The 60,128-nt window shown below is 42.5% G+C and overlaps 1 protein-coding gene across 1 annotated transcript; it reads right to left on the bottom strand.

The window, feature by feature from the left end:
• Positions 1-20,974: 20,974 nt before the first annotated feature.
• On the bottom strand, positions 20,975-47,407 carry LOC124287487 (O-acyltransferase like protein-like). The gene is made up of 15 exons (XM_046724041.1): positions 46,595-47,407; positions 35,225-35,436; positions 34,448-34,538; positions 33,597-33,687; positions 32,608-32,960; positions 31,421-31,603; positions 30,943-31,036; positions 29,651-29,746; positions 29,110-29,275; positions 28,287-28,366; positions 26,489-26,587; positions 25,512-25,638; positions 24,469-24,661; positions 23,791-23,933; positions 20,975-22,718 (listed from the first exon to the last, which is right to left on the bottom strand). The coding sequence occupies exons 1-15, from the start codon at positions 47,211-47,213 to the stop codon at positions 22,593-22,595; spliced, it is 2,673 nt and encodes an 890-aa protein (XP_046579997.1). The 5' UTR covers positions 47,214-47,407; the 3' UTR covers positions 20,975-22,592.
• Positions 47,408-60,128: the final 12,721 nt, after the last annotated feature.

Below are 60,128 nucleotides of genomic sequence, written 5' to 3'. Positions count from 1 at the left end.
GTAGCTTCCTCATGCACGCCAGCCCTTTTTGAGGAAATCCCTACCACGCGACTTTCTGGTAGCCATTGGTCGAATTCCTTTGCTCGGGTATCCCTTCCATCTAACCAGTATTTCTCTTTACCCGTAGTCTTATTGACCCTTCTCTTTAACACTTTTTCTACTTCAAGACGCTTCCTGGCCTCTGTATTACGAATTTGGTAACTCATCCCCGTAAAATGTTCCTTTTATAGCGTTTCTATTGTAGTCGCGTATTTTATAGACAGTCGGCTTCCTATATCTAACTTTTGTTGACCACGTAAAATATTTCCCTGGTCCAATTGACCTCGTAACCTTTAACAAAAATTCCCTTTACTCGCCGAAATTCTGACTGCGTTTGCGGCAATAAGTATTTCTCACGTTTTGGGAATCTTTTGACTGGCGCTTGCTGCTCTATGCCGCTGCTGGTTCCATACCGCTATCTCGGGCGAGAGAATAGTTATCCGCTAGGGCTTACGCCCTATGGATGTGTGGTATGCGTTATTGTAGGCTTCAATATTTTAGCCAATACCCCCGACATACCGAGGTTGCGATATACAGTGTTGAAGTATCTCCACATGCGGGTCTTTAGAGTTCTCTGAAATCTTTCCACGACGGAACATTTCACGCCATCGCTCTGACTAGTATAAAAACATTTCCCCAGAACGTTCCTAATATGATGCTTAAAACAACTGTTGACAAATTCGCTACCTTTATCGGGTCATTAAGCTATGGAAAATAATGCTTAGCACGGTCCAGAATTCTTTTGAAACCGGGCGGTCACCGCTTTTAGCCTTTTTATCCTTGAGCTAGTTCGGCAAATGCGTATCTACACTGAACACGCCTATAACGCATAATATAAATTTTGTAACCATCGTTGACTTTTGCTAATACGCCACGTCCGACAAATCAGCCTGCCACAACTGATCCTTTCTACATATGGTAACGAATAGGGTGTTCTAGGGAAGCTTGGCATGGGCAGAGGTCTATATGTAGGCTGTAGGCGTATGGTTGTCTCTTTAACCAAACCATCACCTGAGCAGGAGTAGGTTTGACAGAACCCTTTTCGCTGCCTTAGCCTCCGATAATTTCTTTAAGAGGCCAACCCGCGAATCAAAACCTCTCGATACATCATAATAGGTGCGTTTCAACCATTTCAGCCAGTAAGGCTTAATAGCTTTGCCATCTATTGTCGATAATCGTCGACCCATCGTCGCCTTTCTTTTCCCTCCCTCCGGCATTGTCCGAGCTCAACCTTCCTCATTACTTCGTTTCTTCTTCCTTCGACTTCCCAGGAGTGTCGCCCCCTCGATGTATAACCTGTTTTAATTAGCACCAGTGCTCGCACCAGTGTCTGCCATTCTCGACGACAGGAAAGCAGCTACCTCGTTATATTTACTACCCCTTTTTTCGCCAGTTCGTAATACGTCGCGTTAAGGTCTCCGGTCCCAGAGACGAACCCTTATAGCTCAAAAGTTCCTCTGTCCGACACCCCCAAGTCTGGATCGTTTTAATAAAGTCTGTAATATCTTTAGCATCTCGCCTGTACGCTTTAGGTAAATCGGTCAAAACCTTAGAAAGCGTGGCATCTAGACCTCGATAGGGCGTTACTCCTCGCCAGAATCCACGGGAGCTACAGTCATTGCTACGCTTAGCTCCTTTAATGGCTTCCGAGGAAAATGTGTATCATCTCGACTTGCGCTATCCCTTCCACGCCGGCTTCTCGACTGTAAATCTAGGGCTCCTTCCAACAGGGCTATAGCGCAACGTTCTCTCATGTAGTTTAACCGCACGGATGACGCCCCATTCGCAACATCCCTACATTTCGTCGTCATACACAACATTTCTCATTCATCTAAATTGTCTCGCCTTTCTTTGTTAAAAGAGCATTTCTTTGGAGAGGAGAGTATCTTGCTCGAGACCCTGACCATTCGTCGCGAGAGGAATGTACGAAGTCGGGAATACGCCGCCTGAGGTAGCACGACCATCTTAGTAAAGCGAGGACATCGCGCGGGTTATTTGGAGCCTGTAATAGACCCTACCACACTCGATACGAGGTTTGTTACGACTGGAGCTAAAAGAGGCAACAACAATGGTAATATACCACCCCTTTGCGCCAATATTTTCCTCTTGCCAGCGTGCTAAACTCTGCGCCTCTGACATAGGGTATGAAGAGCTCTTTTCGCGATTTAAGCCGAGTCTCTGATCATCTGTCATAGGTAAATTGCCGGAATACACATTAACGGCTATCTCGCTAAAAGCGTCTATGACTTCTTTGGGTAAACAATTAACGAAGTCGGCGCTCTGACAGCGGGTGGGGCTCTACATATAGTAGTGTATAATGTCCGCTGGCTTTTAACCCTGTTGACCAGAATCGCCTTTTGGCGACACCTTTCTCTTACCACGCTGTGTTCTCTTCCGCTGGCGTCACAGCCGAGGTCGAGTGTAATTTACCGTTAGAACGACGCATATTTTCGATGAATTTACTCGTGTCAAGGGGTAGGGTGTCGCTCTACCCGAGGGTGTACAATAAAATGATTTTACAAAACTCACGATGTTCGTATTTATGGTTATTTATTTTCTTTTCAGAACAATCTTGGGTATTGGTATAGGAGGTATTTTCTGACCTCTACTGCTGTTACGGCGTCGCTCACCACCCTCGTCGCCCGGCGAATGTGACGCCGCTTCTCCGCTGTATACTGCCGTCCTCGGTATCGCTTAAGCTATCGCTGTCGCCGTTATACAAAACTACATCGTCCCGACAATGTAGCAACGCGGGCTTGTCCCCAAACGAAGAAGAACTCGGGTAGTAGACGTCATCGTGATCGCCTATGCTAGTACTAGAGTCATCGCCGTGATGACGTCAAGAATAGTCGTTAGCCATCGGTGTTGGTGCTACTATTGCTATCCTGGTCTTCGGCCCGTCAGAAGCTTCCCCGCACGACGACCGTCGTCTGCTCAGCATTTCATTCCCCGAAACGCAACTCTGAGCGTTATGGCAATCCATTCTATTCACTTTTGTTTAGGTCGGTATACGTCTATTTCTCCGTTTTCTCTGTTAAACTAGTTTCCACGCACTCTACACTTGTCGGGCGTGTTCGGCGTTAAATCTAGCAGTATGTAAGTGTGTGCCTCTCTTATAAAGCCCGGCGTAAGCCTCTCTTATAAAGCCCGACTGACCCGGAAATATTTGTCTAGCTAAATGCTCTATCTGACTTCTGTCCCGGGGATTCTTGTCCACAACAATGTGCGTACAATTTAAGCTGATCGTTCTATGGAACGGTGTTCACGCAAAAATATTCTGTTGTAAGTATAGTGTGCTGGTCTGTCTGTGATGCGATCTCTTAACGAACCATCTAAGTAGCTCTTGCTCGTCCTTCCTTTGTCAAATCGCCTTCGCGCTATTGCCGACGACCAGCCAGTTATACTTTGAAGCCGCCAACGTAGCCTTCTACCGCCGTCACTAATCTTTGCACGAAAATGAATGTCGATACCTCCCCTGACGCAAATGGCTTTTATAGCGTCGTGATACGGGTTGCGTTTCGCTGTAGACCCATACTATAACGCCTGGTAATTTTTGTAGTAAAGGCCACGGACCATCTATATCGTTTTCTAGCATGTTCTTCACGAAAGTGGTTTTACCCGCACCGCTAGGACCTCCTATTAACAGTCTGAATATCTTTGGGAATTGGAAATGAATTCTGTCGACTAGGCGCTTTCTGCCCCTCAGCCGATAGTCGCCCATGTTTACTCGAGTTGGTGACAACGCTTATGGGCTTCTCTCAACGCCGACAGTATATAAAGGTGGTCTCTCTCTCTCAACACGCCAGTATATAAAGGGGTAAGAGTGTACGAGTAGAGAAGGGAATACGCTTATACCGTATCTGTGTTATGCGCGCGCGTGTATGCGCTGGAAAATGTCGTAATACCTCTAAGAGAGGATTGTCTTTATTTGAAAATGGAAACCACGGCGAGAGGGCGAAAAGAGGCTCGTGTGTATCGGGCATGCGTGTCTGACGGTGATGGATTATTGGTAGCTATCGCGTGTTGCACGCTGATAGCTTTACCGCCCACTCATACGGAACAACACCCCCGGCCATTTGTCGCGGAACGGGTGTGAATCTAACGGATAACGAGTGTATGCGCAATCAGCTACGCTTCTCGACAACAAAACGGTTTCCGCTTTGTTTGAAAGAAAATTTACCCATCGTAGATATCAGGCAATTCATAGCCGGTAAAGAGACAATTTTAGGTATTTCTATCTCCACGGATGAATGGCGTAAATTAACCGCCAACATTGCGCCAGATAAATAATCTTATCAAAGCGCTACCGCGACGCCTTTGTTAAAACACGATACTGTCTCGGGTTTTCTAGTGTCCGTAGATTTTACTACTGGAGTAAATGTAGGGAGAATGTATAACCACACCCGAAGGCATGACACACCGCTCCCCAAAAAATTACGACACGCTTTTATTCTAAAAGTGTCATTCGTCCCTTCCCAATGTAATGCTAACCGCTTCCAAATGTATGACGCGATGCCGTTTCAAAAGTATGACGCTGTTGTTCTAATAATTACGCATTACGCTGTTCCAAAAGTATGACAGACCCCTTCCAAAATCGTGTCATTAACCGTGGACCCGTTCCATAGATTTTACCGCTAAAAAGTATGGGTAGAACGAATAATCACGCCAAAAGGTATGACACACCGTTCCAAAAGTATGACACACTATTCCTAAAAGTATCCATCGTCGCACGCAATGTACAACTAACTGATCTAAAAGTATGACGAGGGGATAGCTCTAAAACCTGTGACAACCATGCACCCCCCTTTTTTCCAATCCAGACCTCGACATACCCTGTTGAGGGTATGCGAGAATAAAGACAGAAATAGCGGAATATACATTTCCAACGGAACACGCGATCCGTTCGTTTATTTTTTTTTAAAAAATATATTATTATCATCATCGTTGTTATAATCGACACGCCGAGAAGGGAGGGCGTGCGCTTGTTCAGACACTAGTGTCGGAGCCTGCTGTGCTGCCTATCAGCTCGGCCACGAGCTTCTGCAACTCGAAAAGGCTATTATACAGCTGGAGGCGAACTAAGGGAGGTGTTCGTGGCTTTTATAGTAGAGAGCGACTGTCTAGCGAGCTATTACCGGTCGGACGCGGATCGACGAATCACGAGGCATTGGTTTCGTAACCATAAGGCACGGTATAGGTCAACCTAGAGGTTACGGGGTCGCGAATAATGCGACGTTTTGTGTAACAAAACCCGTATTCTTTAGTTTGAACGGTGGTGTGCATGTCCAGCCCACGCTTAAGCCCAGCCCTCTTGAGAAAATAAGGGTACGTGACGCTTATCTTCCCCGGTTTTTCTAGGCTTAAGAGCTGTCCTGACCATGGCCTTGAAATTCAGACGAGCCGAGGCGCGATAGTTCAAGGTGAAACCTCGAATTTTGCAAACTTCCTGAGGACCTTCACGCGGAGGATGGTGTAGCCTGTAGGCGTAATTTTTCGGTCCGCAGGTGACAAATTCGTCAATCCAATTACCATCCTCTATTTCGTCAGTCCACTCGCCCAAAGAATCACCGAGCTTCAAACAGAGGGGGCGCCATCGCTTTGTACGAAATGACCGAATCCGTGTCAAAGTACAACACGCTTTTCGCCTAAGGCGCAGGGCCTCATACAGCTTCAAACGCTTTGTGCCGCTACCAATGCGCTAAGGCGGGATTGCTGGCGGTATGAGGTATTATGTGTGTTCCTCGAGAGTAGGTGACGAGTAGAGTGTCGGGTTAATCAAAACGACGCCTTTTCAGTTCAATGGTCTTGTCGTGAAAGAGGTCGTAGAAATTTCTTCGTCTGTGATGTACTGGCACTGGGTCTTGTCATTAGACTGACCAAATTTGCCCCAGTGACTGTTCATCATAAACTTGGCTATGGCGCCGCATACCCTTGTTTTTTTTAATATTGGCAGGGTCCAGGCGAACACCTTCCTTATTGAAAACCCTGTCGGTTTAACCGCGGCCTTACTATCATCCGTCTTTTACACTCCTCAGGATAGCCGCCAGCTTCCTGTTTCAGTTTGTAGAAGTTGTCGACGTATTCGCTAACAACCCCGAGGTGTCGGCTGCTCTGTCGTGAAACCTCGAACGGGAAAAGTGCCATGCGGAGAAAATACGTCTAACCATTATAACCCAGTTCTCGAACCGCTTTCTGTACTTCCACGGTGGTGTATCGCATCACCCACACGATCTCTGATCGTCGGTATGCTGGCATGCGCGTTTCGCACACGTTCGGCAGAGAGGGAAGTAAAGCTTCCCGCTTAGTGCGGTATGGTAGGAGAGGGTGATAGAGACGCCGAGGGGAAGAATGTCACATTTGACGAGACCATCCAATTCGAACAGGTCGTCCGGAGAGGGGTTGTGTAAAACGCGGGGTGAGATACGGAAAGCGACCCGTTTTACACACGATGGGTACAGCGAACATACGCCGGCATACCGTATTTTTCTCCTCGCCACACTTTTGTGCAAGTGAATCCCATTAGTACGACCCCCGTAGAAACGCGCCCCGAGGTTGAGAGGCGCGACAGCCTCGTTAGGTAATTGTCTTCCCTGGGCCTAACGGTTCTGTAATGACACTCCCATATGACGTGTATGGCAGACACTTCCGCATGGTCTCGTAAAAGACCTAAACGATACATGGTACGGTCGTGTCTGTCTGCCAGGGTAGTGCCTGAGCCGTAGTGTACTTTGACATTCCGCTTACGAGGAAAGCACGACATGCAACCATGCCAAAAGCATCCCAGGAATTCGTACACTACTTTGTTGTGCGGATCGTATCCGTCTACCTTGAAGGTATGGCGTCTCCCCTCGGTCGTCGTTACCGAGCAGTGGTCGTCGACGCCGCCGCAGGTGAAGGATACTTCACAGTCCAACTGTAAACCCCGGTTTCGTTCAAGAGACGCCAACCATTCGGTACATATTTTAGACTGTCGCGGTTGATTGTCCTCGTACCCCCCGGGGGGTATTATAGCTATAGTGTCGGGTTTCAGGTACTTGCAGGCATGAGGCAACGTGATGCATTCGTACAAAGGGTTAACGTCGTTAAGGGACATGAAGGCATCTATGAATTTAGCACAACCCCGTCTTAAGATGGACACATCTTGCCGACAATACTTCAAGAGCTCGACCTGCATGTTGAGGGTGTCCTGCGGTTTTCCCTATACCACGTTAAGAATTTCACGCGATCGTCCCGCGACATGCTATCCGGATCGTAGTAATGTTTGGGTGGTAGTTTACTCTAGATAGCTGTCTGGTACGCGCCAGTCTTATTAAAAAGGTGCGGAAAATATCCCTTTTCACCGTCTTCCAAAGCAAAAGTATCGCAGAACTTTTTCAGAGTTGTAGGGATATAGTTGTGTGAGTCACGGAAAAGTAGCCTACCGATGGTCATATTCAAAATTTTACCCCCTGTCAAAATAACTTGCGGTTTCTGAGTGAGATGTTCTAACAACGATTTCAAAATGAAATGATTGTCGTAACCTTTAGCATAGTGTGCCACGACCACTATGCTAGCGCCACAATCGACGCCATTTGGCGTAGAATTGTGATTGACCGTGTCGGTAGACTCACTCGGAGGGGTGGCGATGTTCTCGCAGTATCTCGTGGTTTCTGCGCTGGGGTGGTAATGAGACGAGAAAAAACAGCCCTACGAAAGTGTCTCGGTATGGGGACCGTCTATGACTATTTCCGCTTAAAATCAGTAGGCACGCATCGGCGTTTTACTCTCACTACGCCAAGGGCATATCTGACACAGGTATTCAGATTCTGATCCCATACACTTGCCGCAGGAGCTGGAGAACGATAGATTAGGTATGTGTTAACCATTTTCGTCGCATTATGGACTCGGTCGTAAAAGCGTGACTTGGTCAAATCATAGTCTACGCGGTCCTCATCCTGACGATGTTGACGGGTATGTGGCAGCGTGCGAAGGTCCCAAAAACTTTTACACCGATAACACACCCTATCTTTATCGCCTTTGAGACACTCGTGGTCTGCATTTCTATCGGTCTTACATTTAGGACACCAGAATTTCTCTCGCCCACAAACGCTGTTGGCGATATGAGCCGCCGCGACAGTCCCTCGTAGGAAACCACACCCGACACTCTCGACAAGGTTGACCGAACAGCAACAGCTCGCCGACGCCACCACCGCCACTACCGGTACCGCTATGGCGCTGTTGCTGCCTCTGTCGCCGAAAATCGTTCAGACAGCTTTTACCCTTACGCCCGCATTTCCCACACGCGTACTCTTTAGTGCATGCATGAGTATTGTCCGCCTTGTACCCTCTATGGCACACCCTACAATATTTACTATTCCCGTACAGCCCTACCACTGTATTGATGCAGTCATAGTGACCATGCGGTCCACCTCTGGGAGTGTTAGCAGGCCACCAGAAAATATCGATACAGGGGATGTGTTCGGCCGTGTCAAGAGGAGTGTGTGGAGCGTACAAGATAGAAGCACCATTACCGGGTGTAATGGTGTGTACATGCAAGCGCCTCATTCCTTAGACATGTTTGGAAGGCCTCCTGCTGGACGACCTTCCATACACGCCCCGGCGGAGACCCGCCGCCTGTACAATTCATGCGTATTATCGTTTGTACACCCCACAGATCTCTCAGGAACGCTTCACGCCTGTATATCGCTGTCTGCGTTCCTTCTTGGACACATCCCGTGGTTGCGAAGCATGCTTTAGAAAATATAGGGCTACAGCAATAGCCCGACCTAGACATAAATTGTCGTTGTTCTCTATTTTAGTAAGACAACCACCCCTAGTGGTTTTACAGTTGGTAAAAGCCTCCAGCGTGATTAGCTCTTTCTTAGTCAATCGACCATTACCTCTACCTACAGCGGCGGGATTCCTCACTATGTGTAACCTTACGGTCATGGTACTGTCAAACGTAAAAGATGTGTTACACTGGGCAACGTGTTCCATACCTCGCAATATGATGTCACCCGCGAGTTCTTCAAACCTGACGAACGGTATGGCGACGGGCGCGCTTGAGGGCGTGATGATGAATATACAGGGTGACGATATCCTGAGGGCGATATCTAGGGAAAAAGTAAAAGAAAATATAATGGCATCAAGAATGTGCTTATGTCAGCTTTGAAAAGACAAGCAATGTTAAAAATTATTAGTTACCACGCTGTAAATGTATAGAGCTTATGTTGTTTTTATACACTTACTTCTCCGAAGTTACCCAAATGAGCCACGAGGGAGTCGAACCCGCTGCGGACAGGTTGTCTTCCACATCCACGCTGCTCTGTACTCTCTCCAGAAATTGTTGTAAAACCCGAAGAGGTACACGATGTTAGACACCCTATATCTCTGACTATTCATCCGACGAAGTTCTCTGAGGAAAAATCTTGTTGCGGCGAGTAGTCATACTCGCCATTTTCTTCCTCGATAACCTTGTTGTGACCGTCGTTGCGGGAGAATGACACGGCAACCCTTCCCCTACGACCTCGATGATGTCGTCGTTGTGTTGTCGCAAAGGTTGCCCTGTCCCGGACTGTCGGCATGTGTCACTGCTGAGGCGTTGGAATTCCTCATCATCCGACGAAAAAAATATAAGTATGTCATCCTCGGAATGTTCTATAAGAGACGTGTTCGTATTTCTTACTAGTTCGCTTACGGGTCTTCCTCGCCAACCATGATGAGAATGTTGTCGTTGTGCGCCATTTTGTGATAAGCGAGAGAGAGAGAGAGAGAGAGAAGGTTGTTTGGTTTACGGGGTGGTCATTCGCGGTTGTGTATGACAGGGACGATTATTATCGAAGGAGGTGAGGGTCGGACACTAGCGGCTGTGTATAATAGGGTCGATTAGAGCAACTAGACCGATTAACGACGCGCGTAGGGGATTATTTTCGAAGGAGAAGGGTGTAGAGACGACTGGGATGGACACTCACGATTGCGTATAATAGGGGGACGATTAGAGCAGTTAGGCCGATTAACGATGCACGTAGGGGCTATTTTCGAAGGCTTCGATGACAGGGACGATTATTATCGAAGGAGAGGGGTGAAGAGACGAAAGGGTCGGACACTAGCGGCTGTGTATAATAGGGTCGATTAGAGCAACTAGACCGATTAACGACGCACGTAGGGGATTATTTTCGAAGGAAACGGATGTAGAGACGGCGGGGTGGACACTCACGATTGCGTATAATTGGGGGTCGATTAGAGCAACTAGACCGATTAACGACGCCCGTAGGGGATTATTTTCGAAGGAAACGGATGTAGAGACGACGGGGATGGGCACTCACGATTGCGTATAATAGGGGACGATTAGAGCAGTTAGGCCGATTAACGATGCACGTAGGGGCTATTTTCGAAGGCTTCGGCACGCGCGGTGGTCGAAACGACTGTGTAATAAGGAGTGGTTAGACCCATGAGTAGGAATATACGATAAACCGTGGACATATGATGCGTAAGATAATAGAGGCGATTTTCGTGTTCCTGCTGCGCGTGTCGGACGTGTATGATCATGTCTACAACGCGGACAAGCTCAATTACCCTTTGGGGTGGGTGTATATGACCATTCGCTTGACCACTGTCAAATCATACTGACTACTGCTCGCCATACAGTAAGACGTACTCCTGACCAGCTCTCCGCTACTACTACTACTGCTACTACCACGGCTATTACAACTACCACTACTACTACTCAAGCAAGATGTGTGATGCTGCTCCAACAACCATGCTATACTGCTGGAAGTGTCCCCAGAAAAATGACCACGTGTTTAAGAACTGTCCATTGGCGGTGTGTGGAAACAGGTGTGGGGGACAGGGGCACTGGGGAAAAGATTGCCCCATGCCGTGCACCATCTGCCAACAGAGTGGCCATTACAGGAGGACCTGCCCGTCCTTCAACATGGCCTCCTCTTCCTCCGTGATCACCACCCCACCTTCCACGCCGTCCACGACTACCACGACTCCTACACCGACTGCCACGACTACTCCTTATGGTCATTGCTATAGGTGTGGGGACTCTGGTCACTGGGCTCCCCAATGTCCGACGGCCACATGTTACAAGTGTGGAGGGAGTGGCCACTACGCCCGGTCATGTGCGGTAGATGTCACCCCCGCCGCTAAGAAGGTCAAAAGGGAACAACCTACTACAGATGACTGGACCACCGAAGATCCCCTGGTGATCCCCGTAGAGAGGTGTGCTAAGTGTGTGGTGAAGACATCTGATGTTGGCACACAGACTACGGGGATAGTGATGTCTAGCATACAATATAGAAACATTGCTCGTAGTGTGGATGGGGGTGAAAGGGGAGGGACCTTGGGGGTGGCTACCCCTATTGTGAGGAGCATACCTACAGAGAATGTGGAAGAAGATGATGATGATGATGGAGCCCTCAGGGACCTCTTGTATATGATGACAACACCTCCCACCACCCGACATCGGTACACTCCCCCCTCTTCATCGACGACGACGATGAAGAGGAAGGGGAACACGCCCAGCAGCTGTCGTGGGACGACGACGGCGATGGAGGAGCTTTCACTAATTTTGAGGAGGCCTCTCATAACCGTCACCACCCCTCAGAAAATACGGTGACGGTGGCTGCAGACGTGCATAGGGACGGGGAGACACCTACTCGCCGTATCCGTGTGCGCAACCGGAGAGGTCGCCTCATTTTGTGAAATATTTGAAATTGTATGTATATATTGTATTATATTGTGTTATATGTTGTATATACCTGTATTAAATTTTTTCTTTGATATCGTACACATTTAGTTGGTGCTGATTCGCGAATTGTGGGAGTGTGGAAAGGTAGAAGAGAGCATTATGTCACACGTGCGCGCACACACACACACACACACACACGCACATGCACGAACACGTACTAGACGACCATTACCCTTATTTGTGACGGTTCAATGACCGCGTGACGTCAATACCGTCGTTGTAGGGTGTGACGTCAGTGTGGTAGTATATTTTTTGAGGTTGCGTCACCATCAAGTGACGTCACTACCTTCGTTTGTGGATCGTAACGTCATGAGACCAATCGTCGTGACGTCATACGTGTATGACGTCAGTGTGGCCGTATATTTTCGAGGTTGCGTCACCATCAAGTGACGTCACTACCTTCGTTTGTAGGTCGTGACATCACGAGACCAATCGTCGTGACGTCATACGTGTATGACGTCAGTGTGGCCGCATATTTTCGAGGTTGCGTCACGTTACGTCACCTCGGAAATGTGCGGTCACCATACTACTGTCCACTGCACGGCAGTGCACGCTGACCTTGGTCAGTTTCCAGCATTCCAATAGCATCGGGACGCCCCAAGCTGATGACGCCGAGTCTCCAGCTCATGAACAAACAATTATTTTTGTTTGGTTGTTGTTTAACGCAGCACTCAGCAATGTTCCAGCTATATAGCGGCGGTCTGTAAATACTCGGGTTTGGACCAGACAATTCAGTGATCAAAATCATAAGCATATATCTGCAGTTGGGATACGATGACATGTGTCAACCAAGTCAGCGAGTCTGACCACCCGATCCCGTTAGCTGCCTCTTTCGACAAGCATCCCAGCGGGCACACAACGTTGAGTCAACGTTTAAGCAACGTTGAGTTTTGGTTGTTTGGTTGATCAACCTTTCATAAACGTTGAATTTATCTTGCGACCAAAGAAAGTTAGTCGAGATTCGTTTAGTCAACTAATGTCAACTAATTGTTTCCTTGGCAAATTTGATACATAATTCATATTGGTAATAGGTATCCAACTTAGCAACTATCATTTCGGAACATTAATTTAATAAAAGATCAAGATCGAGCTAGTGACAGATATAATCTTATATATTGTTTGATTGTGAATCGATCAACGGACGGAAATATTACGTAAATCGCAACTGAAAATGAAAAGATCAATGATTTTAGGTATAAAGTCATCAGTTATCCGAATTGCATTACATTTGATATTTTCCCACAAAACTGTCAAAATTGTATAATTCCCGACAATTTGCTTTCAAACACATGCCAGATGTTGACCTTTCGATCGCCTCGTTTGGTCATATCCGGACATGCGCACAATTAGCGCGCGCAAATGCAGTTGATCGTTGTCAGTTCACTTTGGCGAAGTTCAACGCCATTCTTAGCCAATATGCATGACCTCGAGGTCAAATCGAAAGCGAGGCTTAAATAGGTTGACCCAACCTTGAAAATGGCGACCTCGAAAAGGAAAGATTACTGCTGTGTGCCTTTGCGTTGGAGTGATGCCCGTAAGGATTTTACAGTATCTTTTCACCATATTCCCAAGAATAAGATCAGAAGAAGGCAGTGGTTGACGAAAATACGGAGAGATCCTGGAAAATGATTCATAGTAAGTACAAAATAATTACGGCACATGGCATAGTCTAGATCTGCCGTGTAATGTATGTATCCAAACTGTTCACTATGCAAGGTTTTAATATTAGGGGCACATGTACAATGTGAATGTCACACAAACAGAGACACATGTGCAGACACTCTTGTCATGATGGCAAGGGAATTTTATTTTATTTTAATATCCATTTCAGATGCTGCTAATTAAGAGTCAGAGAGCATGTCACCAGCTCAGGAACCTCCCATAAGGAATCTACCACAGTCACCATCTCAGATGCAGTAAGAATGTCAGATCGTATTAAGTTAATTTTGCCAACTGACATGGTTTTAAAGAATTTAATACAACTGAACTTTGACCAATATGCTTTGTTATTTACATATAAAAATATTGATTGCCCATACTGTCTAAAATATGAAATGATGTTAGCAACTATTCCTTGATGTATATTTGTAATTCCAGAGATATATTTATTGTTTGTGTGGTCGAAGAGATAATAGTGATGCTTTACAATGCTTATATTACAGTGAAGCAGAGAGTGATACAGCAGCCACTGACCCCCAGTCCAACATAGAACAACTCCAGCAAAACTTACATGAACAGGGGAGGCAACTCAAGGAAAAGGTTGACAAAATAGAAAAATTGAACAGAAAACTTGAACTTGAAAAGTTTGGAGTTTGTAAATTCATGTATACTACCTATCAAAAGTTTAGACTCACTAGTGTAAATGTAGCCACTTACTTCAGTCACCTGTTCGAAACTAGATTTTGCAAAATATTCCACACTGTTTAAAGGTACTGTTTACACATGAATTGATGTATTGTAAAACAAATTTGTAACGTTGAAAAGATTATTGTCATGGGTTCAATAAATGATAAAAATCAGTGAAAATTGGCGATTTCTTAACAAAACTTTACACTAAAACGCAACTGTTCACATGCACGATATTTGCACAAGCTTTTCAGCAATTTGATACATGATCCTCGTGCAATTCATCCGCATAAGCTTTGCAGGTGGTTCCCCCAAGTTAGTAGAGAAATTCATCTTCGATGTAACCATATATATATACATAACATATAGTGAGTGCTTTAAGTGAGTCTAAACTTCTGATGGGTAGTATATGATGATAAAAATTGATTGAACATTTTACAGTATTCTATCATTTCAAACATTGGCACTGATTGGCTGGGACTTTTTCATTTGTTGAATATCTTCCCAGGTTTTGTGAAGTACCTTGCCCAAACAGCACAAAAATTGACAGACATGAATGTAAATGAAATTGTTTCATGCTTTTGTGTTGTGTAAATGATGGATGAAAAAAGAGACAGCTGTAATACATACACATTGATGGATTTAACTGAAAAATAGAAAGGTCTTTCATATTGGCATAGTTGTAGATGTAACTTATTTGCTGCTGTTTAATTAATAATTGATGAAAAAGAATGTATTTCATCCTGTTTGAAAAGAGTTAGTTGGGAATCAGAAAAAAACCCATCATTCATAGGTAAGAAATTATGATAAAGTGTAGGGGGAGAAAACTATGATAAATTATGCATTGATCCAGCTGCAATTGTTGCCATTCATGTCAGACTAATCTAAAAGGATACTTCTATCAACATAAATATTGCACCCAATATATTTTCAATTTGCATCCTCTGAAAATTTTATTGTTATTCATCAGTATTACAGTTGGAAGCTATTGTGAATGTTTCTATTGTTATTGGACTTTTAAGACACCATTTCAAAATAAATTTTTATTAACTGCACTCCAGGTGTTCGTTATTTATTTGGGTTAATTGTTTGCTGTAGTGTGAATCCTGTTATGTTAATCTGATAATATTTTCTCCTTAAAAATGTCTTCAGTTACAGTGGTACAGAATAAGTACACCTGATCTACAATAAATCAATTTTATGGTATAGTAACACAGTATTGAAAATTAGTTCAAATATTCCCCATGCAGGTACCACTTGTCAATTTAGGTAAATTAATTATTCACCTCGCAATCAGTCAAGAAAGAACTTGAAAAAAATCATCCAGTTTTGTCTTGCATATTGTGTCCCACCAGAGACCATATAATAGATATGGTCTCTGGTCCCACTCATGTTGATTGAAATAAATAGTTTCTACATGATGATGTGGCGATTCGTTTTTCCTCTGCGATTGTAACATGCAGCTACGCCAGGAAGTATACATTGAGTTTTGTCGCCATTATGCGATTGTGTCCTTGCCCCATTTAACCTCGTTTTGGTACAGATATGAATATTCATGAGGCCTCATTAAGAATGGTCTTCGTTCTATTTTCAACATCTTCACGGCATGCTGGTGTTTATTTGGTAAGTATGTCTTTCATGTAAAATGAAAACGTAGGAATGTTGTTTAAATCTAGCAGGTCAATGTAGCAAGAAACTCTGAATTAGGGCTCATGTTTATCTCACAAGGTTACCGGTATGTCACGTACATGTTTCTCAATTTCGTGGAAGCCCGTGTTTTCCATGAACTTGTTTTGTTATTTTTCAATATATTTGCATGCATATATTTGGCATTATATTATATAATCGAATAAGATTTCCTTTCGTACCCATCACCTGATTTGAATTTTGCAAATATACATTTTCAAATAATCAATGAAGTACATCAATATAAAGAACCGCTCATCATAATTTATGGGTGGTGGTGGTGATGATTTTAAGGGTGGTGGTGTGTGTGTGTGTGTGTGTGTGTGTGTGTGTGTGTGTGTGTGTGTGTGTGTGTGTGTGTGTGTGTGTGTGTGTGTGTGTGTGTGTGAATTCACATTGTACATGCTTCTCGAAAAAATCATCATCACCCCCAAGCCATACATCATGAACGGTCCCTAAGGGCAGCTATACAAAATCGAATAGGATTCGAATAGAATTATAAAATCAGATTTAATTTTAATGGAATTTGCAGAAATCTCATCTTCGAAGATTTGGTGGCATCAATTTTGTGGATCACATAAAAGGAGCAATGCTAAGGTAACAAGTTTTTAACATTTCACTTGTTTCCAGTATATCCACCATAAAGTTTAAGAGAAAGATGATAATGCTCTTTCATTACCACCTGTTTTGAATATTTGTGATAATGTTTGGTCTTTTTTGGTGATAATAGTTGGTTTTTATCTTCATTTATATATTAAGGTTGATCATGTAAGAGAATAATTTGACAATGATTTCTCCCGGAGATGTTTAGTTTAATGAGCACTCCCTTGCTTGGCGCCATATTGTTTTTCGCCGTAAAGAGCTGGATGCGAGATAGCACGCGAGAGGACAGAAGTCATAAATTTATAGAGATATATAGATGTTTATCACTGTGAGACACACTCTTCAAGTATTTGGTCAGCTGTTGAATTTGAATATGATGTTTTTTATTATTGTCAAAGTGTAGGTTTTTCATTATTTTGCATTTAAATGTGTGTGCAGTGAAACATGCTGAGATTTGGAAGAGTCCATTATTTAGAGTACAGGTATTGTTAGATATCAGCATTTTATGTACATGTTCCCTTGTCAAGATCATCTATCGAGTATATTAGAGAGAAGGTGTATATTTGTAGTGTTTTAAATCAGAGTTATTTTCAGTGTATGACCTACATTTCAATATGTTTTGGCCACCTGTCACCCCTTTGGTCTAGGACTTCCATTTCTTGGAATTGAGAGTCAGTGATACACTGTTTCCAAGAATTTGCGTGTGACTGCGATGTTTGTTTACGAGTACATTTCGGTCTTTTTGGGTGTAGATTGGAGTTGTAAGAGATGTTATTCATTGTCTTATTATATTCAGGGTATGAGTTTAATCTCATTATTTTATTGTTCATGATTCAGAGAGGCATAGTTATGACGTCACAGATATTATATATACGAACACTTCATTATAATGAGAGATTTTCTAAGCGTTCCTATAAGAGATTAAGTGTAAACATTTCTGAATTATGAAGAAGTTATTTATCTGAGTTTTATGAGTGTGTACAAATGACAAAGAGAGAGAGTAGATAATAGAGAATATTATGATCCATACTTCCTTGTGTTTGGGAATAAATGGTGTTGGAAGACCTCCCACAATAGACTTGTTCTTTGACCTGTGAACTACCACCCATTTTGTTTTCTTATCATTTAATGTAAAATGGCTTTTGTTACAATTTATGACTCCTGTTAGCAAAATTGCTACATCAGTACAACTCCTATTTAATCGTTTCCGAGAATCTCAAAAGAAAACTAAATCTGACAGAATAACAACAATCTTCCATTGTTTTGCAGGACAATGTCAAACAATTTGATGTCAAGAATGAATGTTGATGGGCAAAACGGCAAGTTTTCTTTTAAGAATACAAGGTTGTATTCAATCATCTCTGGTAAGTTAATTACCAAATGCAGCATTTTCATCATGACCATAGCAAAGAATATATGACAGTAAAGCATCGTCCAATTCATCCTAATTCATAGTCTAATTGAATAATCAACTTGCAATTGAGGATTTTCTTTGAAAATGTTTATGAAAACTTCCATTCCTTTAATAAGTTGAAAATATAAATTGTTTACACTTTTCGTCATATTTTGTATGGATGCTGTTCATATACATGTTACATATGTTCACATGCCAAGTTATAGCAGTGAAATGAACCTTTCAAGTGATTGATTAAACAAATACTTGAATCATTTAAGACAATATATCTTCCATATAAAATTATTCATGTATTTAAATATATAATTTCAGAATGTGTCCTATCTCATGGGAATGAGATTGGAATGCATCCGAAGCAAATTTCAAGAAAGAGTTAGGAACGTTTCTGAAGTATCCACCTGACCTCCAGGCAGGGAGTGACAGAAAGAAGAGGAGCTGATAATTGTGTTTTTGGAGTTGTAATTGAGTTGAAAAATCTGAACTGTGGTATTGAAATTGGTGGCGTAAATGTCAGTTTAATGCTATATGCAGATGATATTGTGTTATTAGCACACACCTACAGACTATGTCATGTGTGATGTTTTACATTATGCTTTAAACCACTTTTCTGTGTGTGTGTGTGTGTGTGTGTGTTCATAAAGATTTCATGAAAAGTGACTTGTTTTATGTGCTGTCTTCAGGTATAGTTCCTGGTCATCTTGGATCCCTTTCATGAAAGTAATTGCATTGTGTTTATTCAGGGGTCTGTCTAATACCTGAAATTCAGACAAAATTTCTTCTCGGGACAATTTCCACCTTTTCAAGATAACAATACAACAGTAAATAGTTTTTCTTAATTTGGAATACTCTTTTCTTCTTACTGGAATTATACGTCCAACTGACATAAAACTTAAATGAACATTATATTGAATGTGGAATTTTAACCAAGTATTTTATCAGGTAAATATTTTTACTGCAATGTTCTGTTTGAACACTGTTATTGCAGGTAGCTTTTTGGGTGTTTTAACTGGATGCAGGAGTTTGGTGCTACTTTAGTGTAGTTTAAAGATGAAGTGCGAGTCTATTTACAGGAAAGCGTAATACCTCCCATACACAACCACGAAACAACCCATTTTCAACGATAATAATATGTCAAACTTTAACGTTGCTTCCACGTCGGATATCTACGTCTAAAAAACTTTCAGATACAACCTTTTTCAACGTTGATAATAGGTCAAACTTCAACGTTGATTCCACGTCGGATATCTAGTCTAAAAAACTTTCATATACAACCTTTTTTCAACGTTGATAATAGGTCAAACTTCAAACTTCAACGTTGATTCCACGTCGGATATCTAGGTCTAAAGACCACATAGAAGTTAATGTTTTACATTGGAGGGGCCAAGAGGGGTTCAGGAGGTTGGAATCCCCCATCCTCCCTTTGAAAGTTCCAGGATCCGCCTATGGTCCCTGTTCTTTTATTTGGTATTAACATGTATATATGTTTGAATTTTATATTCTTATTCCAAAACCCTGTTACAAAGATCCTGCTGCTGTTCACCGGATTGTCTGGTCCACACTCGATTATTTATAGACCGCCACCATATAGCTGGAATATTGCTGAGTGCGGCATAAAACTCACTCACTCACTCACTGTTACAAAGAACAGCTACTGTCCAGGATACCAGGAATCATGTCAACAAAATAGAAAAAAAATAAGACTTGTTTTTTCGTTTTGTCTTTTTCACATTACGAACACAAGCATAAAGATCAAACATTCACTCACTCATTCATGTTTTGCATGTTTATTTACAGTCTGTTCTGTAAGAGTATAAGATTTACAGATTATTGCCAATTTTCGAAGAATAATTTAAACGGCCCGTCTGGCACGAAACTTTGTGTGTCATGATCCACTAACATTTTAAAGAGAACAATGGTCGCTAGAGTTATCGTACTTTCCTTTGAAGATATGATCCGTCGGCCATGTGTTTTCCCTAACTGTAAAAGATGTCATTAAACCGGTCATTTGACCGTGATTGATGTCATTACATAAGAAGTGATGTCTCTAGACCGACAGTAATGTCATTAGACCGTGATCAATGTCATTAGGTGGGATCTGATGTTATTAGACCGTGATTGATGTCATTACATAAGAAGTGATGTCTCTAGACCGACGGTAATGTCATTAGACCGTGATCAATGTCATTAGGTGGGAACTGATGTTATTAGACCGTGATTGATGTCATTACATAAGAAGTGATGTCTCTAGACCGACAGTAATGTCATTAGACCGTGATCAATGTCATAGGTGGGAACTGATGTCATTAGACCGTGATCAATGTCATTAGGTGGGAACTGATGTTATTAGACCGTGATTGATGTCATTACATAAGAAGTGATGTCACTAGACCGACAGTAATGTCATTAGACCGTGATCAATGTCATAGGTGGGAACTGATGTCATTAGACCGTGATCAATGTCATTAGGTGGGAACTGATGTTATTAGACCGTGATTGATGTCATTACATGATTGATGTCATTACATAAGAAGTGATGTCACTAGACCGACAGTAATGTCATTAGACCGTGATCAATGTCATAGGTGGGAACTGATGTCATTAGACCGTGATCAACGTCATTAGGTGGGAACTGATGTCATTAGACCGTGATCAATGTTATTAGGTGGAACTGATGTTATTAGACCGTGATTGATGTCATTACATAAGAAGTGATGTCACTAGACCGACAGTAATGTCATTAGTGTTGAGATACATTGTAGTCCACAAGTTATCTAACAACCGCTTTATTACTCTCCCATTGGGGGCTGGGATATATCGCTCCATGATAACCCGAGCTGGCGTCGAAAACGCCGATGAAATGTGGGCCAGGAGGTCACCCAGTTGAGTGTATGGCAGCAGTGACGTGGATGCTTGCTCAAGCTATTAACCATTTGTTGTCTCCATCGTGAATTGATCGCTGGCCATCATTTTACAGTTGGGACTTGATTCCATGTATTTACTCACTCGCTCACTCGCTTGCTCACTCACTCACTCGCCCACTCATTCACTCGCCCACTCGCTCACCCACCCACTCGCAGCTTTATAATCAGTGGACTTCCAGGAATGTTTCAGTATATGAGATATGAGTTGTACTTACGATAAAACCACAGAAGTATCAGTCTATCTTCTTTTTTATTATTTATTTGAAGATCGGAAATATCAGGGTCCATATTTCACAGAGCGACTATTGTATCTCTCCCTTGTACATACATGCAGCTGTAAGTTCGCTTTGTGTGATAAGTCAAGACATAGGAAAACACACTACAACTTATTTCCATATACAGGGAATCGCTCATAAAATTTCTGGATTTTGTAATATCATTCATAAATACTGAAGGACTGAAAATAGAGTGGCCCTTAAGTATATTACCCATCAGTGGTGAAGTTACACCCACAATGCACACAAGCAGAATTGCTATTTTGTATTTACATCGAATCATATAATTGCAAACAATTAATACTTTAAAAAATTAAGACATGTTTTGCCATATTGGTAATTTTTGTAAGTAAACAAAATTATTATTTACAGAAAAAAGAATATCACATTTGTATATAAATATATAAATATTGAAATACAACATCTTTATTTGTTGAAAATATATAGAAATAGATCACACGTCACATTTACGAGGGTTACTAGATTCAAATATCACAGCTTGTATGATACACGTACATACAAAACAACAGTAAACCTGTAATACTATAACAGTACATGAAGTGACTGTCAATTGTATTGTAAACTCTCCCAAGCTCTTGATATTAAACAACCTTAAATCATTTATATCGTAAATGCTCACACGCAGAATAATACGCCAATCACGCTTACATTAGTGTTTCTTTTTCACAGTAGCATATTTTTTAAATGATTATAAACCTTGAAAATATACATTATTATCTGTTAGTTTCACATGCTCTCTGAGTGTATATAACTACACCGTTATAGAACTGTTCAAAATGGCGTTAGTAAAGTAAACTTTTATACTAAGTCCACTTACATTATCCCTTAGTTTAACATCAATGTTAATTCCAGAAATACTTATATTTTCGAAACATTTACTTTGTCGAAAAGGTAAACATACTATCTGCAGATTTTAATTTAATATAAGCCAGATTTTCTTATCAAATGACGCTCATAATCAACATTGTCGGACAATTTTGTATCAATGACTGTCTAAAAATAAATTCGATATTCCAACGTTTGATGTTCACAATATCGGGTTTTGTGACAATACAAAATCAAACATAAACGTAAACAGAAACATCATTAATAAAAACACATGAAACAAAATGCAAACAACACGACGAATATTAATCAGATCACTGTATCTATACATAGAACGGGGTTATAGTCATGAACAGAATGCAACATGTATAACATGCGAAAAACTAAATCATTCTTGCCCTGAATTGTCTGTTTTTTGTTCAATAACTAGGTCAGTGTGACTGTCCCGTAGCAAAATACGAAAGCATACATATGTACCCAAACATTGGTGGGACCAAAGACGTATATACGTTTATACGCCTTTGGTTGGACTGGCCATTATCGTTTATCACAAGATGCACAAAATAATTGATGTTAAAACAAAGCTTATAAAGATGCATTGTGACGACTTTAAAATAACAGAGTGCACCTGTACTACGGTTTTCATCGTAATTCAAATGCATTGCGCTTTTTAAGACTATTTAATTGAAATTCCAACGCAGAAGTTATGTGGCCAATAAAATGCATTATTAGCTTGAATGGCCGCCGCGCCGGAAGAGTATCTTCTCCAGTGTGAGGAACGGTGCTTCAAAGATACTGGAGAAGAAGAACGCCGCCAGGTAGGTACAGATCACGTGACCCATGTACAGGTAAGCCTGAAACACATTTGATGTCACGTGATACGTTTATGAAAACGCAGAATCAATGACAAATAAGATAAATCCAAAATAAGCAAATGGTAAAACCCTCTTGAGATATGAACAAGGCATTGGATCGCAAACTTAATGCTTGATACAAAATCATCTAAGCTTTGCAACATGCCTCTTAAGCATTTCCGTCATGAGTGAGCGAGTGAGCCTAGTTTTACTTCACGGGTTCCGTCACGAAGGTCATCACGAATCCCAGTTGCATGTCAAGCACAATATATACAGATGCTGCTGAACTGGTAATGTTACTGCTCAACGATGACGACTGGGACCCCGAATGCTTCAGCTGCCAAGCCGTTTCCTGTATGCTGCCTCAAGTTCTCACGGCGCATCTTCTTCCATTACGAATGCTATTACTACTGCTACCAGTGCAGCTGACCCGTGAAGATCCGGGGTAGAATAGGTCTTCAGCAACCCATTCTTGTCATAAAAGGCGACTATGCTTGTTGTAAAAGGCGACTAACGGGATCGGGTGGTCAGGCTCGCTGACTTGGTTGACACATGTCATCGGTTCCCAATTGCGCAGATCGATGCTCATGCTGTTGATAACTGGATTGTCCGGTCCAGACTCGATTATTTACAGACCATCGCCATATAGCTGGAATATTGCTGAGTGCGGCGTAAAACTAAACTCACTCACTCACTCCAGTGCAGCTACTGCTACTACGCGGCTAATGTTAGTGCTGCTACGTCTGCTAGTGATGTTGCCACTGCTACCCCGACTACTACTACTACTACTACTACAACTACTACTGAAATAACAACTTTGATATATTACTAGTATTACTAGTAGAAGCTTTGCAACTACTACTACCCCTTATTTCGTCAACACCACAGATACTTCTGATACTGAATATCACTTATGCGGCTGCTGCTGCTGCTACTACCACTATTATTGCTGTCGCTGCTACTGCTGCTACGACTTCTTTACCAACCACTGCAACAGTAGATTCTGCTTTAACTTCACTACTTCCGCCATTGCTTGAGCTACTGTCAAAATAACACAATATGGGTCACTCACGATGTCGTAGTCGCTGATGTAGAGGAGGGACTTTCTGCCGTAGACATAGATAATCATCATTATGGGATGGAGGAGGTAGGCGGCATACGTCAGCCTCGACAGCGGGATGATGCCGCTGAAGGACAGGATGCTGTTGATGATGCCTGCAACCGGAAGAATAGGATATCGTAGTGACCTTGACATTGATATATGCGATATCGATTACGAAATTAATCCAAGGTGTCTTAAGTCTTTTATATTTAATAGTTTCTGCTGAAACCCAAGACACGCGGACTGTGCTGATAACCTGGATTCACAATGACGGCAAATCTGTACGCGTGAAGATCCGAGTATGAGGCGACTAACGGGGTCGGGTGGTCAGGCTTGCTGACTCGGTTGACACATGTCATCGTATCCAAACTGCGTAGATCGATGCTCATGCTGTTGATCACTGGATTGTGTGGTCCAGACTCGACTATATACAGACTGCCACCATATAGCTGGGATACTGCTGAGTGCGGCGTTAAACAACAAACAAACAAACAAATCTAAATAATTGTACTATTGAGTTGTGCAACGTTCCACAAAGCGATCTTAGCTACGTTGATAACAATGTCATGTTTATTAAAATCCCTGTCTAGTTTCTGAGACGAACAGTGTGTGAGGGAGGATGTTATTAGTCCAGTGGGTGATACGTACCTCCTTTTCCATTGTGACACGCGTAGACGATCCAGGCGACACACATCGCCCACAGCGGCCTCCCGAACGATTCATAAATTGACGTTCCCCACCTCGGCCATGGGTCCTTGCCATCAGCGCGGTAGTCATACGTCACATAGCACAACGTCACACCCACAGCGAACGTCAGAATCCAGCCAATCAGAGCTTTTTTCTACAAAACACAACATGTACATTTACGCTGCGGAGTGAGTGAGTTTAGTTTTACGCCGCTTTTGGCAATATTCCATCAATATCACGGCCGGGGACACCCGAAATGAGCTTCACACATTGTGGCCATGTGGGGAATAGAACCCGGGTCTTCGACGTGACGAGCGAACGCTTTGACCACTAGGTCACCCCACCGTAGAATCAACAGCATCACACCATGCTGTTGTAGACATAATTTTACATCATGACCTTTAGTTGCGTAACGTAATATTTTTTGCAGTTACGGAATAATTTGATCGGTGAATTGAAAACGACCTCATTATATCAGCTGACGATCAATACAAACACAGATTAGTTATGCCAATTGTCAGTGTGTTTCCACTGTTGATATGAATCATCTGATCTCACATAACTGAAACTTTCAATTAAGTGTATAATAAATAATGTTTATCGACATTGCAGAATATATAATCAGTAATTATCCGAAAAACTCTAACCGTATCCGCAACTTTCAAGTTTGTGAGACAGACATAACGTCACGTTACTCTGGGATAATCCGACGTTATGATACAATTGGATAACGTCATGTGCTTTCATTACAACTGATGATGTAACCGAGTAACAGATTAAAATAGTGACAACCAAATCGATTTACAATCCAAATTGAATTATATGAAATACGGTACATTACTCGCAAATCAAAATGGCGTGTTTTTCTTCAGCTTGGGAATTAAAATAGACAAGATTCCTGTCAAGAAGCGAGTTCATAAGCAGTTAAAATCTACAAGATATCTAGTATGCGATTCATCCAATCAAATCCATTCAGCTTAGTGTTGAACCAATCAGATGCTTACGTTAGACAGCGTTCCTTTCTTGGTTTTGAACATGATGTAGCCGAGGAGGATGCCGACACAGTAGGCACCGACACGGGTCCAGGGGACGATGTACACGTCCGCCCAGTAATGGGGATTCTCCTTCATCCTGTACACCAATAAAAACATGATACGCCATTAACTCAAAAACTCTTTTCATGGCGTTTTGACCATGTAACTTCTCGACAAAGACCATTCATATTGTGATCAGTGATTGATATATTTATTACTTTTTAGGGGAATTTAGAGCATATATATTCCATATCACATGACATATGCAACATTTTGCTTAAACTGAACTCTGTCAGTCCTAATAAACAAAACAGTCGTGATCAAATTCTACATATTTCCATGACCCACGCTTGCCCTAAGAGGCGACTAACAGGATCGGGCGATCAGGCTCGCTGACTTGGTTGACACGTGTCATCAGTTCCCAATTGCGTAGATCGATGTTCTTGCTGTTGAGGTTAAAGAAGACCCGGGTTCGAATCCCCACATGGACCACAATGTGTTAAGCCCATTTCTGGTGTCCCCCGCCGTGATATTGCTGGAATATTGCTAAAAGCGGCGTAAAACTAAACTCAGTCAGTCAGTCTTGCTGTTGATCACTGGATTGTCCGGTCCAGACTCGATTATTTACAGACTGCTGCCATATAGCTGGAATATTGCTGAGTACGGCGTTAAGCAACAAATAAACCACCTGGGAAAGTTACTTAATGTATTTACCCGTGAAGATCCGATTTAGAATTTGGTCTTCAACAACCAATGCAACGGGATCAGGTGGTCAGGCTGGCTGACTTGGTTGACATATCCAAACTGCATAGATTGTGATGATTTTGATCCAGAGTCGAATATTTACAGACCACCATCATAAAGGTGGAATATTGCTGAGTGCGGCGTTAAACAGCAAACAAAGTCAAATTTGGTAAGTGTAACTAATTTATTTCACGATAGCTCACCTGAACATGTCTCCGCCGTACTTGTATTCCATCGCGAAAGAAGAGCCAATCCCGGCGAACATCATCGACACGGTCGTCAGGACACCAGCAACAGGGATGCTGGAGTAGCAGGAAACGTTATAATAAAACATATTTGGGTAGTTACCTCACCTTTATCTCATCGAGGGGCGGTGGGGTAGCCTAAAGGTAAAAGCGTTCGCTCGTCACGCTGACAACCCAGGTACGATTTATTACAGTCCGTTTGGCTCAAAAGCGGACCGATGAATTGCAATCTAACTCGAAAACTAATAAACATATAATACTCAATGAAACGCTGATCATAATCAAAACATCAGACCAACTCCGTGAGTTGTTTGCAGAATTTTTGTCTTAAAAATAAAAAAAGTTGTTTCACAAACTATCATTAAAATATTTACACAGTTCACTATTTGTTACGAGGGAGGAGTGCAAAGAGAGGAACAGCCAGGTGTGCGAGGAAGGATGGCTGACTGACTGACTGAGTTTGGTTTTACGCCGCTTTTAGCAATATTCTAGCAACATCACGGCGGGGGACACCAGAAATGGGCTTCACACAATGTACCCATGTGGGGATTCGAACCCGGGTCTTCGGCGTGACGAGCCAACGCTTTAACCACTAGGCTACCCCACCGCCCGCGAGGAAGGATGGAGACGGCACAGCACAGGTGGATGAATCAATAACTTTGTCGGCACTTCTCGTACACCTGGCTCGTACACACTGCTTATGAGTCAAACGGACTATACACGAGTAGAATGTGAGGTTCGATTCCCTACATGGGTACAATGTGTGAAGCCCATTTCTGGTGTCCCCGGCGTGATATTGCTGGGGTATTGCTAAAAGCGACGTAAACAGAAAAAAATATTTCGGGATCTTGAATAAATTTTAGGATTGCTTTCAAGGTCGTTTTCTCATACAAACGTACCTCTATAATATTGAAGATCCCTAATAATTTGTTTAGCATATAATGAATGAACCAGATGTAGTTCTTATGATCTTGTAATAGAAAAGGGTAGACATTTAGGGATACCGCAGAAAACTGCTTGTGTAAATATAATGTTGTCTTGATTGTTTGTCCATTGTATACCAATACCAGAAAAGAATACATAAAGAAATATTTCTATTTGAACCCCCGAATAGACAAATTCTATACCCACATGTCATTCCAAAATCAAACAGTCACAAAATACCTTGCAATGTATATACCATGCAATGAATACCAGATCCTCTGCAATACAGGCCCCGATTTCTCGAAACAAACTTAAGTCTTAGTTTCGACTTAAGTTAGAGTTTTTACTCAAATTTGAGAAAATGCATTTCCCAGAATGAACTAAAATCGATATTAAACTCAAAAATAGTAGACGATTTGAGTTTGGTGGATAGATTACTTAAGCTGTTTGGGCTTTTTTATTTAAAAAATGCAGTTAAGTTAAAAATTCAGCTGTTTTAAATTGCCCAACTCAGTTTGAAATTTGAGTAAAAACTTAAGTTTGTTTCGAGAAATCGGGGCCTGGGCCCCGTTTCACAAAGCTCTCGTAAGCCTAAGATCTCGTAACCTTTCTCGTAGCATTCGCACCTCCTATACGCTAACATAGGAAGTACGAATGCTACGAGAAAAGTTACGAGATCTTAGGCTTACGAGAGCTTTGTGAAACGGGGGCCTGATGTGATATTATTTACGATATATTCATCTCTATTGTACCATCTGCTACTGTGTGTAAAATGTACTATAGGCCTACGGCCTTTTCAGTACTGTAAATAAAGATTGAATGTACCACTCACCGATGAAGAAGGAGGATAAACAAAGGTGAGATGACGTAGAACTGCATATCATCAGCTAGGTACCACGACCATCCCAGGCACTGTGGAGGGAAGGGTCACATACAGTAAATGACATAAATGTGTTCCCCGATGAACAATACTAAAACCTGCGTTGTGTTTGTTCAGCGGTTAACGCCGCATTCAACATTATTCCAGCTCTGCGACAGCTGTGAGTAAAATAGTATCGAGTTCGAGCCTGGACCATACAATCCAGTGATTCACATAATTGGTACACGGTGACATGTATACAAAGGTCAACGAGGGTGTCGATCCGATCCCGTTAGTTGCCTCTCACAAATTAACATTATGAATATTCGTTTTTAGAAACGACTCCTTGTCTATCGACGAGACAGACGAGTTCATTTAGATTATCACAAATTCACCTTGGTGATTTTCTGATGTTGATGTCGTAATAAGACTTAAATGAATGCTGAATTATCGCGACCATGTCGTGCAAGACGATGATCGTTTGTGATCTTTCAAGGCATCATCGCCCAAATTCACACTAATTGCTCAAACTATCTGAAGCGGCCATAAAATCTCCGCGATAGTGGTGACCATCGAACCACGGACCTTCTGATCCGAAGTCGGACGCCTTGTCCACATGGCCAAAGAGGTTAACCCCGTCAGCAAGCTGACAAGGTAAGGATGTCATTTGTGGGATGACCCCACGCCCTGCTACATATGGATAACTCGAAATACGTTTCCGACGACCAGGGAATTTCGTCAAATACAACACAAAAGTCGATTGTTACTGTGGACAAACGTCACCCTGGTGACCAACCTGGTTGTCGACGTGGACGAGGTTGTTGACGTAGAGGAGGTTGGTCCACCAGTACTGCTTACAGTTGTCCGCGGCCGGTAAGTCTGCCGGCCAGAGAGGTCCTTCTCCCAAATAACGGTACAGACACGAGAATGCCATCATGACGATCATGTAGATGGGGGTCAGGCTGAAACAGACATGTTGTCAGCATGACTTAATAGAAACCCGATTACTTGATTTCGGTTGTCGATATTGATTATGCGATTGCGAAGATTAATGATATGGCTGTTAACACCAACAACGCGATTGTCGATGCTGATAGCATATTTGTCAACTTTGCGGACAATTGCCAACACTGATGATATGATTGTTAGTACCATCAACGCAATTGTCAATTGCAAAGCTTTCCTCAAAGCTAGGTCATTGTGCTTACTAATGGAGCAAAGAAATATTTAGTTATTATTCCGGAATAAGAAGATAATAGTTAAATTGACTTCAATATTCACCATGTATCTATACAACAACATAACCTGACAGATTTGGACATGGAAATAACCCCTACCGCCAGTATCTGTGGAAGTAGAACATCCCCATGTAGCCACAGTTGACGGGCCTCTTCTTTACATCCTTCAAGGTCAGGAAGCAGATCAGCAGACCACTGGAGACGAGAAAATACGTCACTTACAGGGTTACTTCCCCTTATTATCAAGCCGTTCAGGGTCAGCCGACCCCAAGTGAGTGAGTGCGTTGGGTTTTACGCCGCTTTTAGCAATATTCCAGCAATATCTCGGCGGGGGACACCAGAAATGGGCTTCGCACATTGCACCCATGTGGGGAATCGAACCACTAGCTTTAACCACTAGGCTACCCCACCGCCACCCCGACCCGGAGAGACAAGACATGTACAGATGTTAACTGAACACAAAACATAAAGGATTACCTCCCCTTATTATTCTGACATTCGGGCCGACTATCATTGACCAGTGAAGCGCTGTTACAACACATCGCTGTACAACGTCAACCCAACAATAGGAACTGTGTTCAGCAATGATGAGATGAAAGAAGTAAGACAAGTGGGTGGCGTTGCTTTGGCCAAATTTGGACCAGCATTGACCAGTGCAGCGCTATACAACACATCACATGACAAAACAGCAATTATTGTGTCTCTCTCTCACTCGGGATAAAGTTGCCTTTTTTAAAACTACGTATCCGTATCTGTTTATGGTTTCAACTAAAACGTTTGCAGATAGAACGGAAGGTAGCGGGCGTTTCCCAGCCCTGCCCTGATCTACTCCAGACAGCTGGTTCAAACAACGCGACACAGGCGTGTACAGGGTGGACTGAATACATGGTTTTCTGGGTTACTTCCCCTTACTACCATGACCTTTAGAACAGGCACTGACCACTGAATCCTCAGCTGTATTTGGCAATGTGTGTTTTGGGTCTACAAGTAAGTAAAGGGAGGTGAGTATTTTATCGACCAAGGGACGTGCATGTACTGCTCACATCGAACTGAAGGATATTCTGGCTACACGTGAAGTAATGTGGGCCTGGGTCCTGATCCACAAAGGGTTCGTTACGTTACGGGGGCGGTGGGGTAGCCCAGTGGTTAAAGCGTTCGCGCGTCACGCCGAAGACCCGGGTTCGAATCCCTACATGGGTAAGATGTGTGAAGCCCATTTCTGGTGTCCCCTGTCGTGATGTTGCTGGAATATTGCTAAAAGCGGCGTAAAACTACAACTACACTCCCTCGTAACGTTACGACCTGTCGTATCTCTATACTTTATCATTGGCTTAGTACCACGAACGTTTGTGGATCGGGCCCATGGAGCTTTCTTGCATGTGAAGTCTAACCTTAGCAGGAAGAATGTATCCACGGCGAAACCTGCAGCTTGGATTCCCTGGAAGGAGAAGCGATGGAACAGCTTGTCAGCGTCGATCAGGTTCTCTGGAAAAGATACACACATAACCGTGTGAAGAAGATAAATTGCTTGTTGTATATACAAAATGTATTATGCCACACCATTCCGGCTATATCACGGGTCTGAACGATTTCAGCTCTCCGAGTGGCACCATTGCGACCCCCCAACTCTCCAAGTTGCACCAAGTCTACAACCCAACTCTCCGAGTCGAAGCAAGCCGACTCACAAACTCTCCGACTTGCACCAAGCCGACTCCTGAACATTCAGCTTTACTTGACTCCCGAACACCAAGCTTTACCTGACTCCTTGACTCCCGAACACCAAGCTTTATCTGACTCCTTGACTCCCGAACACCAAGCTTTACCTGACTCTTTGACCAAGGACAAACATTCCTCCCTGTATGCACTCACCCGTCGTAGGGTTGTCAGTGGCTGAGATGATGCCGTAGTTGTAGGTGTGGCCGAGGATAACCCACAAGATGCTGAAGAACCTGATGCCGTGCAGGCAATGGATGGCGTTAGGGTTCTTTGTCCCGTTCAGGATTTTGGGGATGTTTGTATACAGAGAGAATGCCTTGGTCAACTGCTGACACACTGAAACAGAAATACGCCATGTTGTGGAAAACGGTAGCGACAATTGCATGGGATAAATTGTGTATGTGTTTCGGTCTTTTGGGGGAATTTGGGAATACAATTGTATGGGCTACATAATAGTGGACACCATACATTGTAGTCATACTTGGACTCAGTTCTCCCTTGTAGCAAGCAAAGCCTTTAACCACTAGGTTTTCCCATACACCTGGTGGTAATAATACCCCTGCATAAGTCTTCTCCATATTATTTGAACGCTGGGGTAGCCCAGTGGTTTAAGCGTCCGCTCGTTACGCAAAAGACCCGGGTTCGATCTATGTATGAGTTTCCTTACGCCACTTTCAATAGAATCACTTATATCACGGTTTCCCCGCTGTTGCCGGCTCCTCGCATGCCTAAGGGACGCAACCTATCTTTAGACGACTAGGACACCATATGAAATGGTAGCCCGAGCGCTTCATTTTTTGTAATCAGACCTTTTTCTTCAAATGTGCAAATCAAGATCAAAACTGCCTCAGTGGCACAAATCCACGAAGGTACAATGTTTTCTGTTTTTAGATTTTGAGCTGACAATGTGCATATGCGCTATACCCCGTTCAACAAAGTGATCGTTGCTATGAGTCGTACGTCTGTTTGTTTGTTTGTTTGTTGTTTAACGCCACAGCACAATATTTCAGCTATATGACGGTAGTCAGTAAATAATCAAGTCCCGATCCCGTTAGTCGCCTCTTACGACAAGCATTGGTTGCTGAAAACCAGGGCCCCGTTCCTCAAAGCGATCGTAGCGCTACGACAGTCGTAAGTCTATGTTAAAGTATGGGAGTTACGATCACCTTAGCGCTACGATCGCTTTGAGGAACGGGGCCCAGTTCTAACCCGGATCTCAACGGCACCGTATGTCTATGTAAAAGTATGATAGTTACGATCGCCTTAGCGATACGATAGCTTTGTGGAACGAAGCCCCGGATCGCTTGCGCCAATGGTTCGTATATACAAAGGAAGAATACCTGTTTGTTTCGGTTTCCCTTTGGAGGGCCTGCTAACCTTGACCCCCGAGGTGTTATTGATCTTCCTGGCTCCACCATTCAGATACTCTTCTCCCAGGTCTCCCTTGTCGTTCTGGTGGGGGGTGTAGGCAGGGGGGAGTTCGCCCGCTGATTTCAGCTCCATCACATTCTGACTACTACCCTCATCCGGACCGGCCACGTAGCCACCATTAACGTTGCCGTTGATTTTACTCAATTCGTAGGTGTTGTCGCTCTCTTCGTTATCAGTATTGATGTTGTCTTTTATCCAATCGCCGACTCCATCCACGAGAGTGGAGAATACCACGACGACAACGAAGACCAGTAAGATAATGCTGTAAAGAGAAATGTTTTCTCGAGTGAGTGAGTGAGTGAGCTGGGTTTTATGCGGCTTTTAGCAATCTTCCAGTTATATCACGGCGGAGGACACAAGAAATGGGTTTCAACCGGGCCTTCCGCGTGCCGAGCGAACGCATTAACTACTAGGGTATCCCACCGCCCCTTCTATCTCGAGATAAGTTTGGATGCCGGGATGTATTGTGACACCCAAAAGGAAGTTAGTTTGTTGTTTATCACCACACTCAGCAATATTCCAGCCATATGGCGGCGGTCTGAAAATAATCGAGTCTCGACCAGACAATCCAGTGATCAACATCACGAGCGTCGATCTACGCAATTAGGATACTATAACATGTGTCAACCAAGTCAGCGAGCCTGACCACCAGATCCCGTTAGTCGCTTCTTACGACAAGCATGTGTTGCTGAAGATCTGCAATTCTAACCTCTGTCTTCTCGGGTTAGGACGTACTGTGCCTCAATACAGTGAAAAAAATAGGACTCCAAATCCGTACAGAGCACAGGATTTTGCTATTGGGGAGACTCTCTGCCAAAATTCCTACATATGGCGACTGTTTATGTGCCAATCGATCCACATACAAAGGCGTAACCACGATGTTTTGACAAGTACTTACGCAGCAACGAGTCCCGATGTGTCTTTGGTGAGATCCTTGTCCTCGAAGCAGGTGACCGTGTGGGGTGTCATTCCTTTCCCCTTGATAATTCCTGGAAGGATAGAGCATTGTCACAGCTGTTTCAGTACATCAGTTGTACATCATGATGGTGTCCAGCCGAAACGACCGGCTCATGACACTTCACTGCTGTTCCCGCAATCAATGCCAATGAGTGCCGACAGAAAAAAACCGCGTGTGGACCTTTTGGTTTACCTTTGTGTTTACATTGTCCTTTAACACGTGTTGGCCAAATTCCGTGTGTTATTGGGTATTTAAAGCACGGGCTTACGCCGTCAGTTCAAAACGAATTCCCGTGCTTCAAATACTCAATAACACCCGGAAAGTGGCCAACATATGACGTGTATATCCTAAATGAAACACGTCAGACATCTGAGCGAAGGCATCTTTACATCCTAAGAGAAATAGTTCAACTACATCTGAGACTGTATATTCTAAATTGCACATTTGAGCTAAGAATCACTGTATCTAAAACGTACCTAGGTGAAACGTCTCGGCGATGTCATCACTGTATCTAAGCAGTACGTATGTTAAACATTTGGGCGATATCGTCACTGTATCTATGCGGATCTGAGTCAAACATGACTGTATCTAAGACGTACCTAAGTCAAACATGACTGTATCTAAGACCTACCTAAATCAAACATGACTGTATCTAAGACGTACCTTAGTCAAACATGACTGTATCTAAGACGTACCTTAGTCAAACATGACTGTATCTAGGACGTACCTAAGTTAAACATGACTGTATCTAGGACGTACTTAAGTCAAACATGACTGTATCGAGGACGTACCTAAGTCAAACATTTGGGCGATGTCATTGCTGTGGCAAGAATCAGGCACACACATTCCCCAGGAGAGACTTATCTTGACCCCGCGTGTGTCCTGAAAGAAAGTACAATCAAAACAGTGTGTCCGAACTGCCATGTCATCGTCACTTAACGATAACAACCGTCTCATCAAGGAATTACTAAAAGTGAACGCATATTTCTATAAAAAATTCTGCCTCAATTTTTCATATTAAATATATATTGATATTTGGAACTGATATCAATGTTTACAAAATTGTAAATCTATTCCGAAATTCAAATCGTTCACTTTTTATGATGTCATATCTTGTCTTCTTGCACCGCAATGAATTCATAAATATTGATTCTATGGGTATTTACGCAGCGTCAAAGATAACGGCCTTTGCGCTTATCAACATGCTTTGTCACTTTGAAAGCAGAATTAATGTCATTCTTAGGACCGAAAGTGCTTAAAAATTGATTGATTAACCACATTGTGATCACTGGATTGTCTGGTCCAGACTCGATATCTACAGATCGCCTCCATATGGCTGGAATATTGCTGAGTGCGGCATTACACAAACAAAGCAACAAACACTGACTGACTGAGTTTGGTTTTACGCCGCTTTTAGCAATATTCCAGCAACATCACGGCGGGGAACACCAGAAATGGGCTTCACACATTGTACCCATGTGGGGATTCGAACCCGGGTCTTCGGCGTGACGAGCCAACGCTTTGACCACTAGACTACCCCACCGCCCCAAGCAACAAACAAAACGTACCACATTGAAACTTTTGATCACCGCTTCCGGAAGTCTGAACTGGGCTCTACAGAACTTCCCATTGAACTTGATCGGGGTCGAGAGTGTCCTGTTTCCCAAAACGACGCCCGCCGGAAGTCCCGCCTTGATGGACATGCAAAGGTCATATGACCCGACCCAGTAGAGGGAACCTTTAGTGATACCACCGGTAGGTTTACCGAAGGCGTCGAACACTGTCAAAATGAACAAAGTAAAAGATATATTCACATGATAAGGTTTTCAAAAGTTTTCCATAAAAAAATTGAATATATGTGATGCCAAGATTTTGGAAAGCAAGGAGGCCCAAATTAATTATGTCCACGTTTGCAGCGTTTCACTGCCATATAGCTGGAATATTGCTGAGTGCGGCGTAAAACTTAAGTCACACACTTGCAGCGTTTCAGCGACTGTTTTCATCCTGCGTTTTGATGACGTTTACAAATGTTTGGTCATAGTGTATATTTTCTGATACTTCTATAGGTAGATTCTATAGGGTTTATGAATACATGAGGAATTTAAGTTCAACTGTCCTTACAATCTGTTCAGAGCTGTTCTGTACGGGAAACGTTATAACTACTGCTACATGATTCTGTGTTCGGGTATTCGTTTGTGTCTTCAGTAATCTAAGACAATATGCAGCGATAAGCAGTCTGGTGAAAGAGACAGAGACGTTATATTTGTTGGAGTGACACCTGTTAATTAATTATGAAAATGAGACGTTTAACGGAGACAGTGTCAAAACCTCTTAGTGCGTTATTAACGCTGACCTTTATCTAATTATTGTGAGATAACCTTTATCACTAGGAATATATACAACGCCAAGGTTAAACTGCAGGCCCTGGTTCGTGGTTGCAAGGTCAAATTCCAGACTAGCCAGCAGTGTGCCCTGGATAACTGACACGACAATGAGTGAGGTCTTACGGTGCTACGAGCAAGGCACAGCAAATAGTAATATGAACCAGGTATCGCAGCCATGTTGATAATCGATCACATAAACAGTAAACTATCCCACCACTCTTTGTCCGTTCTGGGTGATCTTGTAAAGACAGGGTGTATAATTACGAATTGTTACAAGAAATTCCTTATTCACATGTTGATTGATATAGCAAACAAATATACTACTTAAATATTTTTTTAAAACACCTGTTCTTGTATGTGACGATGATTAATTTGCCATGGCTTGTTCGTATTGGAACAGTTTCTACTTATCGCGGGTGTTCTTTCACCTTTTTTTAATAGTATATGTGAATATTTTACTCTTTCCAAAATTAAAATTAAATTAATTCAAACCATGCTTTTAAACCAACACAATATCTAGTTTAGATTCCAGTGTTTAAGAGGGGTGTACCAAGGAAGATAAGCTCGGGTTTAACGTCTCCTGGAGACGGAATTATGGGCGGATTTTGTCCTCACGTCACGTCGTATTATCCTTGTTTGTACACTCAGGGGTGAGGTGTGTATAGAGGGGTACCCCAGTATTCTCTAGAGGCCTCTAAAATTAATGTGTTCCACTTTCTGGATGGCCGAGATAACAAATTCAGTGTTTGCATTTGACAACGTTACTGTTACCACTGTGTTGCAGGGTGACCCTACACGCCAATATACCGTGGGTGGATTAGGAGTCCTCTTTATCACTGTAGGTGGCTTTTGATAAGAACGGATTTGGATTGAGAGTTTTTAATATGGAAATATATACTAGTAGGTGCGTGGCTGAGGTTGGACTTCGCTTGGGATTGGTGTGATGGGTGGGTTGTGTAGGGTGGGTTGGAATGGGGTGGGGTGGGGTAGGGGTAGGGGTAGGGTAGGGGCAGGGGCTGATAAACAGGACACAATTTTCACTTGGATTAAATGATGGGGTGGAATAGTACGGGGTTGCATAGAGGCGTTTAATAGGACGGGGTGGGATTGGACGGGACATGATGGGACGGCCCTGGATGGTGAGTGAGTGAGTTTAGTTTTACGTCGCTTTTAGCAATAATCAAGCAATATCACGGCGGGGGGCACCAGAAATGGGCTTCGCACGGGACTGGATGGGATAGGATGGGAGGACATTGGATGGGATGTGATAGGGTTGATTTGGATGGGTTGGAAGGTCGAGATGGTAGGCGTAGACTCGGATGATCATGGGACGTGAAGGGGCGGGGTGATATGGAGAGGGGAAGCACGGGACTGCTTGGAATTGGATGGTACTGAAGGAAAACCAAGTTGTATGGATAGTCAACTTCTTGGATGATACTAGTTGGAACTGGACGGGGTTGGTTAGATAGGCGAGAATGGGATGGCCATGTGACGTAAAGGGACGGGATACTTTAGGCTTTGCCTTTGGTTCATGAGGTTTTTATTCTCATTGGTTGAACTTGCAATTGGAACTAAGCTTAAGTGGCTAACAGACATACTACTCACACTTTGCTAAGGATAACAAAAATTCCCAACTTTACTTAAACATAGATTTATTATTTGAAACTGTATCTATCTAAATCTGGATAAATAATGATATGGTAACCCCACTTTAGGCAAACAGCCACTTTAAGCTAACCGTATGCACTTGAGACATGAGTAACCATGAAAATGGTTTCCATGGCACCAATCAACCATTTTGCAAATCATGGCACGGGTCATTGTCAAGTACACAACACCTGTCAATAGCAGGTATGGGATGCACAAGATGCAGTGACATACTGAAACCTAGGATCCATTCTTACAATAAGCTTAGATATTTAAACCATCATAGTTTTCTGTTGAATCAATGATTTGATCCTTAGCAAAGTGTGAATAGTAGTTACTTTGGCTCCGGAAATGTAATGCATATCTTGACAGATCTCAAACAAACCTTCGCGTTGACCTTTCATGTTGTATCTACCTGGTAACTTGAAGGTGCGTGTTTACAGAGGTATAGTCTAGTATTTAGTCATTCTAATTGCTTGGGGGTGTTACTCATTTATCGAACAAGGCAACTTCTTATCAACCTACCTCACGTATAACTCAGACAGTCTTTTCGAAATCGTATCATATGGTTAGACTATATAATCAGAGATGTGTATTGTAAATCCCCGGAATGTGTATTGTAAATCCCCGGGATGTGAATTGTACAGTGCAACCCTTCGCTCTCTAACTTCGTGGTTTTATCCACTAGGCTACGAAGGATCGCTGTGAAGAATGAGATTGTTTGTCAGTATGAAACGTGTGTTCCTCACAAGACGGGTACTGCGGGCAGGACACGGGTAGCACGTGCATTGCGCGTGCAAGGCAAGGTGTTGGCTGCCAGTCGAATCCCAGTTGACACCGGCTGTTCCATCATTTGCCGGCTGTCCCATCAATGGTGTTCTGCCCGGGGCGTATTGATGTCGATCGTTACATATTATTTTAAAAGATATTTTACGCAAAAACGGTTGATAAGTCGGAGAAACCACTCCTACTCGGGTTTACTAGAGATTGTGAACCCTGAGAGGAGGGGTGTTCCCGAGGGATGTTCCCGACTCTCAGTTATCGCCACTATATTGGAAGTTTTCAATAATGTGATATTTTACGATCAGTGATAGCAAGACAAAGTTGTATCAATCATGAATAATATCCTAGGTTTAGAAATGATCAGTGCAAAGTCACAGCAGAGGTCTGGGAATCAACTCACATCCCGGGGATTTACAATACACCTCCTGGGGATTTACAATACACCTCCCGGGGATTTACAATACACATTCCGGGGATTTACAATACACATCTCTGATTATATAGTCTAACCATATGATACGATTTCGAAAAGACTGTCTGAGTTATACGTGAGGTAGGTTGATAAGAAGTTGCCTTGTTCGATTGCCAAGCAATTAGAATGACTAAATACTAGACTATGCCTCTGTAAACACGCACCTTAAAGTTACCAGGTAGATACAACATGAGAGGTCAACGCGAAGGTTTGTTTGAGATCTGTCCGAAGGCCCGAGGGATGTTCCCGACTCTCAGGGCTCACAATCTCTAGTAAACCCTCGTAGTCGTGGTTTCTCCCATACATAGCTTCCGGCATATTTAGGGGCTATCACAAGTGGTGTGAGTGTAGAGTCCGTATCCAGCTATAACTGGGTACCCGGCAGGAGCAACGTAAAATGAGAGTAACTGGGTTTTACGCTAGTTTTAACAATATTTCAGTTTTATCACAGCTAGTTAGGGAGGTGTGCACGAAATAGCGCAAGCCGTAGATATTTACCACTTTCATTAACCCACAACAAGAAGTATGATTCTTCTTTGTTAAAACCCGTGCTTGTCGTCAGAGGTGACTAACGGGATCGGATGGCTAGCCTGGTTAATAAATGTCATCCTATCTCAACTGCAAAAATCGACGCTCATGATGTCGATCACTGGCTTGTCTGGCAGACTCGATTATTTACAGACCGCCGTGATATAACTGGAATATTGAGTGCTAAGTTAACAACACGAAAATATAACTGAAACACTGTTCCAACAGCGCCCGACCAGTGTAAGTACATGTCATGTTATCATATAAGTAACCTAGCAAATGTGGCTGAAATTAGAATTCCGTGGTCACATTTTGTCAGACCAAAGTTCAGAAACATGCTGAGAAGCACGCCCTCGCGGAGTGATTAGGCGGATGAACACATGGTAGGTGACACGTCCTTGGCGGACGAAAGGGTGGGTTCGGCTGATATACCCGTTTCTGAAACTGACGTCCATGAAGGTGGAATGCGTCATGCCCTCGTCACATGTCTGTCAGTGGGTGAGATTATCAGTGGGTTGCACTCAACGACGCCACGTTGTTTTATAGATCTTATGATATGTAGCTGGATGAATTAGGAAACCGTGTTAGTAACGCAGCTTCTTATCATATCATGATTTAAAAAAACAAACAACATACCCACTGACACTGATTATGTTGTCAGTAAACACAACCTTTGATAACTGGAGTGCCTTGTGCCTTGTGGAATTGTATCTGTAATGTGAACACAATGCTCGGTTGGCGATCGTTCGGTAGGCACCAATGGGTACATTGTGTGAAGCCCATTTCTGGTGTCCCCCGCCGTGATGTTGCTGGATTATTGCTAAAAACGGCGTAAAACCAAACTCAGTCAGTCAGTCAGTCAGTCGTTCGGTAGGCTACGCACACTCAGTGTTTCCGAGGGATAGGGGGGCCAAGTGGTCAAAGCTTTAGCTCGTCACGCCGAAGACCCGGGTTCGATTCCCCACATGGGTACAATGTGTGAAGCCAAATTCTGGTGTCCCCCGCCGTGTAATGCTGATGTATATTGCTAAAGCGACGTAAAACCATACTCACTCACTCATGTTCCCTAAATGTTTGTTAAGTATATTATCGTGAGTGATCCTTTTAATGTGCGGAATTTCTTGGCACTGCCGATAGTGAATCAGTATTTAAGTAACAGTTCAATGCCTGAAGGGAAGTAAAATTTCGAATGGGGTGGGGTTTGTAGGGAAGAGTCTCTTTCCTGAAAACAAACGAACAAAATGGTAAAACTCATGTTGTTTTCTCAAGTGTATCTGCGCGGATACATGTTTTCGGAAATAAACATATGTGGGTGAAGTTTGGGTGGGGAAGGGGGTCGTGGGATGATTTTAGAGTTGGATTTATTAGAAATAAAAATGCGGAAACAGCGTTTGTTGGAGGCAAATAATTGTTTTTCTTTCATCCTTAAGCAAAATATGCCAAAACGTTTATGTTTTTGTTTTCATATGTTTTACTTAATAAGTATGCTTGTTAAAAATCAATAAAAAGAGGTGTGGGGGTAGGGGGTCGGGGGTTGAGTGAGGTATGGGGAGGCTGCACACACAACACCCCCACCCAACCCTCCGGACGGACGTATACACAATATTGCATATGTTTTTGACTTACACAGTATTGTATCTAGTCTGTCTCACAGTCCCTGAACCACATCATTTCCCTACTGCCAAGCCCTCTCTGCAGTGCTAAAGCCCTAAATAAAGCAAGTCTAGATTTCCTCAGGTTCGGTCTGAATCTCTGTCTCCCTAGGGCTCCTTTTCAATATAAATGGGCTTGTTTGTTACTATCCAAATTATATATATTCAGAGACTAAGCCTTAGTCTATATTGTATCTGACAACGCGCTGAACCTTGCTGAAGACTTGCTGGGACCTTGTCTTCATTCAGGCACATGTCACAGTTATCCACATATTGAACCAGCCTAAATACCTCGAATATCTAATCATTATCTGCACGAAAGGTGTCTGATAAATCCTTTACTCATTTCTGATATGTTTAGCAATCGATGTGTAAAGATTGTCTTGAAATAGATCATACAAGATCATATTATAAATGCTTGGTTGTTGTTGGTACGTTAATCAATATACCAGTTTTATTTTAAATTAATAGAATGTTTCCTAATCCCAGTGGTCGAAATGGCCCTTATATGTCTGATATTTAGCTTAGGTGTCTTGGGTTATCTTCGCAGGTCTCAGTTTTGTGTAAGTTCGGTAACATTCAACTGATACCATTAGCCACGTTCGTTTCCATGTGTGTGTGTGTGTGTGTGTGTCCATTTTTGTGTGTAATATGGCTAAGATATTATTTAATGCGCTCTGAACTATTAGAGCACACAATGTATATAACTAGCAACAAACAGGAATATAAAATAACAAAGAGGTATATGTAACCATAATAATATGAATAATTCAATAAAATCTCAGAAATGGAAGAAAAGTTAACCGAAGGAAGAACCAGTCGTGGAAAACGATTATTCATATGTTACTGTTCAATAATTACAATGGACAATACATATTTGTCAAAAACACCAAACAACTCCCAACCCTCGTGGCGTGCTCATGAAGAAGGACGTGTAAGGAATCAACATCACTCATGCAACAATGGATGGCAAGATGTGATGGTTCCAGTGTTTATTTACAGTCGTTATCTGTTTATACTTTGAACAGGTGCGCGTAAACGTCCATGTCCGGTAAACGTAGCAAGCGTCAACCGACATATCAGATGTGCCAGTAGGAGACATTCCGATTGCTATTTACGGAAATGGCCGAGACGTGGCTTCTGATCACGTACGCTGAAGTTCCAGACCACGTGCTCAGCGCCTCGGATAACGTATCTTTCTACAAAAGTTACATAACACTTAAATGTGTATGAAATATGGCGTGCATATCAAGAATATTCGCCCCCGAATGCATGAACTGTGGGGGCTATGACATAGGCCAGTTATTACATTGTTCGCTCGTCACGTTACGCCCACGGACTATGTTCGAGCGCTAAACTGGTATAATTTGTGATGTAAGTTATGTTTTGACTTAAAGCGTCATACAACCATATCTACTCTATCAGTCCTTGGTCACACATGGCATTTTAGAAGGTGTGGCCCTTCATCCATCAAAAGACTCTGATTTTGATTCCATACAAGTTTATAATTTCTTTCTGCTGAACAGGCTGTTTTCAAAAGTGTATTAAAATAGTGTAGATCTCAGTTTGTTACCATTCGATAACGTGTTTTAAATTTTTGTCTGTATGTAATATACCACAAATTGTTAGTGCTGCGATATTATATTATATTATATTATATTAACTATATCATATCATATCATATCATATCATATCATATCATATCATTTCATTTGATTTGATTTGATTTCATTCCATTTCATTCCATTTCATTCCAAGGGGCGGTGGGGTAGCCTAGTGGTTAAAGCGTTGGCTCGTTACGCCGAAGACCCGGGTTCGAATCCCCACATGGGTACAATGTGTGAAGCCCATTTCTGGTGTCCCCCGCCGTGATGTTGCTGGAATATTGCTAAAAGCGGCGTAAAACCAAACTCAGTCAGTCAGTCAGTCCATTCCAAACTCAGTCAGTCAGTCAGTCCATTCCATTTATTTTATTTTATTTTATTTTATTTTATTTTATTTTATTTTATTTTATTTTATTTTATTTTATTTTATTATATTATATTATATTAATTATATCAATCAATCAATCAATCAATCAATCAAATATATTATATTATATTATATTATATTATATTATATTATATTATATTATATTATATTATATTATTATATTATATTATATTATATTATATTATATTATATTATATTATATTATATTATATTATATTATTCACATTTTAGTACCGAAAAATATGCTTCGTGTAGACTATTCGTTATTTTGTTCACTTTCCAGTGTTTCTGAAGATACATAATTGATACCAATAGATTCTATTCGCGTTTGACAAAAACTGATTGAATTCAGAAAACATCCAGACTAACATCCTCTGTGTCCATCACGAGACAGAGAGATCAGCTGATAGCCTCCTTAGTCTCAATTGTTTGTGTGTGACACTGCTTGGACTTTGAAAGCAGAGCAGGTAATGCGGTTTGAATTGATCACGCCTCCAACTACGACAGCTGACTGTGACCGCGTCAGTGAGATGATGTTGTTACACGCCGCACACGGGCGTTCCAGCTTTATCATGACGGCCTATAAATAGCTATGCCTGCGCTGACAGTGACAATCAAGTGCGTGCTGACCCAGCTAGTAATACCATGCTGGCAATGCCATTCTACCCAACTTGCATTGGAGTGCTAACCTGACTAACAATGCCATGCTACCCAACACGAAATATCCTGCTAACCAAGGACTAGCGTGCTTATCAACCAGCAATATCCTGCTAACCTAGATAGCAATACCATGCTACCCAACAGACAATAGCATGCTAACCCAGCTGGCAATGCCATGCTTGCCAACCAGCAATAGCGTGCTAACCTAGCTGGCAATACCATGCTACCCAACACGCAAGAGCCTGCTAACCTAGCAATAACGTGCTTATCAACTTGCAATATCCTGGTAACCTAGCAATAACGTGCTTATCAACCATGCAATATCCTGATAACCTAGCAATAACGTGCTTATCAACCAGCAATATCCTGCTAACCTAGCAATAACGTGCTTATCAACCAGCAATATCCTGCTAACCTAGCAATAACGTGCCTATCAACCATGCAATATCCTGCTAACCTAGCAATAACGTGCTTATCAACCAGCAATATCCTGCTAACCTAGCAATAACGTGCTTATCAACCATGCAATATCCTGGTAACCTAGCAAAAACGTGCTTATCAACCAGCAATATCCTGCTAACCTAGCTAGCAGCATCATGCTACCTAACAAACAAGTGCATGCTAACCCAGCTGGCAATGCCGTGGTTACCCAACTAGCAACATATGTTGACCAGACAAGCAAAAACGAGCTTACCCCACAAGCAATAGTGTACTAACCTATTTCACAATAACGTGCTAATTCAACCAGCAAAAATGTGCTAACCCAACTGGCAATAGCGTTTTAACCTTCACAGTGCTTTCAGAGTTTTTTTTATGTACTGAATATGGTGACTCTCCCCCTAAGGCTTATAATATTTCGTATTATATAACTATTTGTCATAAAATGCAGAAGCTCTGAAACCTTTTTAATAAGATGTTAGTCTTATTCATGACCCTCCCTGCACGTGCCTTTCATTTAATATGACCCTCCCCAGATACAGTTATGTTTTTGTATGAATTGTCATGATTCCCTAAAAAATCTGCTGCACACAGTCTGTTGACATAGACATGTCTGTCCAAAACTGTTTACTGTCTGTTGATTTCTAGTAAATGTAACTCTTATTTAGCAAACTCTGTTGTTATGACAACATTTACACTCATCACTTAAACCGTACACTATTCGTTTCGTATTCTGTCTCACAGTCCCTGAACCACACTATGTTCCCTACTGCCTAGCCCTCTCTGCAGTGCTAAAGCCCTAAATAAAGCAAGTCTAGATTTCCTCAGGTTCAGGTTCTGAATCTCTGGTCTCCCTGGGGCTCCTTTTCAATTTAGATGGGCTTGTCTGTTACTATCAAAATTATATATATTCGGAGACTAAGCATTAGTCTATTCGTTTCGCAGTGACGTATCCATCCTCGATAATCTTCAGGGTATACGTTACGATCACTCTCCGCTATACCCTGGATGCATCCACGGTTTGGCCCCATAATTATATTACCTCCCTTTTGCTGACTCCGCATTCTCACAGTAGCCAAATATAGCGGTCGCAGTCATGAAGGTTTGTTCGCAGTGCCACTCAGATTTTTTGGGAAAAAATACAGACAAACTGACAGATCTGAAACTTTCAAAAAATATATGAAAGAACTCCTTCTACCTCTTTCAGAGTACCTCTGCTTCAATTGTGTTGCCAAGTTTAAACGGTTAGATAATTTAAGAAGTCAGTTGTGATTGGTTCGCTCAACTTCCCAGCGTAGACACATGATTGGATAAAATGCTGGCCAAGGGAGGTAATATAATTATGGGGCCAAGCCGTGGATGCATCCAGGGTATAGTGGAGAGTGATCGTAACGTATACCCTGGAGATTATCGAGGATGTGACGTATCACGCTGTTGTCGAGTCTCTTCGTTAGGGTGATGGTTGGGCCAGTGAGTGTTTGAGTGTTGTTATACACCGAAACAGCGATACCCATGCTTTCTCCAACCTCGACGATTTACTGAGCCTAGAAATGGCATGCAAGTGGTTAATATCATGGGCGACTTATCTCGTTGCGGGGCGACACCATCCGCTATGCAATACACGGAGACCACCTGATCCTTACTGAAGCCGATGTTGGATGACAATTGCTGCATACCCCAATTTCTCACGGGATGTGATGTATTAATAATTAGATAAATATGTACTGCTAGGCGACAAATACACTCTTCAAAAAGAGAAACGCATGAGCCATTTTAGAAGAAATTATTGCGTTAGTTTAAGAACAATTATTTTATGTAATTTCAATGGCAAAAGGTGAAAATTCAAACGTCTATAGACAAAGTGCTTTTTGAAGAGAGTATTTCAACATGCTCTTCCAATGAAAAACGTGGTGTCGTTTTCTTGGCATGAATAAGTTGAAACCATTCATTCAGTCCTGATTTTAAAAATACTGTTACTAAATATACATTCAAATACATTGTGTCTATATGAATACGGTACCAAACCCATCATTAAGTTTGTAAAGGAGGGTGGAGACGTCGATGACTTGAATAAGGGTTATATGTACACAGGAACTCTAGTTGTCGTATATTGGGAGTTGTTTATCGGTTACCTAAGTCAAAACGCCACATACATGTGAAGTGGTAATCGTGAAGACCCGGGTTAGATTTGGTATTTCGCAACGTATTCTTGACGAAAGAGGCGACTAACGGGATCGGGTGATCAGGCTCGCTGACTTGGTTGACACCATGCGGTTGATCACTTGACTGTCTTGTCCAGACTTGATTATTTACTTACAGACCGCCGCCATACAGCTAGATTATTGCTGAGTGCGGCGTTAAACAACAAACAAATATACTTACTGTTGAGAGCCCAGGGAATGAAAGTGTAGTTGAGGTTGTCTCTTGGTGGGATTTGAGCGCTGACGAGGGCGTCCATGAAATTCATCATGTCGTTGTAGCAGACGTCGGTGATGGTGTCGTTGCTGGTCCTGGGAAGAAAATCACGAGCGGAATAACGCGTCAGGACTCTCCGGGCAGCTCTGAGTTTATCAAATCTTTTTAAAAGGCTTCCACTGATCGCCTGCTTTGTCCTTGGGTCGGTTTGGTTCCAGTGTTGACTTTGGACGTACTGATACACATCAGTGATGTTGACTCTGTGGAGCTCGTCTGCCAGGATTTCCAGGATGCTGGCGGTTTGAGGAGACCCCAGCACTCCTGGTAATAGATCCAGGACAAAGTCCAAAAACATGGAAGTTTTTGGGTCATCTCCCCCAACATTCAACAATGGCTTAGCAGCAGCACCGATCTTCAGCAGCTTACGGAACAGTTTGGGGTGTTTATACAAAGCGTCGGCCACAAACAGGGCTGTTTCATTCAGGGGCTGCTTGTCCGCGGTGTAACTGTGCTCTAAGTCAGCTTGCCCGGAAACATACGACAGAAATGTAAACACCACACCGGCGAATAATGCATGGCGAATCATGGCTCTAGTTCATCCAATTTTACTCAATGTATAGTTTCCGCTCTAACAGATGGTTTTAGAGACGTATTGGTCTTTACATTTCAGACTGAGGTCGTCGGAGGATCTGATATGGACAACTCACGAGCGCTACCAAACACGTCCGCTGTTGCCAGTCGTCGCGAGCTTTATGATAGGGAGTGTTCACAAACGGCCAAGCTAACTCCGGGGTGTGCGACGACGTTCAGAGATAGACGATGTAGGAATGTCAACACCAACGGCATGTCTTTCGGACTTTGGAACCTGTTTGCAATGGCAACGTGTTACTAATTATAGAATCTTTGTTATCTATGGTATGGTCTATAACTAACATCCCTCGTGACTCATTGGCAAACACTGATTGGATGGCAGCTTTACAAACAACAAACTGACCCACCCAGTTTCTATTAACTTGCGAAGTACGATCTTTGTACTGTTTATCTTGCAACAAAATTCCTCAACTTCTGCATGATCATCTGAAGAAAGGTCAAAGTCTAGTATGCAAGCTATCTGTGTTCAAATGACTCATTAAATTCAAACGTTGTACGTGAGGGGGTTCATGTTCTGAAGACTTTGTATTATTTCTGAATTCCTTGTAAAGAAGCGCACAGAGGCGTTAATACTGTATATTTATGCATAGAATAGGTCTGAAGTTGTACATCTTCGTCTGCTTGTGGATACGACCGTCATGAAGCTGATTGTTTACCAAGTTCTGGAAATGTTTGAACTTGAAGCTATATCCTGGCGGTATCTGATCAGATGAACCAATTGTCAAGTTAGACCCAGTGACCATTCAGGTCATTTTTAAAGGATAATTCACTGTTTCTGATGATGATCACCAAATTCTGATGTAAAGATACCCCATACTTCACGAAGAAAATGTATCTGAATAATGTCTGCGAAGTAAACATTCAGGTGTCATACATTTTATGCTGTGAATGTTTTGTGGAACATTTTACTTTTTCAGGGGTGGTTAGAGGCGAAAGGTCACTGACGTAACGGTTTGTATGTGTGTCTACGTACGTGTGTACGTGCGTGCGTGTGTGTGCGCGCGCGCGTGTGTGTGTGGTGGCACACTGATGTCATCCGGTCCTGACTTACGCCTGTTTCATTATATTAGCTCTCTAACGCAGCATGCGCATATTTAACATTGCTACTCCAGTCAGACACATATTCTGAGGCGACCAGTCTTTGTGCCATCCCTTTAACACCCACCACCAGGCAGCGTAACAACAAATAGGATCTTGTAACAACCAGGGTGCCGTTGTACAAAACAACCTTAGCGCTAAGACTACCTTAAGTCTATGTTAAGGTATGGGAGTTACGGTCACTTTAGTGCTAAGATCGTACAACGGCAGCCAGGCAGTGTAACCACTGGCTTTCCACTTTCTCACGTGTCCACGAGGACATGGCGGCGTTTATCTAGGAAGCAGTGAAGGGGAATATTGTACATATTGGTGACTTAGAGGTGGGATAGCCTAGTGGTTTAAAACGTTCGTTCGCCACGGGTTTGATTCCCCAAATCGGTACAATGTGTGAAGCCCATTTCTGGTGCCCCCCACCTTGTTATTGCAGGAATATTGCTAAGGCAGCGTAAAACTAAACTCACTCACTCACATATTGGTAACATTCAATAACATCACATGCATAAGCATGTCATCACTACCTTGTAACGTAACAGAATGGTAGTTAAGAAATTATTGTTTTACAAGCGTAGCCATCGAGACAATCAAAAGCATGACATTAGTGGACATATATGGTAAGCAACAGGCATTGTCGGAGTGACACTGATGATGACAGTATATCAGTGTGATTTAAAGGTTCTGGGATTTGTTTTACATGGGTTCGTCATGACGTTTTGGAACAAGTCTGGGACCACTTTGCGCGTTGGATTTGAATTACTCAGGGAGAAGGCTCGCCTTCACACAGTTCGTCTGTCAAAGGATATATAGGAACATGGCCACCAGGCCTCATGGAGTATCTGGGATGAATTGGCCATCGTATATTAATTTAATGTACATGTACTAGAATGGCCATTAGTAACGTCCGAGTTAAAAGGAAAAAACGTTAGTACAAATATTAATCACAGGACTAAAAGCCGGATTTGTACACCTTTGAAATAAACGCAAAAACTATAGGAAATACATGCTATGACCGGATTTGCGTATCAGGTTTCAACTTCGGACATATATTTCGTACATGGCTATAGACAAACGCTCATCGTGTGCACATTTCCTTCATGTATGCTGTGACCGGTTTTTCAGGTTTTTCCAAGCATGGAATCAAAAACAGGTATACCAGCAAATACGTGATCATGGAGTATTTTCAGTGCATTTCTTTTACTTGCAAAAGGTGTTACAATTTCCGATTTCGTTCTAAGTTTACTAGGGTTGGATATATATGCAAATTTTCAGTGTCAAATGTTTACACAACTAAGATAAAAATTATATGTACATCAAGAGTATGTATACGAACGGTTTTTTATGTTAATTTACCGGTGCTCAGAGAAGATGATCATATGTTTACATCATGTGGAATGCTTGGTTCCTGCAACTTCATTTTCACACATGTTAATACGTTTGAAATCAACGTTCATGTGACCTCTATAACCTTATCACCTAAAGAGCCAGGGCCCCAATTCCTCAAAGCGATCGTAGCGCAAAGACGATCCATACTTTAACATAAACTTACGACAGTGGTAGCGCTACGATCGCTTTGAGGATCGGGACCCTGGCAATGGAAACAGCATGATGCAAGCTAACACGTCTTATCAAGTTGTATTCGCTCTTGCTACCAGTATCAAATACGCCTTGTCTGCGGTGTTGTCTCATTGCAAATATTGTGATATTATGTTTCGAGGGATTAAAAGGTTCAGTTGTGAACAAAGGGGCGATGCGCTGGCCCTTTGTCCTAGCAAGTGTTCCAATATCCTTAGAGAATATCTATCTTGGAGTATAGCCAAATACCCTAGACAAACCAACTCTTAATTTCAAAGTCTATATTCAGTTCTAACAACACTGCTTGGATTGGGCTGAAGGCAGTTTGCGAAATAGCCTCTGGCCCGCTAGCCCGTGGCTAGTAAAAATCCAGTCGGGCCAGTAAATCTCTACAGTCACTGGATCGACTGGCGAGTGCATTTTCATGGGTCATTTTGGAAATATATCACTCTCTCCGACTTGTTAAGTAATAATACACTTATAATTCATGCACGATTATGGCCTGATAAAAATGTTCATCATATTAGCAGCTTAATGATGAAATCCGTGTCATGTTGACAATATCTTATTCTCATCTATTTTTGTAATCTTTTGCTTAGTTTCTACATTCAAATTTCGGGCAAGTGTATTATTTTGTGGGCTAGTAACTTTCAGACATAGCTAGCCCGATTGGCTAGCAAAGTTTGGAAACTATTTTGCACACTGTCTGAAGGTCACCTCAGGCCATAACGAGGCTCCATTTTCACTGGTGAAACGAGATGTTATGTTTCGGACATAGCCGACCTTGGCCGTTATTGAGGTGGAAGAACCGACCCACATGTCCTGCAGCGGGGTACGATGATGACATTCTGGACTTCAGTCTCCTGGTCGACAATGCAAAACTCATCGTTGGAGAGTCGTTAACAGAGCAGGTGGCCATTGTCCACATGGACTACAGCCCTATTGAAAACACGTGGACCGAGTCTCAGATTGCCCTTTCCCGATGCACTATCATTCAGGCAGCAGAAGTAATAGTAGTAGTAGCAGCAGTAGCAGTAGTAGCAATAGTAGTAGTAGTAGCAACAGCAGTAGTAGTAGTAGTAGTAGTAGTAGTAGCAGCAGTAGTAGCAATAGTAGTAGTAGCAGCAGTGGTAGCAGCAGTAGTAGCAATAGTAGTAGTAGTAGCAGCAGCAGCAGTAGTAGTAGTAGCAGCAATAGTAGCAGTAGTAGTAGTAGCAGCAGCAGTAGCAGCAGCAGTAGTAGCAGTAGTAGTAGTAGTAGTAGTAGCAGTAGCTGCTGTAGCAGTAGCAGTAGTGCAGCAGCAGTAGTAGTGGCAGTAGCAGTAGCAGTAGTAGTAGTAGTAGTAGCAGCAGCAGTAGCAGTAGCAGCAGCAGTAGTAGTAGTAGTAGCAGTAGTAGCAGCAGCGGCAGTAGTAGTAGTAGCAGCAGCAGTAGTAGTAGCAGTAGTAGTAGTAGCAGCAGCAGTAGTAGTAGCAGCAGTAGTAGCAGTAAGTAGCAGTAGTAGTAGTAGTAGTAGCAGCAGTAGTAGTAGCAATAGTAGTAGTAGTAACAGCAGCGGCAGTAGCAGTAGTAGCAACAGCAGTAGTAGCAATAGTAGTAGCAGTAGTAGCAGCAGTAGTAGCAATAGTAGTAGTAGTAGCAGCATCAGTAGCAGTAGTAGCAGCAGTAATAGCAATAGTAGTAGTAGTAGTAGTAGCAGCAGTAGCAGCAGTAGCAGTAGTAGTAGCAGCAGTAGTAGCAGCAGCAGTAGCAGTAGCAGCAGCAGCGATTCAGTAGTTGTAATAGTGGTGTTGTGTGAAAAAATGCATCCAGAATATGGGTTCCCAAACATTAAGACCAGGTGCATGTAGACGTTCTCAAATCGCAACTTGTACGACAGTTTCTGTTTACATGAATTGGATTTGACTTCTCAGATCGATTCCTCATGTCTGGGTTCAGATCGATTCCTAATGTCTGGGTTCAGATCGATACCTAATGTCTGGGTTCAGATCGATCGATCCTATATTGTTGACGCTGAGCACGGGTCGATGGTTAACATTTCTGGACTGTTGGTAGCTGGGAAACTTGACGTACTGGCCATTGCGCGCTGGCCGCGACCAGTTTCCAGCGTTCCAATTGCAGCTGGACGCCTCAAACTATAGTTTGATCTTCTTGCGATAAAACCACAGAAACATAACTTCATCTCCGTTTTGTTTGTTTTTTACTTATTTAAAGATCGGAAATATCAAGGTCCATTTCACAAAGGGACTATTGTACCTGTCACTTTTACAATTGCATGCGACAGCTGTAAGTTGGCTTGGTGTGATAAGTCAAGACAGGAGAAACATATTTACAAACATTCCTATATTCAGAATATAGAATCCCAATTAGAATTGCATTTTATATTCATATGTAACTGTTCACACAAGCGTTATTGTAGATCAACTTTTATATTCAAACAAGTAAAGCTATCCCTTGGTTTAACGTCATTGTCATTTCCCAACAGTTTCGAATTACCTCGAATATACATTTTATAGAAACAGGTGAACATACTATATATGAAAAGTATGCGTATTTCAACTTAATATATGCCATTTGAAAGATTTTCACATCAAACGTGGTTCATTGCCGGTCAAGTTTGTTTTGTTTCCTTTCGAGAGTGCCCTATGTATAACATAACTGGCTGGAATATGAATTCGATATTTTCCAACGGTTGATGTTCACAATATCGAAATTTGTGACAACTGTGCAACAATAAAACAATAAATTTAAACAATGTTAAAAATCCTATATGTAACAAAATGCAAACAAAACGACGAATATATTTAATTCTTAACACATTGGCTATGATCAAAGATAAGAATTCTTAAGAATACGAACGTTTCGAGAATAAGGGCCCAGATCACTGTATCTATACATAGAACGGGGTTATAGTCATGAACAGAATGCAACATGTATAACATGCGAAAAAACTAAATCATTCTTGACCTGAATTGTTTTTGTTTCTTGTTCAATAACTAGGTCAGTGCGACTGGCATTTGTCGAAGAACGAAAACATAGCTGATTTCGTTTTAAATCTACAGCTATTTCAAACATTGGCACCACTGGTCATTATCAAGGGCGGATACAGCTGATTGAGAAAGGATGGGTGCTACGTTAAGAAATTGGGGTGCACAGTTCGTTTTCACCCTTTTTCACGAGAGTTTCAATTGCCATTTGACAAACGTTCAGGACAAAAGGGGGGGCACCTCTCACCCCCTCCCCCCCTCCCTCAGGATCCGCCAAGGATTATCGTTTTTCTCAAAGTATGATGTTAAAACAAAACCTATAATAATGCAATGACTTTAGCAGAGTGCGCCTGTACTACGGTTTTCATCGTAATTCAAATGCAGTACGTCCAATAAATGAATTATTAGATTGACTTGTCGCCGCACTGGAAGAGGATCTTCTCCAGTCTCAGGAACGGTGCTTCAAAGATACCGGAGAAGAAGAACGCCGCCAGGTAGGTACAGATCACGTGACCCATGTACAGGTAAGCCTGAAACACATTTGATGTCACGTGCTACGTGCTATTGTAAGGGCAGTCATATTGCTGGAATGTTGCTAAAAGCGGCGCAAAACTAAAACTCATTCATTAACTACTACGACTACCACTACCAATACTAGTGCTACTACTACCGCCTACCACTACTGCTGCTACTACCACCACCAATACTAGTGCTACTACTACCGCCTACCAATACTTGTGCTACTACTACCACTACCAATACTAGTGCTACTACTACCACTACCAATACTAGTGCTACTACTACCGCCTACCAATACTAGTGCTACTACTACCGCCTACCAATACTTGTGCTACTACTACCGCCTACCAATACTAGTGCTACTACTACCACTACCAATACTCGTGCTACTACTACCGCTACCAATACTAGTGCTACTACTACCACTACCAATACTAGTGCTACTACTACCGCCTACCAATACTAGTGCTACTACTACCGCCTACCAATACTAGTGCTACGACTACTACTACTAGTGCTACTACTACCGCCTACCAATACTAGTGCTACGACTACCACTCCCAATACTAGTGCTACGACTACCAATACTAGTGCTACTACTACCGCCTACCATTACTAGTGCTGCTACTACTACCGCCTATCAATACTAGTGCTACGACTACCACTACCAATACTAGTGCTACAACTACCGCCTACCAATACTAGTGCTACTACTACCGCCTCCAATACTAGTGCTACTACTACCGCCTACCAATACTAGTGCTACCACTACCGCCTACCAATACCAATGCTACGACTACTGCTACCAATACTAGTGCTACTACTACCGCCTACCAATACTAGTGCTACTACTACCGCCTACCAATACTAGTGCTAGTACTACCGCCTAGAATACTGGTGCTACTACTGCCTACTAATAATACTAGGCTGCTACTACTGCTGCGCCTGCCACCAATACTGGTGCTACCAATGCTACTACCTACCTACTAGTGCCAATACTAGTGCTATCTACTACTACCGCCTACTACCACTTTCAATTACTGCTACGACTACTACTACAATACTAGTGCTACGACTACCACTGCCAATACTAGTGCTACTACTACCGCCTACCAATACTAGTGCTACTACTACCGCCTACCAATACTGGCTGCTACTACTACCACTACCAATACTAGTGCTACTGCTGCTGCCACTAACTGCTACCACTACTGATTGCTTTGCGACTGCAATACTAGTGCTACTGCTACCACTACTACAATACCAAGTGCTACGACTACCACTACCAATACTAGTGCTACTACTACTAGTGCTGCTTACTGCGCTGCCACCAATACTAGTGCTACTGCCAATGCTGGTGCTGCTACTGCCGCCTGGTACTACCACTACCAATACTAGTGCTACTACTACCGCTACCAACATTAGCCTAGTGGTGCTACTACGCCACTACCGCCTGCCAATACTAGTGCTACGACTACCAATACCAATACTGCTGCTACTACCGCCTACCATCATACTAGTGCTACTACTACCACTACCAATACTGGTGCTACGACTACCACTACCAATACTAGTGCTACTACTACCACTACCAATACTAGTGCTACTGCTACCGCCTACCAATACTAGTGCTACTACTACCTACCTACCAATACTGGTGCTACTACTACCACTACCAATACTGGTGCTGCTACTGCCTACTGCCAATACTAGTGCCTACCAATACTGGTGCTACTACCAATTGCTAGTGCTACTACTACGCCTACCAATACTAGAGCTACTACTACCGCCTACCAATACTAGTGCTACTACTACCACTACCAATACTAGTGCTACGACTACTACTACTAGTGCTACTACTACCGCCTACCAATACTAGTGCTACTACTACCGCCTCCAATACTAGTGCTACTACTGCCGCCAATACTAGTGCTACTACCACCGCCTACCAATACCAATGCTACTGACTACTACCGCCTACCAATGCTAGTGCTACTACTACCGCCTACCAATACTAGTGCTACTACTACCGCCTACCCGCCTGACCAATACTAGTGCTACTACTACCGCCTACTAATACTAGTGCTACTACTACCGCCTACCAATACTAGTGCTACGACTACCGCCTACCAATACTAGTGCTACCACTACCGCCTACCAATACCAATGCTACGACTACTACTACCAATACTAGTGCTACTACTACCACTACCAATACTAGTGCTACTACTACCGCCTACCAATACGAGTGCTACTACTACCGCCTACCAATACTAGTGCTACGACTACCACTACCAATACTAGTGCTACGACTACCACTACCAATACTAGTGCTACTACTACCACTACCAATACTAGTGCTACTACTACCGCCTACCAATACTAGTGCTACTACTACCGCCTACCAATACTAGTGCTACTACTACCACTACCAATACTAGTGCTACTACTACCATCTACCAATACTAGTGCTACTACTACCGCCTACTAATACTAGTGCTACTACCACTACCAATACTAGTGCTACTACTACCGCCTACCAATACTAGTGCTACTACTACCACTACCAATACTAGTGCTACTACTACCACTACCAATACTAGTGCTACTACTACCGCTACCAATACTACTACTACTACCAATACTAATACCACTACCTACCAATACTAGTGCTACTACTACCGCCTACCAATACTAGTGCTACTACTACCGCCTACCACTACCAATACTAGTGCTACTACTACCACTACGAATACTAGTGCTACGACTACCAATACTAGTGCTACTACTACCACTACCAATACTAGTGCTACTACTACCACTACGAATACTAGTGCTACGACTACCAATACTAGTGCTACTACTACCACTACCAATACTAGTGCTACTACTACCGCCTACCAATACTAGTGCTACTACTACCACCTACCAATACTAGTGCTACTACTACCACTACCAATACTAGTGCTACTACTACCACTACCAATACTAGTGCTACTACTACCACTACCAATACTAGTGCTACGACTACCACCAATATACTAGTACTAGTGCTACTACTACCACTACCAATACTAGTGCTACTACTACCGCCTACCAATACTAGTGCTACTACTACCACCAATACTACCAATACTGGTGCTGCACTACTACTACCAGTACTACCACTACCAATACTAGTGCTACTACTACCACTACCAATACTAGTGCTACTACTACCACTACCAATACTAGTGCTACTACTAATACTACCATGCTACTACTACCACTACCAATACTAGTGCTACTACTACCGCCTACCAATACTAGTGCTACTACTACCGCCTACCAATACTAGTGCTACTACTACCGCCTACCAATACTAGTGCTACTACTACCGCCTACCAACATTGCTGCTATTATTGTATTGTATATTATTATCTTAGTGTTTTGTATATTTGCCAACTCCCACGTATACTGTCAATACCACTTCTGATACTGAATACTACAACTACGGCTACCGCTGCTGTCTCTGTCTGCTGTTGCTACTGCTGCTACGACTTCTACCATCACTTTTTGCTACAGTAATTTTGATTCTGCTTTAACTTCACTGCTGTCGCCATAACTTCAGTTATTGTCTAAATAACACAATATGGGTCACTCACGATGTCGTGGGCGTTGATGTAGATGAGGGACCTTCCGCCGACGACATAGATAATCATCATAACGGGGTGGATAAGGTAGGCGGCATACGTCAGCCTCGACAGCGGGATGATGCCGCTGAAGGACAGGATGTTGTTGATGATGCCTGCAACCGGAAGAATAGGATATCGTAGTGACCTTGACATTGATCTATTGGATATGGATTACGAAGTTAATGCAAGTTCTCGCTGAAGTCCTTGATAGTTTATCATTCTGCTGATACCCATGAAGATTCGCGCTGTGTTTTTCACCCTGGATTCACAATCACGGCAAATCTGGGTATTGCACTCACAATGACCGGGTTCTGGCATGTCAAGGGACGCAACTCTGTACATCGCCTTGGGTCCTTTGATGTCAATGATGTCAGAGTGAAGTACAAACTAGTTCCAATTCGACAAATCTCAAAGATACCATTTCATATTACATTGCCACCATCATGGTTGCCGTTCGCTGTGTTACACTGGGCCCGTGAAGATCCGGGATAGAGTTGATCTTCAGTAACCCATGCTTGTCGTAAGAGGCGACAAACGGGGTCGGGTGGTCAGGCTCGCTGACATGGTTGACACATGTCATCGTATCTCAGTTACGTAAATCGATGCTCATGCTGTTGATCACTGGATTGTCTGGCCAAGACTCGATTATTTACAGACCAGCGGTATATAGCTGGAATATTGCTGAGCGCGGCGTTAAACTAAACTCACTCACTCACTAAAGTGGGCCAGGACCTTGATTGAGTAAGGTTTGTTCCTTAAATGTCCTGTACGAGAAAACTGATCTTAAAGATACTAGTACTCTCAACGGCGTGGTTTTGGTATTTACTTTTACACATATTATTGATGTTCTTCTATGAACAATACTATGCGACATTTGTTTGTTTTAGGTGTTGATGGTTAAGGGGTTGATGTTATTGTAACTTATTCTTCGATTTTGGATCAATGAAACAATTTAGTTCCAGCGGTTGATACAAAAGAATGTCATCCACGAAAATATGAATTGCGTATTATCAGACATTGTGGAGTCTAGGGCTCGGGGCGAAGTATTCATTCTCTCTGGTCAAACATCGTCATTCCAGGAAACGTGTGTGCCATGTTTGTTGTGATCTAATTGTACTATTGGACCCGTGAAGATCCGGGTTAGAATCATCGGTCAAATGCTTGTCAGAAGAGGCGACTAACGGGATCGGGTGGTCAGGCTCGCTGACTTGGTTGACATCGTATCCCAATTGCGCAGATCGATGCTCATGATGTTGATCACAGGATTGTCTGTTCCAGACTAGATTATTTACAGACCGACGCTATATAGCTGGAATATTGATGAGTGGGGCGTTAAACGACAAACAAACACACAAACTAATATAACTATACTAATGATTTGTTCTCCGTTAAACAAAACGATCTGAGCTATGACGACGTAAAGTCTTATTCAAAGGAATAGTTATTCTAGTGGGCAATACGTACCCCCTTTTCCATTATGACACGCGTAGACGATCCAGGCGACACACGTCGCCCACAGGGGTCTCCCGAACGATTCATAAATTGACGTTCCCCACCTCGGCCATGGGTCATGGCCATCAGCGCGGGAGTCATACGTGACGAAGCACAACGTCGGACCCACAATGAACGTCAGAATCCAGCCAATCAGAGCTTTCGTCTACAAACACAACATGTATCAAAACAACGGAAATCATCTACGCTGTGGAATTTTTAATGTAAATATCACAAGTACCCAATTACGAAACCGTATTAATCAACAGATTCCAGTGATTTCCTTGACTAGGACCATGCTATTGTATTCATATGATTACACTGTAATTACATTATGACCTTTAGTTACGTCACTAATAATTAATTAATTTACAGTTACGGACTAACTGGACATCAGTGAGTTGTTAATGACCTCATTATAAACTCTTCAAATCAAGAAACGCACATGCCAAAAATAAGGAAATGTATTAAACGTATTTAAGCGTATATAAGTCGATTTAGCTCGAACATAAATGAAAGAAATTCGACACACGGGTGGACATATGTATTGTTGTCATTGTAAGCATTAACTCAGTTCACTCATTCATTTCTTATGCCAAAAGTTTACAAACACACTTTGGGATTGACAACAACAACGACATGGTCAACATAGGAATTGCCTTAATGACGATTGCTGTCAACATATATCGAAATGAACTGCTCAAAACGCCTGTGCGTTTCATTTTTTGAAGAGTGTATATGCTGACCGGAAATACAAATACGGCTCAATACTGCAAAATGGCAGAATGTTTTCCCCGTTGATAGCACTTGTCCGATCTCACACAAACGATACGTTCAGTGAACTGTATCATAAATAACGTTAATCGACATTGGAGAATATAAAATCAGTTATAATCAGAAATATTTTTACCATGTCTGCGACTTTCTTAATTCTGGGACAAACATGACGTCACGTTACTCAGGGATAATCTGACGTCATGATGCAATGCATTGGATAACCTGCTTTTCCTACAACCGATTCTGTCTGGTTTATCACATAACAAATACATAGTAAGATTTAATATAAAAACAACAACAAACAAACAGAAAAAACCCAGTCAATTCAATTTATGATCCAATCAATATATATGAATTGTGGTACATAATTCTCAAATCCAAAATGTAATTTGTTTTCTTTATTTTTTTCATTGAAAAAGAAACGATAATTATCGTTATAAGAAACGTATTCATAACCGATTCAAATCTACAATATATCTGGTATGCAATGCATCCTACTCCATTCAGCTTAGTGTTTAACCAAACATATGCTTACGTTAGACAGCGTTCCTTTCTTGGTTTTGAAGATGACGTAGCCGAGGAGGATGCCGACACAGTAGGCACCGACACGGGTCCAGGGGACGATGTACACGTCCGCCCAGTAATGGGGATTTTCATTCACCCTGTACACCAATCGAAACATGCCATGCCATTAGCGAATAAAAAAACAATATTGTCAATCAAGACCATTTATTTT

This window comes from Haliotis rubra, unplaced genomic scaffold, assembly GCF_003918875.1.
Source record: "Haliotis rubra isolate DU_JTF1 unplaced genomic scaffold, ASM391887v1 Scf400, whole genome shotgun sequence".
In the NCBI taxonomy this organism is placed as follows: domain Eukaryota; kingdom Metazoa; phylum Mollusca; class Gastropoda; order Lepetellida; family Haliotidae; genus Haliotis; species Haliotis rubra.
Note: the sequence above shows the minus strand (reverse complement) of the source record. Positions and strands in the feature narration are given on the sequence as shown.

Bases quoted from the DNA above. Each gene is read 5' to 3' on its own strand.
- LOC124287487 (XM_046724041.1), bottom strand. From the start codon at position 47,213: ATGATTCGCCATGCATTATTCGCCGGTGTGGTGTTTACATTTCTGTCG. The intron at 32,961-33,596 runs GTAAGTACTTGT...TTCTCTTTACAG, and splicing joins ACATCGGGACTCGTTGCTGC to CATTATCTTACTGGTCTTCG. The intron at 29,747-30,942 runs GTTAGACTTCAC...TCTCGTCTCCAG, and splicing joins GATACATTCTTCCTGCTAAG to TGGTCTGCTGATCTGCTTCC.